Below are 72089 nucleotides of genomic sequence, written 5' to 3'. Positions count from 1 at the left end.
TCATAAGACTCACTAATGCCCACTCTGGAATTTATGCTGAGAAAAGAGAATTTGGTTCATATCTAGATATTTACAAAAATAGATCAATCAATCCATCAGACTGAAAAAGATTGTCAGTGGGGAATTCAAGACAAGTCAAGGAATTATTATTTTATATTATTGCTTCCTTAAGAGAATTTCTCATTTTAAAGAAATATCTTTCCTATTGTCTCTGGAATAAAATACAAGTCTTTTTTTTTCTGCCTTAGGAAGCTTTTTATAACCTGATTCTAGCCTACCTTTCCAAGACTATTACAGATTACTCTGCAATCCAATATGTTCTTCATTCCTGCCATTTCATCAACTATGTCCTTGCCACTGAACAAGCTGTTTCCCATGGCTAGAATGCACATTCTTCTCACCAATTTATCTTTATATCTTTATTTTTCTTCAAAGAAGTACCATCTATTATCTAAGGTTTTTCTTGATCTTCCATGATGATAGTGTTTCATCCTCCTCCCTGATAAATAATTTTCTCTATATTTTCATTTATGTTTATCTGTTATTTCCCCCAAATAGAATATAAACTCCAGGAGGATAGAGTTTATTTCATTTTTTCTGTATTCCCAGCACCTAGAAAAATACTTGCCATGCAGCAGATGCTTCATGAATACTTTCTGGATTAATATTTCATCAGTTCCATAGCAATATTTTTTTTGTCTTTGAGGGCTTATAACTTTTTATATCTTGCATTGAAAGACATCATAAATAGTCAGAAAAGATCTTATCAGTAGGGCAAGAGGGACCAAGGACAATGCATTGGTGCACCTACTACATTACTTTTACATTATATAGATTTATAGAGTGATAATTTTATGATAATACAGAAAAAATATATAATTATATAGAATTGACCTCAAGGACACAAAAGCTTTTACTCAAGGCCAATCTCTGACACATATATCAACTGGTTAAATCATTTAACTTATCAATCAGGGAATTAAGAGAATGAAGTTGTAGAGCAAGCACTATCTGCAACGGTAAAGAGAATAACTTCATTGTAAGTTCTTTGTATTCATGAAATCAACAGATCCACTCACAAAAAAAAGTTATATGGCAATCTAGTTATAAAAAATGAGAAGGGACTATTATTAACTTATAAATCCTGTCAAAAGAAAGGAACAATGATTACACATAGAATTGCATAATTCGGAGAGTTAATATTTTAGGCAAAAGCAGTGTATTTAATAGATTGTGTAGGATCAAGCATAGGGAGCCATTGACTGCAATTGGTTTGCAAGGTCCCTTGATCAGCCTCATAGGACTAAAATATCTTCTCTTACTCTAAAAATTTCCAAATAAGCACTACGGTATTCTGCCAATCAAAGAACATTGTGTTTGATGTACCACCCAGATCCAATCTTGGTATCCATGGAAACAAACAACCTTTTCACAAGGTTATCAGGTCTAATTCATTGACTTCACAATCATTAGAGTCTTTCTAGGTTTAATAAATTCACTAGTCCAACAAAAGTAATTACTTCTTTGTGTACTATTTAATTCTTGAAACATTAGTGTAGCCAATATTCCTTCCCAATTCAAAGCATGTAACAGAGTGCTTCTGAATATGATTGGACGTATGCTTTGTAACAGAAATAAAACTTGTTTATTGTTTGCACTTTAAACATAATGTTATTTGAGACTGTGGTACATGGATTTATTAATATATTACTACTCCATGAAGAATGGCAAGTAAAACAAAACTCAAGAGACATTCAGAAACCTGAATGAAATGGTGCTAAATGAATAAAAATATCCAAATGAAAATATGCGTGATTCCTTCACTTAAGTAAGTGAAGAGAGCTTTAAACAATAATCGCCTTAACACAATAAAAAAGCATTAGTACTAATTTATAAAGCACAGATCTATCTTGTCTCATTATAGAAGCAAAACAATGTAACTATAATGTTGCATTATGAATGCAATAACAATTGTGAAAAATAAGTTTCCACAGAATGTTGCAGGCTTTAAGCTAATGGAAGGTAATAAGTACTACTGACCAATGGGTTTTCAGAATGTGAGAAATTAATGAAGGTTACATTTCTACAGAACAATTAAGTTTTAATCTCTAGGAAATTTTGAGCAAACACAGAATTGGGGAGCTGGGAAAGCACAAGAGGACTCAACCAATCAGAAGGAATCTCATGGTTTTGGGAAAACCACAGACTCAAGATAATAACCAATCTAACTCAAACTAATTGAAATCGACGACCAGAATCTACCAAACCATTAGTGTGCTTAATAATAATAATAATAGTGTGCATATCAAACAACACATCCCATAGAGTTTTCTACCATTTTTGAACATGAGATGTATGAGAAGGAGGGGGGAGACATGCATATACATATTTAGAGGAAAACATATAGTGAGCACATCAGGAAGATTGTAATCCAGAAGAGAATGGACTAATCCATTCTCTGAGGGGACAGAAGTTTGCCAAGCTAAAAGTATAAAGCTTTTCTGACTTTTGTGTTCTCTCTTCCCCAAGAGGAGTGGAGCCAATTTCTGGCCAGAGATGTGAGACAATTGCTTAAGATTCTTCTTTAATAAATTTTCCTTGTTCTGATCACTTTACTTTGCACCAAATAAGTTCATGTAAAACTTTCCAAATTTTTTTCTTAAACAGTTCTGCTCATCATTCCTTTTAGCATAATAGTATTCCAACACAGATATTTACCACAACTTGGTTAGCCATTTGCCAATTGATGGGCCATCCTGTAATTTTCAATTTTTTGCCATCACAAAAAAAGAGCTGCTATAAACATTTTTTGTTGTTTATCTTTTTGAGTTACAGAATTAGTGGTGGTACCAATGGATTAAAGAGTATGCAAAGTATGAAAACTAATGACCAAATTTTAAAAATCAATATTTTCTTTTTCTATATCACAAAAAATTTTTCCTTTACAAAGTATATTTCAAGCAAAAAAAAAATCAAAGATGCATATCTCCTTTCATTTTGACAATATGATACTGTTTCCTTCTTTAATCTCTGCTTTTTTCCTCTGCAGAACTTTGTGTGTTTCTGAATTCTTCATTGCCATCATTCTTTAGAACCCAGTAATATTCTATTACTTTCAAGTCCCATAATTTGTTTATCCACACTATACTTGTTAAACACACAATAATTTATAGCTTCTTAATACTATTAATTAGGTTGTACTTTGTATACTTTTTTGTACATGAACCTTTTCTTTGATAAGCTCCCTAAGGTCCAAGAGGTCAGATTTCTGGAATAAATGTTTTTTTAAGAAAAGTTAAACCAAGTCATACCTCCATCAGCAGTGTATTAACTTGCTTATCTTCCCATAGCCACTTCAACATTTTTTCCCTACCTGCCTGACAAGAATAAGGTATTTGACTTTCTCTTATAATTCATGAATATTGAATATTTCCCTCAGTTAATCATGGATAGTTTGGATTTCTTTTGACACTATTTTAAAACTTATCTTTTAATTTAATAAGGAATGATACTTAAGATTTCTACCTTTTATTTTAAGACTATTTTTTTTATTAAGGTAACTACTTTCATTTCTCATCTCTTTAGTTCTTTTGTTAGCCCTTATAATAATTTTTGTGGCTTGCATATATAACTATCTTTTTTTCCCTTGGGTACTAATTATAGTTGTTACAGAATTATGGAATTATTTTCTGGAATGAACTTCTCTCATAGTATGTTTTTATTATATTAGGAAACTTCTCACCACCCTCTCTACCCCCTATTAATTTTTTTATATATTTATATATGCTTTTAAAAATATGTATCAGTCATTTACATACTCCCCCTCACTCTTCATTTTCAGTTATCTCTTTGTCACACAAAAACAAAATTCAAGAAAGAAAACTGTCAGACACATGATTCATGATAACACATATATCTTTCCGTACCCTTAAATTCTTCTTTCACTTAAAAAAAAAGCAAATTTCCCATCTCTTCACTATAAAACTCCTTATCATTCTGCTGAGTATAATGGGTAAGTAAAACCTGGAAAGCCTTAAATAAATTTATTTGATGTGAAATGAGTAGAACTAGGAACACAAGAACAGGAATATTATATGATTATCAACTGAAAGACTTAATTACCCTAATCAAAACAATATTCAAGACAATTTCAAAATTATCAAATTCCTTTATTTTTTCCCTTTAATAATCATTGTTCCTCTCTCCTCCCTCATTCATGAGCATACCTGTGAAAATATTTTTTTAGAAAAAAGCAAAAAAAAAGACTTCCAAACTGCATGTTGATTAAGATCCCCCTCCCTCACTCTCTACCATGACTTTATAGGACAACATAAAAAAGAGTCACATAGGATGGGCAGGTATAGATGAGGTATGAGACACATTGCTGGCAAGAACATCAAATTCAATGATATTGAAGATCTGTCTATACAGTTGAGTTATTGTATATATCATTTTATGTTTTTTATTTTACATCAATTGAAGTGATATCTTCCTATGTTTCTCTGAAATTCTTGTATTTCTTTCAGTATAGCAATATGAATTTTCATTTATCTAGAATGATTTATGTAGACTTTCTGAGATAAGCTAACAGCACAAATGAACTTGATTAAAAGACATAAATATAAAAATGCATTTTGCTAAGAGGTACATTATAATGGATTATTATCAATACTAAATGTGTGTGTTTATATGTGTGTGTGTGTGTGTGTGTGTGTGTGAGAAAGAGAGAGAGAGAGAGAGATACTGAATGACACAACCTCTAAATAGTTAAAAGCTTAAATGATTTATATAGAAATTGATAACAAAATTATAATATTAGAAAATATTAATGTATGTCTAGATAAGTCTAATGCTATCCTACACCCATCCCCAAATAAGAAAAAAGTTAAGGTCTTGAAAATAATTTTAGGAAAGTATCATAATACTGACTGTTATTGATTACCAAATAGGAATTGAAAGATATATAAATATTTCTCAGTCATATATGGTAATTTTGCAATAATTAGCTACAGGTGAGGACATAAAATATCACAAATAAATGAAGAAAAGCAGAATGGTGATGTATTTTATTTTGCTCATAATACAACAAAATCATATTTAACAAATTGTCACTCATTAAAATAATTGGAGAGTAAATAGCATAATCCAAAATAATTGGTGGGTGAAAGAACAGAACAGAGAAACAATATTCATTAAAGACAGAGGTTGAACAACAAGTAAGCATTTCGTAATTTGGAGGTTATAGGTAGAGCAGTACATGGGTGAATTTTCTCAAACATTTAAAGAAGAATTAATTCCAATATATCAGTTGCTTGAAAAAAATTACAAAAAGAAAGGATCCTCTCAAATTCTTTCTATGATACAAATTTTGTTTTGATCCCTAAACCAGGGATACTAATATTCTTGTGGATAGTAGCACAAAATCTTAAATAAAATATTAATAAAGAGTCTAGCAACACATTAGAAAGATAATACAATATATAATTAAATTGGATTTATATTAGGAATGCTAGGTTTGGTCAGTGTTAGGAAACATACAATTGAGCATATTAATAAGAATAACAAAAAAATCATATTATCAATAGATTTTAAAAATTCATTTAGATAAGATGCCTTGTGAATTCTCATTAATAACACTAGAAAGCAAAAAAAAAAGGTAATTTAAATCCAATAGCTGCATGAAATATGACAATAAGCTTGAGTCCCTAACTCCTCCCCCCCCCAAAAAAAAAACCAAAAACCTGAGGGTAGAGCAAGGATATCTGTTTTGATTTTTACTATTTCATATACAATGCTGGAACTATTAATCAGCAGGAAAAGAAAAATAATTTGATGTAATAAATACAAGCAGAGAAGAAACAAAATGACTACTTTTTGCAGATAAAATGAAGTTTTACTTAGAGAACCCTGGAGATTTTTTTATATTTGAGAGTCTACTTACTAAGACATGCATAAGAACCATATGCGTAAATCTATAAATATTTATAAACATTCTCACAGAAATAGAAATCTAAATAATTGGAGAATATAAATTACATATGGACTAATTTAATTTAATATAATAATAACAATGACAGTATCAAACTTAATTTACTTATTTAATGTCAAACTGCAAAAGGATTGCTTTATACTGGGAAAAAATGACAAAATTCAACTGAAGAATAAAAAGTCAAGAATCTCAAGGCAAATGAAAAAAAAAAAGATAAAAAGGCCTATCAGTACCAGAATTTTAAGTATACTAAAAAGCAAAATTCTCCAAAGCAATTTAGTACTCATTAAGCAATAAAAGTTTAGAAGAAGAGGAAGAGGAGGAGGAGGAAGAATATGCTGCAAAATCCTAATTCTAGAACATTTCACATCATATATCAGGGTCAGCTCCAAAAAGATCCATGGGAAACAAAAAGTGTGATATTAAAAACAAATTCAAGGAAGAAGGAAGAAAATAATTTTGAGAATAGGTGATTTAAAAGAAAGGTGATAAAATTAGAAATAAGATAAATACTTTAGGAAAATATTTACAATAAGTTTTTCTGATGAAGGTTTCATTTCAAGATGTTATACCACACAGCCCTCTTTGTAGTGGCCGGAAACTTGAAACTGAACGGATGCCCATCAATTGGAGAATGGCTGAATAAATTGTGGTATATGAATATTATGGAATATTATTGTTCTGTAAGAAATGACTAGCAGGAAGATTTCAGAAAGGCCTGGAGAGACTCACATGAACTGATGCTGAGTGAAATGAGCAGGACCAAGAGATCATTATATACTTCAACAACAATACTATATGATGATCAATTCTGATGGACGTGGGTCTCTTCAACAATGACATGAATCAAATCAGTTCCAATAGAGCAGTAATGAATTGAACCAGCTACATCCAGTGAAAGAACTCTGGGAGATGACTATGAACCACTATATAGAATTCCCAGTCCCTCTCTTTTTGTCCGTCTGCATTTTTTATTTCCTTCACAGGCTAATTGTATACTATTTTAAAGTCCAATTCTTTTTGTACAGCAAAATAACTGTATAGACATGTATGCATATATTGTATTTAACTTATACTTTAACATATTTAACATATATAGGTCAACCTGCCATCTGGGGGAGGGTTGGGGGAAAGAGGGGAAAAGTTGGAATAAAAGGTTTTGCAACTGTCAATGATGAAAAATTACCCATGCATATATCTTGTAAATAAAAAGCTATTAAAATTATTTTTAAAAAATGTTATGCCACAGTTTCCTTTAATTGTTCTGCTTCAGTTTTCCTGAATTTTTTTGGCTCAGTTCCTTGAATTGTTCTGCCTCAGACTCCCTGGGTGCAACCCTCCTTCCTGACTATTTGGACTGATATAAATTAGGACTGGGAGATCTGACCACTAGCATTCCATAGAGCCATAAACTGCAGATGGTTAATCTCAGATGGGGGGAATATCTCCCTTGATTCCCTCTTCTTTGATTCTAAATCTAGTGGTCTGCACTTCACATGAGTGGCTAAAACTCAATTTATCTATCTCTCAATCTTTTCTATCTATCTATCTATCTATATTCACCTATCTCTTCATCTGATTGTGGATTTAGATTCTGCTAAAAACAGGCAAAAAGAACTTTCCTGACTAAGAACATAGAATCAATCCACTAATTAACCCTCCAATATCCCCTTCTGTCATATAATTCTGATACTCAGATAATACATATTTTTAAAATAATGTCTCAAATTTATCACTTTCATGAAGCTATATTATCACCCATTACTCACTATTTGCCATGGTACCTGCTAAGATTTTCTTAGTATTTCTCTACTGAGAAGCATTTTGAAATTCTCGGATGAATTGAAAGTATTTATCTGCTCCAAATATTAAATCTAATGACATTGTACAGTGACACATGTTATATTAGATTTATCTGAGATTTACCAATATGTGGGATTTTTCACTGTGAGAACTAACTCTACTAATGAAGATTGTCATCCATTTTTTTTTTTTTTTTAGTATTTAAGTTCTAGGAACTGTGCCTGTGTTCAGAGAGTTCTTTACCAGGGACACACAGCTAGTAAGTAACAAGTACAAATTGTACACTATATTCCTTACTCTAAACCCATCACATTAGTCATTACAGCACATTGCCCATGAAATTATATGATATGGTATTACCAAATGTATGATGTGGTAGCTACTAAAAGGCAGGATGCAAAGTCAGGAGAACTAGCTTCAAGCTTCTTTCTCTAGCTTATGTTGGATTTATTACCTTGGGCTGTTAAGTCCAGACTAGCTTTTTGGAGGGCCTTAGGATCAGCCAGAATAAGGATAAATCAAAGTCCTTGGTCTTTAGGGGGAGAAGTAAAGGAGGCAGGCAAGCTGCCACTTGGCTTGTCAAAGATCTCTCCTGGATTCTGGAGTCCAAAGTCTCCAGCCTCTCTCCTCCTTGTCCTGCTGCCAAGTGACTCTGACTTCTTTCCCTCTGCCTCCAATTCTTTCCTACGATTATCTTACTACCAAACATTTAGCAAGCCCCAATGGTGAGGAGACCATCATCTAAATATATGCTAATAGAGCCATTATCTTACATCTAATAGGTAGCCTTAAGTGCTCTCTTGTCTGATTCAGACTTTCAGCCCCTCTACAACAAATGACCTATTATCATATATCTCAGAATAGTAGATGAGGTTTCCTTATCGAGTCTCCCAGTTAAATGAAATAATAGAAATGGTAAAATATCACATTATTAAACAATTTATACCAATTTTCTTAATAGATCCATAGAACTGCCAATTATTTTGTTACCATTATTAAGACTATTGTTTCCAAATATAAAGTGAGATCAGAAAATGAGTAAGAGAGCAGTAGTGATACATGTCAGATTTCAGACAGGAACATACTGATATTTAAATCAGTTATGTTAATAATTGTAATTCTCTGTTTTAGTCATGTTATGCTTCTGCCTTCATCTTATTCAAGTTAATCACTTAGTGGCTTTCAACAAATTAATAAACCTTGAATTGATGGCAAAAATGACAAAACTTATCTTCTCATAGGATGACTGATCCACTTGAGATAATGGATTTATCATTTGTTATTTGTTACCATAGTCAACTCGACTATTCAGTTACTTGTTAGAGTACCTTAGCTAGGAATGAGTCTTTCCTTTCTCATATCTTCCAGCTTTTGACATTTTCTTGTTCACATTAATCAGCTTTGGAGATATAGATCATTACTGAGACTGACCTTAAGAAGGATTGTGAAGTTTCTTTGTAAATTTCCTTTGTAAGAATAATAGATAAAATCTTAATAGATTGCTTGAAATATTATCTTATGTATATCCTCCTTTTCTTAGATTTTTCATTTTAACATGAGAAAAACCTGTTTAAACCTTCAAAAATAGATTTCTAATAGGAATGAGTGAAAGAAGTTCAAGACAACTTCTTGAACACTTTAAAAATATTAGAAATACATCCAAATAAACTAAAATAATAACTAAAAGTTGTAAATGAAAAGAGATTGTGAGGAATTAACTGAGTGGAGACACTGTCATGGGAATGTAGCCTTATATCTTAATTGTTAACAAATAGAGTTATAGCTAAAAGTTGCAGGTGTTTGTCCCCTCTTGTTTTCCCACCTTTGGAATTTAAGTATTTCTTTTAAAGGTGATGATGATTTTGTATTCTCTTAAGAGTTTTGTTACTTGTATTCTTTTGTTTCTAGGTTCTATTTTCTTGATTATAATGTAAGCTCAATGCCCTCCAAACAATAGGAGAATAGATCAGGCTGGGGTGTAGGGACTTCTGCATTCAGGATATTTAATCTTGTGTTTTGCGGTTTATGCTGTGCACTTCCTTGTTGACAAACACCTTGTGAGATGGGAGATGCCCTTTCTCAGGAGATTACAATAAACCCCTTTTTACTTTTTCTTACTCTGAGAGTTTCTGATTTTTTTTTTTTTTTTTTTTTTTTTGTGGAAGTTATTGTCCCATGCAAGATGCACTTGCTTAAAGTGCCTGAAGAAATGAGTGAGAAAAAACAGATATTTAGAAGGATATTTATTTGTGTCCACTAATGGAATAAACATTGAAGTACAATACCAAGGCAGATGTAATCTTGTAATATGGTTAACTTCCTGGAAGTATGGTGGAATCCCCAGGACTGTAGCTGGATAGGAAATGAGGAGTCTTTTTTGATAGGTCTTTCCTTACATCCTTTTCCTCTCTTGCAACAACTGAATTTGTCTTGAAATTTGATTTGAAGAATCCTTTTTATGTAAAAGATTTTGTGGTCCCCTGATTTTAGGAGGGCTTCTGTTCTGGCAATGTCAGTGATTCTAGATTTTCTGCCTCAGGAAATTCCCATGCCTAATCTGTCTGGGTCTGACCACTCCTAAAATAGCTTCTGGCCTCAGGATAGTCCCACAGACCAAACTCCTGAGACAACAGTGAATGGACCACCCCTCAATTGATTGATGACTGATAATCTTGTCAGGGAGAACCAAATTCTGGAGACCACTCCTGCATCATACCTATGAACCATAGAATTAGCCTATTTATGATAAAAAGCTGGATAAATATGTCTACTTGCTTCCCCTTCTTTGCTAATTTATTTTAGAAATTCAGGCTACTTGGGGCAACAAGGTGGTGCAGTGGATAGAGCACCAGACCTGCAGTCAAGAAGACCCAGAGTACAAATCTGGTCTCAGACACTTAACACTTTCTAGCTTGTGTGACCCTGGGCAAGTCATTTTGATGTACATTGTGTCTCCTTTAATCTTTGGAGGGGGGAAGGATGCTCCTAAATGCCAAACCTTCCCAGCCTCTGGGAGGGGCACACCCTTCCCAGACAACTCTCAGATAAGTAATCTCTACAATTGGAAATCTTGGCCTGGGACATAGTCACTCACACTGCTCCCCAGCTCCAGGCCACGACTAGCCCACTATAACCAAGGGTTTCTCAACCCATCTTTGCTAATTCCTATCAGGAGTTTGCCCTTTAAGAAAGCTGTCTTCTTAGCTTTCTGTTTTCTTGCCACAAACCTCTGGCCTGGGTTTATTGGAGTTTGCCAATTCTTTTGCAAAACCTGCCACGGGCCAAAGGGGGTCCCATTGCTGTTAGGGGAACTCTACCCTCGATTCTCACACCTCATCAATTTAACCCTAATTGCCTCAGAAAACAAAAATAAAGAAATTCAGCCCACTTTTATAATGGTATTACAATTACAATAAACTTTGCTCCTTGAGTAGGAGATGGGTTCAAGCCTGCAAATTCTTTTGAGACATCTCACAACAGCAGTGTGTAACCCAAACTTTTGGGGTCCCCTTTCCCAACCTCAACTCTTTCATATTATTTTTTTTCTCGCAAATCTTGCAGTATATGCTCTAGACACCGCAGTTGCTAGTTATAGCTTTGTTCCTTATCTATAAACAGCAAATACTCACGTGACTTCTCGTGAATTAGTTTGATGCATTACTCCTTTCCGAAACATTTTAGTAAGAAAACATTTAGAAAGAGAACATTTTAATAATCAGAAAATCATTTATCTAGACCTGGAAGGAATTTAAAAGACATCTCATACTATAGAGTCATCCTCCCCTGCCCTTGTCATTAGGAAAAAGAGCACCAGAAAAACTTTGAAGCTCTGACCATCTTCACATGCCATTATAACACAATGAAAGATAGAAAAGAAAAACAATATTCAGATGCCCGCTATCCTGACTCCATCCTTGTCCAAAATTACCCTGGGAATAGAATTATGCTCTCTTGCCTCCTGCATAAAAAAAACCTAGTTAGAACTCCTATCTATCCAAGAATGGTCCTCCTCCCCTGTCTGATAGGGCCTGAGACACAATCCCAAGTTGTAAATATCAGGTTAACTTCTCTTTCCCAGCTCTCTCTCAAGTTAAGCTAACAACAGCTGCAAAATGTTAGACTAATTGCATTCTTGGTTTCTGTATTCTGCTTGCAAACCCTAATCAGCTAAAATCTGATGTTAAGTTCCCTGCCTCAGTTCCTCTGTGCCTAATGCTTTGGACAAGAGTTCCATCTGGCTGGCTAGTCTGGAACTCTCCACATTAAAGATTAAACCCTATAAACCAATCTCTGTTTTGCCTTGGTTTCTCTGGTATTAAGGAAAGGAAATATTAAGTAAGGCAAGATTTGAATCTGGCTTTTTCTACTTTAAATTCAACCCTCAATCTATTTTAATCTATATTATTAATATAATTTAATTAATTAATTAATATAATTTGTCGCTTCAAGCCTACCATATTTGAGTTTTTCTTTCTAGCCTAATATTTAGTATAGAAATATGATTTGGAATAGACAATTTTGTAAACCTTTGTAAGAAACAAAATATCTTACTCAGAATTCCACTGACTCAATGATGAATGTAGGAAAGATTCATTTTACATTCTTGCAAAAATGGATGCCTAAGTGAATAGACACACCTTTGGGACTACAAAAGCAGCATTTGATTTCCTATCCTGAAGCACAAGTCTCTCCCTTGATTCCCTATTAATTGAATGTTACAGAAATTACATGTCGAGAATCTCCACCCCTCATTACATAGCTAGTCCCAGCTACCAAGAAATTTATATTCTAGAAGGGGGAAGGATAAGAGAGGAGGGCTAAGGACAGGTAATAAAAGATCCTCAGGCTACACCCCTCCATTGCAGAAGTCAGTCCTCACTCCAAAGGAGCTTACATTCTTTTGGGGCAAGATAAACTCCACCCTTGATTATTCCTTGATGTCCTTGTGAGTTTCAGTTTTCTAATTTAAGTTCCATTTCTCCAATTTAATTTTCAGAACTGTGGAAAACAAATGTCCATCCATTTCTCACACTTTTATATGGATTTTTATGAGCTTTTGAAATTAGACCCCTTATTGTCACAGATATAGCTTATTTATTTTTAGAAAACATTGGCCAGATCAATTCAACCAATTCAGTTCAATTCAACAACAAACTTTCCCCCCCAAGATATGAGCTAGTAAAAAGATCAAAAGAAAAAATTTGGAATAAGAGAAGCTGGATCCAAATTCTGACTGTTTTATTCCCTCCTCCTCCAGCTTTCTCTTTTTGTTTCAAAACTTTAAAAAATATATTTTTCCAATTACAAGTAAAATAGTTTTTTATCATTTTTAAAAAATAATTTGAGTTTCAAATGATTTCCCCCTTTATGATTCCCCTCACAGAGAAGACAAGCATTTTTATATTATATATATATGCAGTCATGCAAAACATTTCAGTCAAATTGTAAAAGAAAACAAAAACAGCATCCCTGAAAACTTTCCCCTCAAAAAATTTTTTTGTTTATTTTTTGTTTGTTTCTTTTGTATGCTTTGATCTGCAATCAGATTTTATCAGTTCTTTCTCTGGAAGTAGATTTCACTTTTTCATCACAACTACTTCAGAATTGTCTTGATGGAGGGAATAGACTACCAGCAAAAAAACATGTTTCTGGTATATAACTCAGTGTGTATGTAGGCCCTACAGAGGGACATTGATAAGATTATTTTGTCTCTGAATGTGCCCTGATTAAATTTCTTGTATTGACATGATTTTCTTGACTAGACACCCACAGCTACAGTATAGAGGCTAAGCTATAGATGTCAACTTGGAGGTTATTTTGTATAAACATTCCTTTATCACCCATAGACATTCTGAAGCAAACAATTAGCATAGTTAGCTATCTTGCTTTGAGTCCTAGAAAATTTAAGTTCCTCTAGGGAACTAATCCCACTTTAAGGTGTCAAAATAAAACTTTTGTTGCTTGATTAAAAGATGTCTGAGCTTGTGAATTGTTTCTGGATGATTCCACACCTTTATGGCTTCTTGTACTCCATCATTATTAGATCATTGTATTGCTAAGAATAGCAAAGACACTCATAGTTTATCATTATGTAATATTGTTGGTACTGTTCACAATATTTTGTTTCTACTCATTTCACTTTTTTCAGTTTTTTTTCTGTTTTTTCAGTTTTTTTTTCTGAAAGCATTCTGCTTGTCATTTTTTTATAATAAAATAATATTCCATCACAATCATGTACCACAAGTTGTTCAGTCAGGAATATTATAGCCAAATTCCAGAGTTCCCAGGTCAAGGAGTAAACATTCCAAGAGAAATAATTCAATGGAGCCAGTAAGAATCACACAAGATTTAGCAACTTTTAGCTTAAATAAAGAGGGCTCGGAAGATAATACTCCTGAAGGTAAAGAAGTTAGGATCTATCCAGCAAAACAGTATAATCCTCTATTTCACTGAATATCCATCCTCCTCCCCCTCCCCACCCCCCACGAAGGAATATGCTCAATTTTCATGGTTATGTTATTCTTATTTATAATGAAATAGAAGACTTCAAAATATTACTTACAAACAGACCGCCTCTGATAGAAAATATGACATTCATATTCAAGAGAAATAAATAGGAATTGACTCAGTTGAGTTGTGTTTATATTCTTATATAAAAAGATAATTCATGGTAACTCCCAAGAACTTTATTTTTATAAGGATAATTAAAAGGAGTTTGCCTAGGCAGAAGGTATGAGTCAATTATGTTGATATAATCTCCAAAAAAAGAATGTAGGGATGAGAAAGAGGGATTCACTGGTAGAAAAAGGAAGGGAATGGTAGAAAACCTCATATGGGGCATGAAGAGTCAAACACAGCTGAATGACTGAACACAATGACTTGTTAAATTTATTTTTTTAAAAAAGAAAGAACTGCTTTCCAATTGGTAAAGGTTCCAAATATATACATAGGCAGTTTTCAGAAAAAGAAACCAATGCTATATATAGTTATATGGAAAAAATCCTCTAAATCATTATTGATTAAGAAAGAAATAAAAATAATTCTGTGGTACCACCTCCAAACTATCAGAAAGGACTAATGCTGGAGGGTGAGAGAATATTCATATATAATAAATTGTTTGTGGAGTAGTGAGCTGATCTAACCATCCAGGAAAATAATCTGGCACTATGCCCAAAGCACTAGAAAACTATGAATACTTTTTGATCCAGCAGTGCCTCTAATAGGTCTGTACTCCAAAGAGATAAAATAAATGGGGAAATTACCTATTTGTACAAAAAATATTTATAGCAGCTCTTTTCATAGCATCAAAGAATTGGAAATTGAGGGAATGTTCATCATTTGGAGAATAGCTGAAAGAGCTGTGGCATGTGATAGTGATAAAGTGCTGTTGTACTATAAGAAATGACTAGGGAAGTGATTAAGGAATGCATGACAAGGACCTATATTAATTGCTGCAAAGTGAAGTGAAAAGGACTGCAAGATCATTGCACATAGTAACAGTAATGTTTTAATGTGGATCAACTGAAAAACTTGGCTATTCTGATCAATACAATGATCCAAGATAATTTCAAAGGACTCACAATGAAAAAATACTATCCATCTCCAGAGAGGTCTGATGAAATTTGAGTGCAAATTAAAGTATAATTAATTTTTTCCTTCCTTCCTTCCTTCCTTCCTTCCTTCCTTCCTTCCTTCCTTCCTTCCTTCCTTCTCTCCTTCCTTCCTTCCTTCCTTCTCTCCTTCCTTCCTTCCTTCCTTCCTTCCTTCCTTCCTTCCTTCCTTCCTTCCTTCCTTCCTTCCTTCCTTCTTTTTTCTTTGTTCCTTCCTTTTTCCTTTCCTTATTTCCTTAAAAGCCTAAATAATAAAAATTAAATATTAAAATTAAATTTAAAATATAAAAAATTGATATAATACAATTGAATGGGGCAGGCCTTTCAAGAATGGTGGTTTAGCTGAGGTTTGAAGGAAGCAAGGTTTTCTAAGAGAAAATGGGAAGATAACTCATTCTTGGCATGGAGGGTAGCCAGTGTAAAGACACAGAGATGGGAAATTGAGTGACTTGTGTGTAAAACTGTAAAAAGGCCAGTTTGGCCATATTTTATTTGTTCGTATATTGCTTTGCAGTAGTAATTGAGTTGTTTTACATCTGTGCCTGTTCATTAAACTAGATGATCTCCAAGGTCATTTAAAGCCATATAAGTCTGTGATGCCACAAGGCTATAAACTAAATAATAGTTTACTAGATACTAGGTATCTTTTGGCTATCTTAAATATTTTATACCCATGTAGTTTAATTTTCCTTCCTACATGAACTCTTTATATTTGTCAAATGTCCCAAAATACATTGGTGTTAATTCATTTTCCTCACTTCCTGAGGAACAAGGTACCACCCCTAGTGTTTTTAAAACCTATGCAAATAGAATATAAACAAAGAATGAAAAAAAAAAATACTTTGCTTGGTGTGCATCCATTAAGCATCATTTGCACCTTAGAGACCCCATTGTAATTTAGCTTTTAGCTCTCATAGATTATAGAAATTATTATAGCTTTAGTGTTGGCTTTTACAGAACTTTAATCAACAATTTTGGTGACCATATGGAAAAACACATGATGGATGAAGTAGGTTATAATGGATAGAATGCTTGGCTTCTTATTCAGGAAAATAGCAGCAGGGTGTGTGTGTGTGTGTGTGTATGTGTGTGTGTGTGTGTGTAATCCTTTCTCCAGATTTTATTAAATATGTGAGCCTGGACAAGTTATCTAATTTCTGTGCATCAGTATCACCACCATAACATAGGGATAATAGTCTGTTCCCCACAGGTTATTGTAAGGAACATGTGAAATAACATATGTAAAGTATTTTGCAAACTTAAAGTTCTATATAAATCCTAGTTATTATTATTCACATTATAATTACATTATAATTCCATCACTGCTACAAAAGAATGAAGATATCTTATTTTTATCTTTTGTTTTGTAAAATCATAATTTGAAAATTATTTATCAGCCGTGACTCCAATTTCAAAAGGGAGGGGATTTTTGTATGGAGTCTGGCCTAATTTTTAGAAGGTTAATCTGGATTGGAATCATAAACGTTGCTTGTCTTTGTCCTTATTATTCCCATGTCTCTTTGAATATTGTGGAATTTAAAACTGATTTCTGAAAGAAAGAACAGCATTCATGGGAAATGCCAAATGAACACTGTGGACAACAAAATCCTTTTTCATTTATACAACATAGATGCACAAACTCCCTTTATGCTGACCCCACTAGGGCATTTCCATTTGGATCAGAATGGGATCATTTCTGAATTTGGAGCCTAGCCCAGCTTCCATTACTGTGCAGCCCACAACATACTGGTGATTGCTAATTGGGTGCAAATTGTGGTGGTGTTTCTGGTGACCTGGACATGTGTTCAATAGAAACTGAAATGAGCCCCTCAACTCATTTCCCATAGACCCGAAAACATCTGCCAGATGGTGATAGCTTTCCATTACTATTGAACTGGATCACATTGGAACAAATGACTTAGATTTACAGCATTCAAAAGCTCACTCTGAAATTTCTAAGATATCCATAGAGATTAGCCTTAATGAAAAACCACATTAATCTACATTGGACATTGTGATTAGTTCTAAAATGAGTAATTTCCCCTACCCCAACCAAACTCAGGCTCAAAACATCGTTTATTCACTTTTCTATAATGTGGGCAAAATGTCTGGAAAATTTATTGGTACAAAGCTAACTATTAGGACATCAAAATTAATTTTGATTCCCCGAGGTATCTTATTTTAATTAACAAATTCAAGCTTCTGCTCTATTAATTAGCAGGGTGAAGGAATAAGTTTTAGATGAGTTTAATTCTAATAAAGCATTCATCCTCTGAAAATCATAAAAAAAGGATTTAAGAATCTCAATCTAATTCCTTTTCCTCATTTAATAGCATCAGTGAGAAATTCTAGTCAAAGGAGCTGAACAATATTATTTGTTATTTTTAATTTAAACTTTTATTTTGAACATATCTATTTTTTCAAACACTCTCTTTATTAGTGGCATCATAGCTTTTTCATCATGTCCTTGAAGAATTATTAACCTAATTATATATTCATTTAATTTTTCACAATATTACTCCTGTCCTTAACAAGACTATTTGTCCGCCTCACTACTAGTGTCCTGATATTTTTCATTGAATAACTAGAAAATAAAAAGACCAGCAATTTTGGCCATCCAAACAAGAAAACCCCACTCTTTCTGAGTCTTGACACAACTGAAACATACATTCTTATACCTTTAAAAATAGCCTGCTTACTTAAAACGAACTTGTTTCCTATTGCATGTACCCTAATTTAAGAATTTGTTACTGGATGTCTTGCTGCATTTGACAAAGTTGAACAATTTTATAGTGGTCTCACCTCCCACAGAGCCAGTAAATGATGGCTCTAGGCCATGGAGGATGAAGAAATCCATTCTGAAAATCTTCATATAGGCATATCCAAAACCTCAATGGACTTTTCTAGTTACAAATGAGTGTGGATGTAAGCAGGTTAGAAATGAAATGCATCCTGGAATCTGCTCAAGGGCTAACTTTGGAATGGGTTTATCTTACATCAGTAGCACATCCCAAAAAAGCTTAGTTTTATATATGAATTGTCTTCAGCTGCCAGATAGGTTTCGCATTAATTTCTCATGCACTACTTAACAATTATAGATAATGCATTTTATTTCTCTCTGAAGAAATGGTAGAATCAGAAAGAACCGAGGACAGATTCCACCTAACATACCTTACCCCTATATGAGCAAAGCATTTAATCTTTCTCAGAGTCACTTTTGATAATAGTCCCTAAATCACATCATTGTTGTGAGGATCACAGTAGATAACATATAGCAGTATGAAAAAAAAACAAACTTAAATGGTTATATAAATATTGTTATTTCTTTAAAATATAAACCACAAAAGAAAATATCAATATTTTGAATCACTTTTAGTTTTGGAATTTCAAACCAACTTAAATGATTGAATTAATTTGAACTCACATTGATTATTGATTACTGCAGGAAAGGTATAATCTGATGGATCTGCAAAAGGTTTGAAATTTATTCTAACAATATTTTGTATATATATATATATATGTATATATTCTAACAGTATATATATGTATATATATGTGTGTGTATAAATATACACACACACACACACAAATATGCATACACACACACACACACACACACATATATATATATATACATATATAGAGACTATCATTTGTAAGATATCTCTTACCCTGCCCCCCCTGCAATCGGACTATTGCCAAGTATATTGTCAAGTACAAAAGAGTTTTACCTTAATCTTTACCAATATTAAAATTTCTAGTGTGTGCTTTTGTGTTCTCTCTGCTCTCATCTGTCCACTGGTGTAGATGATAATCTGTCAGTGTCTTTTCTTCCCATGTAATTCTTGTTCGTCTTTCTATGAGTTCTCTCTGGAAGAGCTAGCATAATTCTTGTATACTTTAGGGAATACCACTAAGTCACTCTGGCTATGCAGCTGTTCTCTCTCATTTTCATTATGCAATGAACCCATTTCTTTGGCCATATACATATCCTTGATATCACTTATGTCACTTCTCAGTAGCAAGTCATCTGTGCTGTTATACTCTCAACATAAAGCTTTCTAATAAAGCATTTTTAAGGGCAGAAGTAATGTGCAGATTTAATTCTATTGCCATCATATTTTGCTTTGATTTGTTACGATAGGGCACATTGAGAGAACAGCAATGTTAAAGAGATGGATTGTTTCAGAAGTGAGTAGTTTAGGCTCACTGAAAGCTCAAAATAATTCCCTAAAGGTTACAAAGCTCACTGTCATCCTAATTAATTGTTCAATTCCTTGTCCAACTTCACTATTTTATTTGGCTATAGATAGAGACATAGAGATAAGCAAAGGAATACTGTAACAAGCATCTTTTAGGTTTTTACTATGTCCCAGTTAATATGGTTAACTCTTGGAATGCAAATATAAACGAAAAGACAATCCTCCCCATGAAGAATATATGTCTTAATGGAAGAAGCAATACATTAAAGAGAAATGGAAAGGGGAATTATGGGGATGGAGATAGGGAATAGTGGAGATAGTCTGAGAGGTCAGAAAAAGAGATGTGAGGAGAATTGAGGTTGACTAGTCTGAGACCCTTCCCAACTTGCAATCCAGGTAGAAACTCATTAGAGTAAGAGGGCATGATGAAGAGAAATCCCGAGAGTCGAAATTTAGTTACCTATAACTATCTCTAATTCTATCCATTCAGTGGATTAAGTTGGAAAGTCTCAGTTCAAATCCTATCTTCAACATATAATAGCAAGTAACTTTATTTTTCTTGGACTCAATTTCCTCAAATATAAAATAAGAATGTAATTGCACTTATCTCACAGAGTTGTTATGAGAATCAAATGACATGAAAGTATCAAAAATACTATTATTATTTTCTATACAGAAGGACCAACCTAATGGAGTTTAGATTCTTGTCATTTGTAGCAGTCAGTTTAGCTTAAGTATTTATTTCCATTTTGAAAACTGTTCTTTTCATGAGGCTTGAAGAGTATGTACTCTAATTTCCTTCTAATTTCTTCCCTTCTATAATCTCAGGTTAATAACCTTTTCCATTCAGGAAGATATTACCCATTTGTTAAAGCCAACCTAATCTATGACTCCTAAATGACCCTTAAATTAATGCCATCTTCTCAGTAACCCTCAGTATTTTATAACATGTTTTTATCTCAGTTTAGACATTGTTAGAAAAGTCTGACATTAATAGATGTACCCAAATTCATACATGATTTTTTCTTGATTATTTCAATTCCCATGGATTCTATTATCACCTAAATGCAAATAATTCTCTGCTATCTTTGTACAGACCTTTCCTCTTTCCTGACCTCCAATCTCATATTTCTAACTTCCTAATCAATATTTCAAACATGATGGACTGTGGACATAGTGAATTCAACAAGTTAAAAAATAAACTCATCTGTTCCCAAATTCTCTTCTCTTCCCAACTTCCTTATTAATATAAGAGACTGCCATTCTCATAGTCAATCAGGTATCAACCTAAGTGTTACACTCAAATCTCCCCTCTCTCATCTCACACTATTTCCACCATATCCAATCAATTGCCAACTTCTGCCATTTCTACTTTATAATACTTTTATTCTGACACTGCCACCAGCCTGGCACAGATCCTAATCACTCATATCTAGGACTATTATCTGCTGGTAGAACTTTTGCCTCAAGTCTTCTCCAACTTTAAAATATCCCAAGTCAGGTGTCTGATTGATTTTTCTTAAGCATAGATCTCACCACATCAATACAGCAACTCCTTTCAATAAGATCCAGTGGCTTCCTATTGCTTCCAGGATCATGTATAAAATCTTTTTTTTTTAATATTAAAATTTAAAATACTGAATCCTTTCTATCTTTCCAATGTTCTTTTGTAAATTATTTTTTTAATTCCAAATCTGCCTTCTTTTCCCTGTCATCCCTTCCTGCAGAATAAAAGAAAAACCCCTATTATAGAAATATGTAGTGAAATAAAGCAGATTTCTGCAATTGGCCATATCCAAAAGATATATGTGTCTCTCTCTCTATAGAGAGAGACATATACATATATTTTATTTATATACTCATATATTTATGCAAATATATGTATGCATATACATGTGTATATAAATATATATACATAAATGCATATATGCATATATTATCTATTTTCTTATTGCATTCCCTCTCATGTTTTATCATTAATCATCTGAAATTGTGATTCATCATTTCATCGATTAGAATATCTAAGCTTTTCAAATTTGTTTGTCTTTATAATATTGTCCTTGTATAAACTGCTTTTCATATTCTGTTCAATTTTCTCTCAATTCAAACAAGTCTTCCCAGGTTTCTCTGGAACTATCTCCTTCATAACTTCTTATAGCAAAATAGTATTTCATCATATTAATACACCACAACATGTTCATCTATCCCCCAACTGATGGGTACCCCCTTCAGATTCCCATTCTTTTTTTTAACATCAAAACAATTTATAGATATTATGTACATTCTTTGTTTCACCTGAAACTAATCCCTTCCTTAATTAATTTGCCATTTCTTTAATTTCAAATTCTTCCTTCTCCTTTCCCCCCCTTATTTCCTTATTTATTGAAATTAATTTCTGTACTCCATACCATGTGTCTGTCTGTGTGCATTTCTCCTTATTGTTTGTGTTTACCTTTTAAAATTTTTCTTAACTCTTGAGTATGAACTTCAGACTTTCTATGCAGCTTTGCTCTTTTCATCTGAAAGGCTTGAAAATTCTCTATTTTATAACCAGTCTTCTTTTTTTTTCTGTAGGAGTTTTTCTGGATAATTTATCTTCATTTGTAAACTTATATACCTTGCCTTTTGAAATATTATATTCCAAACTTTACACTCCATTATGGTGATACCTACTAAATCTAACCAGTGATTGTGGCTCCTCAGTACTTGAATTCTTTATTTCTGCTGTTTGAATTATATATTTTTTATCCTAGAAATTTTGGTGTAACATTTGGGAATTCTTACTGAAGAATGCCAATGTATTTTTTGTATTTTCATTTTGTTCTGAGAATTCTGGCATTTTTGTTTTGAGATATCTTGAAATAGGATGTCCAGATTTCTTTGTTGGTCATGGCTTTTAGATAGTACAATATTTTTTTTCTTTCCAATCTGTTTTTCAGTTAAATTTTGGGATTTATAGTATAGGGACCTGTTATTTGTTAGTTTATATACAATAGCCAGGTTCTGATATATGATTCTTACCACTTGATTGGGTCATTCAATAGATGCTTTTTCTTTTATCTTTATTCTCTTTATCCCATTATTCTTAGCTTATATTGGACAAGTCACTACCCTGGTAATTTTTTCCCCCTATATCTGCTACTATTAATACTGCTGCTGCTACTACTACTACTATTATCATTTCACAAATTACTAGTCCCAACTGTGGTACATGGATGGATGACAAGTGGCTTCTGTGAGAATGCAAGTTCCATGGCTAAGAAGATATTATCAATACCTTATAAAACTCGCACAAGGTAGAATTCAATCATTTCTTAGTGCTGTCACTCCCCTAAGTCTCTTGACATGTATCTCCCTTAAATAGAAAAATTTAGGCAAGCACTTTTTGATGTGAGGCACTAAATGTGAAGAAGGAGGAATAGTCATTTCTAGTTATTTAGAGTGACACATATTTTTCATTATTAGATAGCAGGGATATTTCTGCAATCAAGATACCAGGTCATAAATGTCTCTAATATCTTCTTAGTATTTGTTTTTAAAAAATGGTCTGAGGTACTAGCTATGTGAACATTCAATCTTTAGTGTGATAATAGGATCAAAAGTCCTTTATGGCACTTGAATGACAGATCAAATTTCTCAGGAAATCACTTGTTTAATAGCTTATATTCTGAAGAGTAGAGACATTGCATGACAGTGGAAAAAAGCTGCCAGGTCAGGACAATTGGGAGCAAGACCTGGTTCTTCCATTAACTAGCTACATGAAGCAAAGTAAGTCATGGAACCTAAATATGATTTTTTTTTCTTTGTAAAAAGGAGAAATTGGACTAGGTCCTGGTGAGGGAATTTAGCTCTAAATTTGTGTGCTGGGACTGAATTTTTTTTTCCTTTCCCCTAATTCACTGACAGTGTGAGGCTTCCTTTATTTCAGATATTACCTTTGGATGGTCTAATAGTTTCTATAAATAAATAGAAATCTTAGTCTCTTTATGAACAATAAAGTGTTGAATCAATAAAGGTTTCAGCTTTTGCTTTTCTAGTGAGTAAATTTATTCTTAAAGCAATATTTACTGGAATATAATAGTTCACAAATAACTCTCTAAAAGGTTTTTGATGACATTTGTAGTTTGGTGATCTAGAAGAATTTCTTCAGGAGTCTGAATATGCACTGTATTATGGTGAGGCATCCAGGTGGTACAATGGATAGCACCCTGAATCTACAATCAGAAACTTTTGAATTCAAATCCAGCTTCAGATGCATTGGAGATTTGTGATCCTGAGCAAGTCATTTAATCTCTGCTTTAGTTTTCCTAACTATAAGATGGATGTCATAACATCATCTGCCTCATAGGGTTGTTGTTTTTATCAAATGAGATAATATTTGTAAATATTTATCAAAATAGAAGATTTATAAATGTTTATTTCCATTCTTTCCTCCTTCTAGGTTCCTTTCTATATTATGGATTAAAAACATGGATTCAAAGTGGATTAGATAACCATGATTAACTTCATTTACTTTGAGATCGACATTGATACAATTCATTTGACAATACGTACTCAGGGTGCCATTTAATAAAGTTTTTTGAGCAATTAAGGATACTTAGATGCTGTAAAAACTCAATCTCATGGGGTTGATGTTGTTCCCTGAGTTCCCCTTTGACTAATGTTCAATAGAATTCCTGTCCATTGTAACACATTGTCACCAAAGGCCACATAACAATGTAGGTATGCAGTTTTATTCTTCAGTCATTTCACTCCTGCATGCCTCTTGGTGATTCCATTTTAAGGTTTTCTTGGCAAAGATACTGGAGTGTTTTGCCATTTTCTTCTCCAGATCATTTAGCAAATGAGGAAATTGAGACAAACAGGGTTAAGTGACTTGCCCAGCGTCACACAGTTTTCAAATTTCTGAGGTCAGATTCCTAATTCTAGATCTAGCATCCTATCAGCTTCACTGCCTGACTGCTCTGTACCCAGTTTTGAATACTGCAAAAATAGTTGTCTCTGGGGTTTTGTCGGCAATGGGAAGTGGAAATGTTTCTGAATAATGGCTATAGCCTGCCTTTTTATTCTGCCCCTGGAAAACTATCAGTCAGTCAGAGATAATTTGAGAATAGAGATAATTTGAAATTAATACAGAATTATCCCTAATTAGATGGTTCTTCCTTAAGTAGGTCATTTCTTTAGGGTCAATTCATCTTTTATTAAAAAAATTTAAATAACAAAAAGAAGTGGAAAAAACAGTATAACATACTAATATATTTTAAAAGTCTGACATACTTAATGTTCTATAACTATAAAACCCTTCCCTCCACTCACATGGTAGATTTTAATAGCAGATTAAAATGTCACAAAAGATCTTTGCAGTAGAAGTATTATTGACATAAAATTATTGCACTGGGTTGTTCTGAACCATGTTATTTAATAAAAACTGATATTTAAACTTAAGACATTCAGACATTTGTTTAATTTGTGATTAGGAAGTTATCCTCAGTTCCTGAAGGTTATACCAGCAGAGAGCAGTCAGTTCCTACTAGTTCAGAAAGGCAGCATCATCTTATACAAAGAATATGCAGAATCTTGCTGTCTTTTCATCAGATTCCTTTAGCTGTACGATCTTGACAAGACTAATAAAATGAAGTCTAACATGTCAAATCAATCAATCAGTCAATCAGCACACATTTATTAAGCACCTAGCATATGCCAGACTGGAAAGAAAGTAAGGTTAAATTACAAAGAATGAAATGCTTCCTATCTGCAAAGAGCTAATCTCCTAAAGGGAAAGATGAGTAATTACACACAGATACATGTACATATACACACATAGTGAATAAATGCATAAATACAAACACATATCATTTTCTTAAATATAAAATAATTTGGAAGAGAAGGCAATAGTATTTGGGGAGATCAAAGGAGTCTTCATGTAGAAGAAAATATTTTAATTGTGTTTTAAAGGAAGAGGAACTGTTTGAGAACCTGAGGATTAAATGGATATTATTTTTCTAAGAAGAAATGGATAGATTCCACACTATTTTTTGTAATAAAAATAAAATAGTATATTGTTCTGCTATACTTAATGGCTTTTTTTGGTAAAAGACAATTAAGGTTAAGGATATGTGAAATAGAATGAAGACAAGATGAAGTCAGAAGACCTGAGTTCAGGTCTCGATTTTGTGACTCTAGTTTCCTAAACATTAAAATTATATATATATCTCTAGTGTCTTTTCCATGTTTAAAATCCTAGTTAAAAGTAATTGACTTTTTTCATTTAACCAATTTTAGAAATGTTTTAATTTTATAGAAAAAACAGACACATAGCATTCACTAGCTGTATGATCTTGGGCAAGTCATTAACCTCAAATGTCTTGCAAAACAAACAAACAAACAAATAAAATAAATTAACTGAAAGTGGCAATGCTTTCATATTAATCTTTTCAAACAAATATAGGTAAAATTCAAATGAGCTATATTCTCAGTCATAAATATTTCCTATGAATTTTTTATTGTGTGAATGTCATTAAATCTGAAATAAAAAAAAATCTTTTTTAAAAATGTGTCTTCTATTCTTTATTCTTTATATGATGGCTTCATTTCCTTTCTCTCCCTTGATGCCCCTGGTCCCATTTGATTTACCTTACATAAAAGACAACAGAATGATGAATGTTGTTGAAGATGAAGTGTGATCCTACTTCTAAAAATGTAGCAACAGTACAAACATGAAATATATTTAAAATATTAATAAAGCAAAACCAATCTGTTCCATGTTTTTTTTAACATTTTCTGTGTTTCTACATATAGTTATAGAAAAATCATAAATATACAATAAGTAGAGTTGGTTCATAAAATTTAATTAACAAGTATATATTGCTGAACAATTTCAATGTTCAGTGCTAATTGGGTACCATGGTTGATTGGGAGAGGGAAGAAGGGAAGTAATGCATCCTTGAAGTTGACAGACATATTGTCACCAAAGAAAGATATTTATTATTTAGCTGCATCTCATTTTTTTTGATAAAGGAACAATAGTCTTCAGCAAATGTTCTATTTTTGCAGAGGAGCAAGCCAGAAGACATCATATCTTCTTGTAGAATGATACCTAGGATGAATATTTGATCAACCAAAAGACTATAGAAGGGACATTTAGATGCTGCAGTGGTTAGAGCACCTGCCCTGGAATCAGGAGGACCTAAGTTTAAATCTGATCTCTGACACATAATATTCCCTAGCTTGTAATCCTAGACAAGTCACTTACTCCCAATTATGGGGCAAAAAAAGAAAACAATTATAAAAAAGAGTGAGAGTGAGAGTGAGAGCAAGAACAAGAATGAGAATATAGATAAATGTGACATAAATTGGGTTGTCTCCTTTTAGGCTTCCCTGTCTGGAAATATATAGTAGATTTACAATCAAATCAAACCTGCATATATATAAAACATTTCCAATATTGTTAATGACATTGATGTAAAGGATAAAATTCATGATGGTGTCACATGACTGATTCCTCTTTCTACCCTCCCCACCACTAAGTTTTACTTTGCTAAGGTTTTATATCCTCTGTAAGCCACATCTCAGTTTCTCAGTGATTTAAATCACTATATTTAATTATTTTATGCCTCAGAATAGGTATAAATTCTAAATTAGGAACTTTTTTTCTTCCCAAAAGTAGTAAGGAATAATTGCAAAATTGCTTCAAACCCTTAATTCCACCCCCAGAGTGTTTTAGGAGGAAACTCATAATATTAAAAAAAGAAAAAGGTCAAAATTCCAGAAGGATTTATTGTTCAATATTTTGGATGCACATTTCAATTAATGATCATTATTTTGGTGTTGTGTTTTATCTATTCCATTTAATTAGTAGCTGAAAAATGAAAACACCTGTGCTATGTTAATGACTATGCCACAGTCAATATATAACATTGATGTTTGGAATCTAAAATTTTCTTTTAAAAAGGTATCAATCTTTTACTAGAATAGTAAACAATTCATTCTTGCTCCTTCTTATCTATGAAGGTTATGATGAATAGGAACTTAGATCTATTTCCTTTTTAGGGATTTCTTTGGTCCTGATGCCTGGGGCAAATAATTGCTTCAGGAATGGTTCTTCTTCCTCCCTCAGCCACAACATTTCAGTTTCAGATTTTAATTACTATATACTTTATGCCTGAGTTGCCAAATTTCTAAATTAGGAACAATTTTTTTTTCTTCTCAGAAAAGTAAGGAGCAATTGCAAAGTTCCTTCAAGCCCTTAAACAATCTTCAAAATACTTAAGTAACTACTATGTGAGAAGCAAAGATATGAGGCAACAAAACCAAAATGAAGCATGGTCCCTCTTCTTAAGACTTTAAAACCCAATCCTTGCTCACTTGGGGGTAAGAAAGTGCTTAAGCGTTGTGGCAATATACAGCAGTACTTAATGAGTGAGAATCTTTAAATAGAAAATGTTATTAATTCCATATTTCATATAATTTTATATTAGGAAAGAAAATTCACTCTGTAGTAAAATAATATAAATAGAAGCAAGAAAATATTTACTTATAACAATATATTAATCACTCGATCTCTCTGAACCTCAGTTTATCTAATTGGTATATCATTATGTGAGTAGTAAGTGATAGACCTGAAATTTAATCCCAGTCCCCTAAATAGAAATACAACTTCTCTCAATTCTGCCATACTCTACTTGTGTACATACATGTATATATATATATATATATATATATATATATACACAAATATATATATATATATATTTTATGGAGATATACATTTAACTAGTCAGCATTTTAAGGTAAATTACAAAGTATATGAGCATTTCTTAAGTGTTTATATACTAGGCACTGTTCTAGATGCAAAAGCTAGGTATATTCTCATAAAAATGCTGTAAGGTATTATTTTCTCTGTGTTTTGCAAAAGAGGAAAATGAGTTTGGAAGAAATTAAATAAACCACTCAGAATCAGACAATAATTGTGGGTATATGAGGAGTTAAATCTACATGTCTTTGCTTCTAAGTTCAGCATTTTGTTTTTTGTTTGTTCAATTGTGTCTGATTTTTTTGTGACCCTATGGACTATATTGTCCAAGGGCCGCTCCTGGCAGTGTGGTTTACCATTTTCTTATTCAAATGACTTGCCCAGGATCATGTAGTTAGTAAATATCTGAGATCAGATCTGAATCCAGGTTTTCCTGACTCAGTACTGTCTATTAGTACTATCCCAGTACTATCTACTGAGACACTTAGCTACCTTTTCAAGCTCAGAATAATACCTCTCACATAGATCTCCATAAATGCCTCTTTACATGTATAAATGTATGGGTATGTTCATGTATCTGGATATATGGTCTTTCTGCTATTAAAGCCCTTAGGTGAATTTAATGTTCTTCCTTTTTCTTCATTCAGGAAAAAACAAAATCTACTTTATTTTGTTTATTTTTAAATTTTTATTAATCAAAAGAAAATCCTATAATCCAATACTTTATTTAGGTGTGTTAGAATTATTCTTTGTCATGTGGCAAATAGAAAACCCATGACAACTACGATCTTTTCTTAAAATTATATTTTAATATAATTTTGTCAGAATTTTATGGACTTTGCTGGAGCTGAAAAGGCTGATTATTTTAACAAATACATTGGACTTTCAGGTTTTGAGTTTCAGCAATATATGTCGTGTTTTCTATATGAAGATGATTTTAATGATCCGTTACTGGATCAGACATTTGTAATTACCTTTTTGAGTGTAACTTTTTACATCCTTTCCCCATTCAGGACATACTCAGCTGGAAGGCTATTCAGCACAGGGGAAGGTAAGGGTGGGTTTGCATGCATGAGGGATGTCCCTTTCCACCAATTCAGAGTGTGCAAAGATAAGTTCTATTTCCCATCAGACACAAATGCTCAGGGTCTCATACTGTATGCTCTCAAAAAGATTCTATTTGTGGCACTAGAACCCCATTAATATACTCAAGGAACTATCTCTGCTTTTTAGTCTTCTCCTTCTGTCAACTTCAGTCTCCAAGGATGACTCTGTGAGCTGTCCAAAAGGTCAAATTGGGAGTGAATTTATCACTTCCCTATTGGAAGCCTTGTGCTTATGACCTTCTTGATAAACCTATATCTGGGTTGGGGTACTTCAAGTTTTTCTCCTTTTTTTCTTTTATAGAAGGTCTTGAGAGAACTTTAAAAGCTGCTGGGATTTTCGTCTTCCTGGGGAGCAGCAGGGTAGCGGTCACCAGGGCAGGGGTAGAGGCAGAGAGACCTCTGAAAAGTGTCCAATTTGCATAGATCACACTATGGGCAATGGAGTTGAAGACCCAAAGTAGCTAAATAACTTCACAAAGAAATTGTTTGCAAATGTGTCCATAGCCTCTCGGCTTGTCTTTCTCTTGACTTTACCTATCTCATACCTGAGTTGTACTTGTACTCATGGTCCCATTTTTTGGTTTAAATTTTTCCCTTAGCTGGGAAGAACCCTTACAGTAAAGCCAAAAATGACTATCCCTAGAAAAGCGAGAATAGAATCATGAGATAGTAATTAAAATAACTACATCAAGTCCTGAGGCTCCCAACATGAACTTGGGCAAAACATAAAGAAAGGTAAGAGACAGGAATAGGGCCACAGACACTGTTCAGCTGTTATGCACCATGATAAACTCTCAGTGAATTTATATTAAGACATGTTTATACATTTGCCAAGTACCATCAATTCTACTCCATACTTCTGTGAGTTTACTGAAATTAGGGATGCAAACTTGCCTGTCCTATTTAGGGATAAAATCTTTAGTTTGAGTTGATTGTGGTAACTTATTGAACTAAACAGTTACCCACTTCATTCTTGCTTAAGCATTTTTGGGGGGGCCATATCTCCTTAAATATTCTATTTGAGCTTGTAGAATATGGACCATTGAACTTGTATTGAAGCTACCAAACATTCCTATAACCTGAGGAGATTGTTTTTATAGTGAAGATATCCTTTATTTGTGCCTTTATTGTTGTTACTAATTTAATGGGTATTATAGTGGTCTTGGTTCTCTTAACTAATGGTGACCTATTTCCTGTATTTTCTTCCATTTATGGCCACAGTGAAGATTGCTCAGAAGGGACATCTATCATGGGATCTTCAGTATTTTAATGCCCGACTTTTAGGTTTCTTTACTAGCATTTAGTTAGACTTCTTTGTCATAATGTAGTTTCATCACCTCTTTTTCCTTCCTCCAACTCTTTGCATTACAATGATTTTTTAAAAATGGGTTATCCAGTGCTTAAAAAGTCTAGAGTCAATGCCTCAATGATCTCACAGTGTTTTATGAGTAACAGTAATTTATTTAAAGCTCAGGTTAAGTTGTGGGAACATCTTTGTGTATAGTCCTTTTCCTTGGGGAATTTGAAAAGATGGAAGAAAGGAAAAAGAAAGAAGAATTAACTCATACTCTGCTAATATTATCCTTACTATAAAGCAGAAAAGGTGAAATTAATATAAATTATTTTTGAAGATTGACAAAATTATAAAACCCAAACTCAAAGTATAGATCATGATGGGAAGGGTATAATTTATACTGCCAATAATTTCTTTTTATTAAGGGCAAAGTTTAATATAGTGATTTTATATGATTCCCATTTTGAGTATTTTCTTTAAACTTTTAGGATTTCTACTGTCAAATGTTGGCTTATTTGCATTTAGGTGGTGAAATGTTGCCATCAAGTGGCCATTTGGGTCATCACAGCTTCCCAGTTCCTCAGGGATGCCCTGAATTCTCTGTCTAGATTACTATTTCTCCTCCTTTTAAAAATAATTATTCTTTGGGTCAGTATTCATGTGAAATAGCATATTTCAGTTAAAATATGACTTTAAAGTTAATATTGAAATAATCACAATGTTGCAGCTGGAAAATCTTGTGGCAATCAATTGCTTTGTCATGTTTCTCTTTGTCAAAGGTAAATAATTTAAGGTAAAAATCTTAGAATGCGTGAGAAATTCTTTCCTGAGAATCCAGTGAATTTTTATACTATATTTTCTGTATGCTCCAAAAGGCAGCATAGCATTCCTCCTTACAAAGGATACCTTCTGCCCTGGAATATTAGAGAATCATTATTATGCACCATGTGGACAATTTTGTCCTCTTCGTTTTGTCAGCAAAATCTTTTTTATTTTATAGTGATAACATGAGGTTTTTTCCTAAATACTAGGCACTAAATACTAAATACTACTCTAAAACAATTTTTCTTATAAATCTGGCAAACTATAATTATACATATATATTTAGCTTTAATAACATACTATACTATATATGTACACACACATATGCGTATAAAGCAAATACGTATATTTACACATATGTGAACATACATACTCTTAGAAAATATATAGTTCTAAGAGGAAAACCATCTGGCAATGCAATGCTTTTCAAATGATTCCCTTGGCTCTTATTTGATGGAAGATATGTGAATACACATTATTGAAAGGTAAAAAACTTAATTTCTTAAACAAACATAAGAATGTCATTGATAATTTTTAGATGAACCTGTCTTGACTGAATGATATATAGAAGCAAAATTCAGTTGAAATCTTTTTTTTTTCCGACTTGACCCTGAACATAAAATGATTCTATTTTAAAAGTGAAAATTGAAGTAATTAAGAATAAAACTTTAGCCTTTCTCATATGTGATCCATCACTCTTCTCTTAGGATAGTGAAATTCCCATTATTTACTAGGAGAGGAGACATTTTATGAGCATTTTAGAATTATATTGAGTTATTTCTATGTAAAATTATGTCATTGTATCTATGTATTTTATGTTTAACTTACTTTTTCTTTTATAAGCTTCTTTTTTTGTGTTGTTGTTGCTTGCAGAGGAATATAATGGATAGGGTCAAGTAGAGTAAAAGTATGAGTTCAAAAGAAAAGGGGAAAATATTAAAGGAGGAGAGAATAGCTTTCTTCATTCTTTTTAGAGTAAAACTGTATAAGTACATATCAATACATAAATAAATAGTTAAGTAGATAGATAGATATGAAACAATTAGAAAATGATAAGAGAGTATATAATTTCTAAAGAATAAGATACAGACCATAAATGCTCCAGGAATTTAGAAGAAAAACAGATGGAGGGAGAAAAAGGAAAGACTGGAATTGACCCTAAAGGGATTAATAACATAGAGAGGATGAACTCAAAGCAGAAGAGGGTAGTTCAGGAGGGATAAAAAGCATAAAAAACTTAGAAAATAAGAAGAAACAAAACTTGGGTGTGTGTGTATGTGTGTGTATGCACATACATGCATGTGCACGTGCACAGTTGAAATCATTGAAGAGACCAAACTGGGGGAAATGTTCATATTCTAGGCTCCTGGTGGAAAAGTCTGAATGGATTGCATGTGACCAGTTGGTAAAGGGATTTAAATGTAGAACGAGGAATTTTGAATCAGTTTGATAAATATTAGATTTATTGCAGGTCAATGAAGAAGAAATGACAAAGTTTTGCTTTACAAAAGTTCATCAAATATTTGGATGTACTATAGGACCAAATTTAATTGATTAAAGACTGTGATTGCCAACCAATTCTCTTAGTTTATGATATGTTTTGGTTGCCTCTTTATTCCATTCTTGTGATTTACCTTCATAGACCATTCAAACATCCAGCTATATATCCAAGCCATTTTATCATCTGTCCCTTATCCTCTCCTTTCTCTCTCCCCTGTTCTCCCTTTTTATAATGTCTTTTTATGTTGTTTTCTACTTTTAGATACTTACAGGCAGGAATGAAATATACACATATACATACATGTGCCTGCATGCCGGCACACATGCATGTATCCCTAACCCTTAGCATAATGTCTGACATATGCTAATTTCTTAATATACATACATATATATATAATATATATGTATGTGTATGTATATATATATACTCTATTCATTTTTGCACATACAATAAGAAAAAAAAGATTCTCCTTTAACACCATACAAATATATGTTAGATGAAAAGTTCATATCTTCTTAGAGAAGTTTTCTTGCACAAAATATTCGCATTATCTAATATACCGACACATGACTGTAAAAGAGCTCTTCAATTTAATGATTTTGTTTTTAAGTTTGACTAAGTATTTTAAAGAGGATTGATTTTCACTGAGGTAGCAAAAAAATAAAGATGGTTTTTTAGTGTGAATTTTAAGAAAATTTGAACATATTTGAATATTTGTATTTTCTTTGTCATCGAATTGGTCTTTCTCTATTTTGTACTCTTATTAAAAATCCCCTTCACATGAGTATCATGAATTCTTATTGGATTAGTGAACATAGACACAATTGGAAAGATTTATCTGTGAAAACAAAAACATACTCCATTAAAATTGTTTAAAATAAATATGGTTTCTTCTTTATATATTAAACTAACTTTGCATGTGCATAGACTAGCTTCTGAAAAGAATATGTTCATAATTAATATTAAATATGTTTTATTTAACTAATTTGATTTCTATATCATTGAGTAAAATGTACATAAAATCAAAGTAGAATATGTACTTTATATTGGAGTTTCATAGCAGAAAACATTCCTCTCCTTCTAAAACAATGACATTTCCCAGATCAAAGAATGATAATCATAACATAATAGATCTAGAATTGGAAAGGATCTGTAAGTCTGATTAACTCATTTTACAGATAAGGAAATTGAGAATTGGGGAAATTGATTTAATTATTCAAGGTTATATAGACAGAAAGCATCAGAGCTGGGAATTCAACATAGGTACCCTGATTTCAGAGCCAGACTGATGACAATTAATATGCTTAAAACGATCACTGGGGTATGTGTGGGGAACAACCCTGGATGACCAGTAGATCTGTATTATCCAGAGTTTTTTGAAGGAGAGAGTTATAATTGCATTGACACTTGATAGTTGTTAATGTTTTTGAGACAAATACCAGTATTTGCTTTATCAATTACATTTTCCATATATCTCACTGAGCATCATTTTATTCTTTTTTATAAGTAATTTTGAGTCCTGGCCTCCTTGATTTCATTCCTACCTATGTCTCCGTAAAATGAAATAGAATGTTCAAAAAATTTCCATTTAAAGAACTTAAAATATACAATAGTTGAACAAATTCATGAACAATTTCTAGAGCTGAATGCTTCATTTGAAAAGGTTTATAAATATTCCCTGACTTGAAATGATATCATCTGGAACAATAGAATTGAAAGTTGAGAAGAAATTTTACTTGGTAAAAGAATCTATCTTTCCATTTTATTTGATGAGAAATAAAATGAATTCAGGAAATTTTCCTTGCCCTGATTAAAAAAAAAACAAAACACAAAACGGATGAAACCAGTCTTTTGAAACCAATGTTGAAATCCTTAGGGATTAAACATTAGAAATGGCATTGCCAAAATGACCTGCCAATAAAGAACTGATTGTTTTCTACTGAGATCCGAGAGATTGAACAAGTAGAGAGAGTTCAGTGCTCTTGACATCAACAAAAATATTTTCTAGTGAAAGAGAGATAGGACTATCTAATTATATAATAGTGGAAGGATACTTATGTAATTACAGAGCCCTAGTGACAGCTGCTTACAATGCCCTCTATCAAGCAATCTGGGTGGTAATTTACCCATGTGCTTCCCATTCATTTGAATGGTGAACAGCAGGAGGTGGTCTCTCTGAATCTCATATAATTGAAGACATTTTGAGCACTAACACTGAAGATTTTTCCATTTATATTTTATAATATGACCTCCTTTTCTGTATTGGATTGTCTTTCTCAAAAGCCTCATTGAAAAGAATTAATTGACAATATCTCTTCCTTTCTTCTTCTTGTTTTGTGATTATTACATTTTATTATTTTCATAGATATACCCAAAAAGATAAAAATACATCTCTACAGTTAAGATGGTGCAGTGGATATATTGCCAGCCCTGGAGTCAGGACGATTCATCTTCCTGAGAAATTTGTGATCTGGGAAGTCATTTAACTCTCTTTGCCTCAGTTTCCTCATCTGTAAAATTAATTGGAGAAGGAAATGGCAAACTACTTCAGAATCTTTGCCAAGAAAACCCCCAAAAGGAGTGATGAGGAATCAGACATGACTGAAAAATAACTTAATAAACAGTTTAAAAAAACATCATATTGGAAATATGCACACTAATTGGAGCAAAATATAGTTACATTTAGAAAAATATAATATTTATACGGTATATCACCTGTTGATTCTAGAAAAATAACTTCAGTAATTATTTTGTTTCCAAAAGAGAAACTGTGTCATATAAAAGCACAAAAAAACACCCAAAGCTAGGAAAACCTCAATTCAAGTCCTGTCTCTGCCTCATATACCACCTTTGATACACACAACCATGGACAAATTCTTTAGCTTCTCAGAGTGTTGGATAACTCTACATGACTGCGAGTTAAGGAAGTTGATTAATGTTGCTGATGGGTGGAATTTCTACCCCAAAGAAATCATGAGGCCAAAAGAAAAAAAAAAGCCATGAAAACCAAATTTAATAAACAAACCAACCAAAATGGCTTTTACCTCTGAAATGAGAATAATAATCACTAATTTAGCAAATTAAGAGAGACCATAAAATGCAGAAATAGCATTAGAAGAGTTAAAGAAAGATAGGCACACTATTGCAAGCTGTGCATTGGTCCAGCTACTTTGGAAAGAAATTTGGAATTATATGTAAAAAAATGACAAAAATTCTTATGCCATTTGAATCAGAAACTTCATACTTCAAGTGAATTAAAACAAAGGGGTCCATATGCACCAAAATGTTTGTAGTAGTTCTTTCTATAGTATCAAGTTACTGAAATCAAAGTAGATGCCCATGACTTGGGGAATGACTTAACCAATTGTGGTAGATGAAAATAGTATAATATATAGAAAAAAATGAGATTTATATGAACTGGTGTAAACTAAACAGCACAAATAAGAAAATTTTATATGAATATATGTATATATATATGTATGTATTATGAGGACAGCAACGTAAATAAAAAGAGCAACAATAACAAAACAAGCAAAATTGAATGATGTAAAATAATGATCAAAATTAATCTCCAAAAAGAAATATGAGAAAGTAGTTCCTTTTGAATATTTTACAGATTTAAACTGCATATAATGAATCAATTACTTTTCCTAAATTCTGTATTAACCTATTTTTTTTATTTTTTAAAATAAGGAATGGGAAGGGATATATTGGAAAATGTACATGATATGAAAGCAAAAGGTTTATTTATGCAAAAGCAGAAGAATTTTTAATGTATATGTTTATTCATATATATTATAATCATTCTTATTGCTACTATCACATCTGAAAAATATAATCTAAATTATCCAGAAATCATTTATTCAGCAACTTCAAATATATAAAACACAGACATGCAACTGAAATTAATAAAAAGTCTCTAATTGTCATCACAGAGAACCCAGCATTAATATTTGTATATAAACTCATATGGTATGGTGTAATATGATCATTTAACTGGCATTCATTATCTGCCTATTATGTACCACAAGCATAATGGAAAACAGGTTAGACTCAATGTCAGGCATTTTGTGGGATATCTCCCTGAGCTTTAAATTCTTTGCAAAATTGACATACAAGATGTGTATCTTTAAAGTCACAGGGCATGGTAAGAAAAATATTTCGAAAACTCTCAAACATTATACAAATATGGATTCTTAAGCATTCCTATAAAGTATCTTAAGTTTTATCTTTTCTTTAACAAGGTTTCTTGATCTATTTCCCAATTTCTAGAATACTAAAAATGGAAGAGAATTAATGCTAGAAATGGACATACTGACAGGAAGGATATATGGAAGTTTTCAGATCGATAGTGAAAGAATGAAACAACTAAAAGGTTAGAAAACTGACCATAAGGTGGCTCCATACAATTAAAGATCGCTATTATCTCATTTATAGCTTGCATAGTTTTCATGTATGTGTCATGAAGATACACCATGAAGGTCGTGTAGTATCTAAAGTTCTGGACATGAAATCAGAACAGATTTGATCCAATTCTGCCTGAGACAAACTAATTATGGGATCTCGAGCCAATCACTTAAATTCTTTTCAGCTTTTCTTTTCCCTAAAATGGGCATAACAATAATAACTATTTCAGGATTGTTATAAGGAAATAAAGAAGTTTCTAAAAAGTTCTTTGAAAATGGCAATTCACTAAATAATAACTGTTTTCATATATTATTATCATTACTATTGTAGGGATGGTCTAAATTCTGTATCTTCCAGCAGCCAAAAGAATACTGCATGTAGTGAGCACTTGTTGAATTCTATTGTTGATCATACTTCATCAATACTTAGGAGTCCAGTTATAGAGAGGTGATCTCTAGTCATCTCTTAAGCCTATGATCCTAGCAAAGGGTTCAAATTATGTTTAGAATATTCTGTTGACATCAGTAACAGTTCAACTCTGTTTTTTTTTTTTTTTGTTGTTGTTGTTGTTTCATGAAGGTGAACTGGGGTCTTGATGCTAATGTCAGCCAAATAAAGACTCTGGCAGAAACCTGATGTGTTAATCCATCATCTTATTACATATATGTCATCTGAGGACCGATTTGTAGAGTTAATCACCAGGATAGCTGGGGCGATGGGTTTCTCAATCACAAAAACTCTTGAAAACCATTAACCAAGCTTTAGTAGATTAGCAGTTTATGATTAACACTGGCAGATGGAAAGCAAAATTTAAAAAGATTTCCCCTAAGAATGTTTTAAATTAATATAATTTTAGTACTTAAAGACATAAAATTCTTTTTTTATGCAAAAATAAAGACCATCTGATTCTCTTAGCATGCCTAATAAGTAAGATGTGTCTAAAAATAGAAAGTATAATATGCTTTAATTTTGAACATCAGTTTTGAACATCAGAAGAGTATATAGTTTGAAGGTTGCACGTACAATGGAAGAACTGGGATCTGAGGTATTTAATGTTCTGTTACAGCTTTGCCACTACCTCTCTCTCTAACCATGAGTAAGTCACACCACTTCTGAACTTTATTCCCTTACATCTTATAATGAGAGTTTTGGACTAGATGGTTTCCAACATCACTCCCAGCATTAAACTTCATGAAAACAAACAATAATGTAGAGAAAATATTTAAAATAATTTCTCATATTCTTTACAATGTTTTTAAAAGTGTAAGATCACAGTATAAATTGCAGAGATGAAAGAAACCTTAGAATGCAGCTATTCTAAGAAAACCTAAATAAGAACTCCATCTGCCAGAAGATCTACACTGCAATGGAACCAGGACTGTGCTGGAGCCAGCTCATATTGGCTTGTAAGAGCTGATTGTTATATTTTTCACTATGAACAATTTCACCTCAACAATAGAAAATGCTACAAACTCGGACTTGATTTATTGTTTTGTTGATTATTTAGACTTGATTAAACTTGAAAGGATGTCGAGCATCCTCCTCTCTACAAGAACCAGTTGTTCAGCATTTATTAGCACATTACTGGATGGAGTCTACTATCTCCCAATAATCATTAGATATTTTCTTCCCCTTTTATTCAAAATTAATTTTATTTCTTTGAAGTTTCTAAATATTTCTTCCACTTTTATCCTATGGGAGTCAACTAGAGCAAGTCCTGATTCTATTTGATTGTTATAATCTCTTCTAATAAGAAGACAAAGGAAATGGCCTTACTATGCTCTATTTTTCAAACCAAATATTCCAAGTTCCTTCAAATGATCTTTATATGTCAGGACTTCAAGATTCTTCACTATCTTTGTTTCTTTATCTGTATGCCTTTCGATTTAACCAGATCTTTCCTAAAATATGGCGGCCACAGATGGACTCACTCCAGATGTGGTCTGGTTAGGGCAGAGTATAATGTGATTCTACCTGTAGGCAATATACTTCTTTCTTTTTTAGATACAGTCTTGCATTAGCTTTCCTAGTTGAACAATACAGTTCTATCATATTTATCTTACACTTCTCTAAAACCTCCAGGACTCTTCCTGACAAACTTCCTTCTAGTTCTGTTTCTCTCATCTTATATGTTGAAGTTGACTTTTTGAATCTACATATAAGATTTTATATTTATCCCTTATCAAATCATCTTATTTCATTGTTAGTCAACATATTAGCTACTCCTTTCATCTTTGAGTGATCAAAAAATCTTAATGAACTTCTCTCTATGCCATTTTCCAGTCCAATGATAAATATATTGAATAGTGCAAAATTAAGCAGTTAACTCCTGGGCAAATCTTAATCTCTGCACAGGAGATTTTAGCAAATGATTTGACAATGATTTAGGAGCTCTTATTACTTCAGCAACTTTTGGTTTCCTAAGATTTTGACCAAGCTTGATTGCATTGAGAATCAGTAAGACCTCAATTCAGTTTCCATCTTCTGACACTTACTAGCCATGTGATTATGAAAAAAAAAATCTCAAATTCTCTCAGGTTTCTTGATAGGTTTTATTTACTAAGTCATAGATTTATTCTGCATGTTAATTTACCATGCCAGAATACACAGATTTTTGGGAATTTTGATGTTATCCCTGGAAAATTACTTAATCTCTCTGAATTTCAATTCCTAATCTATAAAATGGAGACAATATTTACACTATCTCGTGTGGTTTTTGGAGGGAAAGTGATTTATAAAACCTGTGCTTAAGAAATGAGATCTAACACCATTTTCATAATCATTAGAATAAATTGTATGAAACTGAAGTCTCCAACTCTGACTTATTTAAGTGATTGTTCAAGTGACTCTCCTTGGGTAACACGCATGATTTTGAGTCAAAGTCACACCTTTCTTCTGATAAACCTGTAGTCCCTCTGCATGCAAGAATTCATTTTAGACAAGTATCTACAAAATGAATACACATTCTTGTCTATTTAGTTATATAGTAGAATGCTAGATTTGGACTAGATTCCCCAACTCACTTTTGAGGTTTAATGCCTATTGGTTACCGTCAACTTGATTTAACCCATCTGTTAAGACTGTTTTATTGTGGTATGGCCACTGTGCATGTTATAGCTTTTTGGAGACACAAATGAAAGCTGGGTGAAAAGGGAAACTCAAAAATACATGAGCATCTCTGTTAAAGGTATGGCAAGCCCTCATACAGAATACCCCCTGAACATCCCATATACCCCTTAAATATTGTTAACTAGCTGATTCGGGGGGGGGTAGAGTACCAGGCCTGGAGTCAGGTAGATCAGAGCTAAAATTATACTCCCAAATCCAGTCAAATATAAACACTTATTGGCTATGTAAACCTAGGCAAGAAACTTAATTTGTAAATATTGGTTGAAAAAAAGGTCTAAATTTACATAGATTGCATGTGTGGTAAGGGGCTATTGACCCACCAGTAGCATGAGGGTATCATTGTATTGCTCGAAATAATGCAGAATAAACATCTTTTACCTCTTCTCCCTTCACAATTCTCTCAGAAAAGGAAGAGGGAGATTTGGACTAGAGGCCATAAGAATAGAATCATAGCTATCTATCTGCTCCTTTAAATATTGCTAAACCAGAGGACATGTTTAAGTTCACTTTAACTTCTGATCTCAGTGTCATTATTTGAAGGGAGCAGGATCTCAATTTTTATATTCATGGCTAGATCTTTTTCCAACTAAATACTAGTTACACAATTAACACAGTGAATAGTAGAGAAATCCATTTATCTAAACCAGAGCTAAACAGAAATCAGAGAAAATATACATGGAAATCAGAAAAGATATACATGGGAGAATACATACTAGACAATACAAATTGAAGGGGGGCTCTTCTACTAGAAGTGAGGTAACTCAGTTCAATTGAGAGGGAGTACATATCTCAAAGTAGAAATTCCCAACAGTCTCTTCCATAGCAAGCTGGAGAAAGAGAGGTGATGGAGACTGTCAGTCTTCTCATGTATTCCCACTGTCATAAGTAACCTGAAATGGGGCTGGTCTCTTCTATCTTTATTCTTCAAGATGGAAGCCAGAGGCCCACAAAGCTACATGAAGCTGAGAGACTCCTGAAGAAAACAGAAGCTGAAGTTCTTGTGTTCTTACCAATTTTGTGCCATACCTCATGGGAAGGACATTCCTCTCCATTTGTAAAGGAGGAGTCCCATACCAATGTGGTTTGGGATGGGCTAACATATAGATAAAAATAATCCATGATGATAAATGGCTAGTCACAATACAGACTATCTTTTTTTTTTTTTTTTTTTTTTTTTTTTTATTTTTTTTTTTAAATTTATTTAATAGCCTTTAATTTACAGGATATATACATGGGTAACTTTACAGCATTAACAATTGCCAAACCTCTTGTTCCAATTTTCACCTCTTACCCCCACCCCTCCCTAAATGGCAGGATGACCAGTAGATGTTAAATATATTAAAATATAACTTAGATACACAATAAGTATACATGACCAAAACATTATTTTGCTGTACAAAAAGAATCAGACTCTGAATTATTGTACAATTAGCTTGTGAAGGAAATCAAAGATGCAGGTGTGCATAAATATAGGGACTGGGAATTCAATGTAATGGTTTTTAGTCATCTCCCAGAGTTCTTTTTCTGGGTATAGCTAGTTCAGTTCATTACTGCTCCATTAGAAATGATTTGGTTGATCTCGTTGCTGAGGATGGCCTGATCCATCAGGACTGGTCATCATCTAGTATTGTTGTTGAAGTATATAATGATCTCCTGGTCCTGCTCATTTCACTTAGCATCAGTTCGTGTAAGTCTCTCCAGGCCTTTCAATACAGACTATCTTAGAGACTGTTTTATGAGACTTTTATTTTATTTTATTTTTTATTTTACAGGAGGGATGTTTCACATACTTAGAACTTAGAAGGATAGGTTGAGTAAACTGAAAATTTACATTTTAATTGTGGTAATCATAGGTATGGTTCTTTTCACTGTATATTACATTAAGTTAATGAACTTTGGGGAGCAGCACATGAACAGAGCATCATTTTTAGCCCAATTCATTATAAATTGTATGCCTCATTTACATGGTTTCCCATTCTACTTCACTTGTGGGGTGGGGGCACAGAGCTCCCTTTTGCAATCAACTCAGCTTGTTTCTCCTGAATGTAAATGATCACCTCTGCATTTGAAGCTAGAAGGATGCATTCAATTTGAGGTTCTCTTAAATTAAGATTATTTCAGGTGCAGCTGTTTTCAAGGCCACCCATTTGAATCAAGTCACTGCTACTTCCACTTTTCCTTTCTTATTCTTATTCTAATGGGGCTCTGAATGGTTGGCCTTTGAGAAATTAAACAAAATTCTTTTTTAAGGTTCTCCTTTTTAAAGGAATTATGGACTTTTATTTTGGCAAATAACTTTGATATAGCAATTTAAATTATACAACATTTTTCCTAATAAATGTGTGCAAGAAAGAAAACATTAGCCAAAATATATTTTAAAAAAAATTTCTTGGATGAGTTAATTCACTAGTTGTTGGAGTCATACACAAAATAAAGAAAACATTAAAATATATAACATATTAAAGTAAGATACATATACTATATGAATTGTATGTCTTAAAGTCTTTAAGTAACTATCTGGCAAGTTAATGTTAATTTTAGGATAAGAAATTATTGTAAATATGACTAGAGAAAAATAACAGAAGAATTTAAAATTCACAGACTGCAAAAAAAATCTAGAAGGGAAGGGAACCCAGCCTCAAAATTGGTAATATTATTGTGCTAACGTCTATATTTGCTTTTATTTTTCCAATGTAAAAAAAATCTGCATGTGTAATTTTATAATTTATACTTGTTTCACTTGTTTTTTTTTTAACACAAATAACATATTTAGAAGGCAGATCTACACATGCTATTTTAAATAGACAGTAGAACAAACATTTTCCCCTAAAATCTTCAATTATAATGTCTTCTTTTTGTCTAATGGTCATTCAACATCCATGACATGCTGACCTATTTTTCCTTTCTTTTGATATATTCTTATCTACTCAATGAGAAAAACTTTTTGGGGAGCACCCTAATCTAAGAATGAGAAGTTAAAGATCTTATGCTTCTATTACTCATTACATTAATTATGTGAATATATTTCCCAGTGATCCTGATTACTTTTTTCTAGTGAATCTTAGTTTGGATTCTTGGACTAGCTAGAAATGGAAGGTTACATATACATAATGAGGTGTAATGAAAGGATGAAGCAAAAAAAAAAGAAATTGGATTTCATCATGTCTTCTAACAACTTCCATTTATTTCAAGAAGAAAGACTATCCTTGTCTCTAAGCTTTTGTGCCTGGTTTGGTACTGCAAGTAGAAGAATAGACTTGACCTTCTTTCCCTTTAAATTCTAGAAAGGGCTGAAACTACTCCCATCTGGAAACAAAGGAGGGAATAGATCTAAATAGTTATTCACTCTTTCTTTCTAATATCTTTCCAACTTTGTAAAATCAGCAAACAAATACCTAGGTAATGTGTAAGAAAGCTATGGAATCTGAGATTATGAATTTTGTTACATCAAAATATTTAATCTCTCTGGGCTTCAATATCATCTGTTAAGTGAGAAGACTAGAATAGATGACCTTTGAAGTGCCTTTCATATTTAGATTTATTTTAGGACAAGTTCTATTTTTTGTGGTCTTCCTTTGTATATCCAGGGCTTATCACAATGCTTGCATTGTGGAAAAAGTATTGATTGAAAGCAATTAATTGAATCAAAGGTATAAGGTTTTTTTTTTAAGTTGTCCCAGTTGAAATTGAATTCTGTTGTCCATTGAATCTAAACACACACAAATGTCCTTCCCGTTCTCCTTGCCCTTTAGTGGTGAACATTGATTTTCTATTCCTGGTCGATATTTGTTTTCTTCTGCCTATAAAGCTGAATTCCTGGGTCATAATGTTATAGCTGGAGGCCACTGAATTTATTCTCTCCTTATACTATCCAATTTATGCATGAAGAAACTGTAGTCTCCCAAAATGAAGTGACTTTTTAAAAAGCTTAAACAGCTAGTGCATTACTGAGGAGGAATTTGAATCCAGTTCTCCAAATTCAGCATTCTATCATACTATATCTATTAGTGTCAAGTTCTCCAATATTGCACTATATGAAGCTATTAAGTCAGACAAGCTCTCAAAGCCTTATAAAAAGAATATTTTTAATCAAGCATAAAACTAGAGAAATACTCCAGATGGGTTTCCTCTATATTTAAATGTCTTCTTCCTTAAAATACCAATACTATAATGTTGCTTAAAATGCAAGAATATTGTTTTTATTTTTCTGGTGCTTATTGAAAAGCAATTTAAAATATTTGAAATACCTAAGGTCTGTGACTTCTTTGAGAAAATATTTCTAAAGCTAATTGGACAAAAAATTTTAATGCTTATAAAAACAATTCAGTCCTTGGATTATAGTAGAAAGTTTTAACATACAGTACATTGATTTAATCTGTCAGAAGATAATGTGTATTTTCATTAGGCATTAAAGATACAGACCATGAATTGGAATTGAATAGGAGATGGGGAGTTGGCTAAAACATCTTTGGAAAACTGCAGAGCACTTTAGAAGCTCATCTTTCTAGTACCAAAATATGCAGATAATTACTATGAATTATGGATCACTATGTTCTCAGAAGAATCACAATTACAAGAGGATTAAAATGCAGTAGAAATCCATCATTGGTATAAGTTGTCTGCAATCTGTTATCAATGAAGAAATAAATGGAAGGAGTGAAATAAAACAGATTTTCAGGGATTTGCACGGACTGGGAAGGGAAGTGGGCAAATCTGTGGTAAAATGAAGGGAAACACACAATGGTATTAGTGTTGCATTGATAGCCATAAAATATCATCAAGAGAACAAAAGAAAGACCATCACATCCTCTCTGGAGGGTTTATGGAAAGTTATAGAGAAGAATCATTCTAGATGAGAGGATATGGATTGGCTGTGGTCTGTACTGTGGATGGAATACCTCAATTGTGAAGATTTCATATTCATCTAATAATCAAATAGAAATAATTTGAAGAGTGGTGGGTATGTGTCCTTAACCAAAGATATCCTACTCCCATCACCTGTCATAGTGTATAAAATTCCATCTTGACATTAATTTATTGAATTTTGAAAGCTTTTAAATCTCAGTAGCTTCTTATTAAGATGCAAATATCCTGAAGGAAGAAAATAACTTCAATATACTTTACTTAGTATTATTTGACATATGTCAAACATACTTATTTGTCTAAGAGGCCCTTCAGGAAGGAGACACAAGATAGTGTCTGTTGAGAAGGTAATTGTTGTTGTTCCTCAAGAGGACCAATGGCATCATGGGATGATTTCTTGACTTGTGTGTGAATTGGATTTAAGTTATGCAGAGTTGCACAAAATCATCACCCTCACTTTCTTCCAAAATCAAAACGGTCCAGTGGCAAGACAAAAGTCAAGATGGCTTGCATTGTTGTAGATTGTTGCTTTTGACCTCTTTGATGTCTTACCAAGCAAGTTTAAGGACACCACAATGCTTGCCCATTGGGAAAAAAAAATTCTCTCATCTACCCATTCTCTCTCTCCCTCTCTGTCTGTTTTTCTCTTTCTCTTTGTCTCTCTGTCTCTGTTTCTCTATCTCTTTGTCTCTGACTCTCTCTGTTCTCTGACTCTCTCTCTCTGTTCTCTGTCTCTTTCTCTCTCTATCTCTCTGTGTCTCTTTGTCTGTCTGTCTCTTTGTCTCTCTCTCTGACATTCTTCATGTGCTTGAAGTAAACATTTCTCTGGCTCAGCAGTGGATTTGAAATCTGTCAGTTATTCCCAACCTGCTGGGATTGTTTTACTGTAGTATGACGGCTATTTATCCTATGGCTCCTTGGAGCCAGAGGTGAGAGAGAGTTGGAGGAAGGTGGACAGCAAAGATTTAGGAGCAGCCTTGAAAAGGCCTCCATAAGCTCTCACATCAAAGGTGCTGGTCCTCCATGGACACCTCATACTTCCCAATTAATTAGAACTCCCATGTCCCAAGGAAATAATAGACATATTAAAAAGGAGTTGATGAAAACAAACTAATCCTATTTTGCAATTTGCCTTAGTTCACTCTAGGAACTTTGACATCATGCTCTAGCACCCTTTGCCTCTGCATCCCCATTCTCCCATCTTCTCATTTTGAGGAAATGTCCAGACCACCATCTTTCATTCTTAGCACTTTGCTATCATGCCTCCACCTTCCACCTTCTTTCGTGCATTGTCTTCCCTCATAAGAATGTGGTATGATGTGATATAAACAATAAAATGGAATCAATACATTGTGTTATAACAAAATACAATATAATATAATGTAACACAAAAACAGTAACAGTAACAATAAAAATTTCCCCCAACTCTTCACACTATGGCCATATAAAAGGGAGAGGAAAACAAAAACCCACAATGAGTTTGAATAGATAACAAAACCTCCTTAGAGGAAAAAATTTGCTTTTTTTGAGTTTATATTTCCTAGCGCAGCACTTAGAAATTACCTAATAAATATTGACTGAATTCATATATAACAAAAAGATAAAAATTCCTGATAAAGAAAGAAGAATAAAGAATTAAAATACTAAGATATTTTATTCATTAAAATTCATTTTATCCAAATAATCTTTAAGTAATATAATTTCATTTTGCTGATGTTCACTCAACCAAGCATTTATTAGGCAGTTTTGGTTTAGGCACTATGCTGAGTGCTGGGGGATACAAATAAGAAGCAGAAGCAAATCTGAATCATTTAACAAAATATCAATTTACTTAAATGAAAAGTAAACTATTTGCTCAATATTGGTTCCTTTAATTCTCAGTTTAAACTTTTTTCCCTATTGTATGGAAAGTCACATGATATTTTGCTGTACTTTCAATTTGAAATAAGCAATTTTTAGATGCTCTAAATATATTCTTGAGCATTTATTATATTCTAGGAGCTATGCTAGGAAACAGCGTTTAAAGAAGATTTTCCTTAAAAATATTTTATTATGGCATTTTATAATATTTAAAATTCTTCCTTTGTCAATTTTCTTAATTTTATTTATTTTCTATATTTAGCAGATACACATCTTTTTAAAACAACATTAAATGCCTATTTTCAACTCTTTCAGTTACATTCTGTTTATTATTCTCAGAAAGCTTTAGTAGGAAAGTTTTAATTATTGATTAATACATATTAACAGAAATATGAGGTGTTTGATCTTATATGCCAAGACAAATAATATTTGGTTTTACATGCTAACATCCAGGTATTTCTTTTAAACTATATCACTAATATAATCAATGATTAATGTTAGATACTATAAAGGAAAGACAGATCTAGTTACCAATTTACTTTTCAAATTTCTCTTTATTCTATCATGATGAGAGAATTGTTATTTTTATCTTATTTCTATTGGGAATGATGACCTTGAAATGATTATTTTTAAACTTTTACAGTACCATATATATTATAAATAGGATTATTATGGCATAAATCTAGTTATCTAATTTTAGGAGAAAATCCATTTTGAAAACCACCTTGGCACTTAGTTCTTGAATACTTCACTGATCTTCTCTAGCACATCTTGAGTTAATCATATTTGTAAACAGCAGAGTTTGTGATCTCCATGATACAACTATTTGGGTCAAGACATTATTGGCAGGGCTAGAACAGAGTGTTTTACTTTCTCATCATATCCATATTTAAACAAAAGAATAAATTTTCAATTGCATATAGTTGAAAAACTTTATGGATATCTTTTGGTTTTACATGATTTTAATTTCTGATTCTTTCTTTTCTCACTCCTTTACATAAAATTAACCTCAGTATCAAAGAATTAAAAAAAGGGTAGAAAAATGGCATACCAAAAATCTAATCCAGTATGTGATTTAAACTAGATCTTTGATAATTTAAAAGTAGTCCAATCCAATTTGGTTTAGAGTGTTCTAGGGAAGACTTTGCAAAAAAAAAAAAAAAAAAAAAAAAAAGCTTGATTTTACAACAAGGACAGAATTCTTGTGGTCATTTGAAAAAATTCTTAGATTTATGAATAAGAAAATATATTTATGGGTGGAGAAACCTTGGGAGTAAAGAAGTCAAATCCACCTGGTTTTCACAGACATATAATGATAAGGCTAGCATGATGACTCTGTAGAACTTCAGTTTGGTAAGAAGTCTAATAGTTCTTCTCTCCTTTGGAGCCTCCTAAACACGAGATAGCTCTGACAATGTGCACGTCATGTAGGTGTACATCCTTGGGAAAATATGCTGCCAAATTAAATGAAATTATACACAGCATTCAACGTTTTTCTATCTGCTCTAAAGCCTGTATTCTGCCTGAAGCTTTTCTTCTGCCTAATTGTCATATATATTTTCTTACTCTTTGGAGAAGCCCAATATATTTGCATCAAGTGGTTGCCATCCTTTGTCAATGACCCAACTTCCATTAAAAAGTTCCTGAATCAGCACATTTTTCCTGCCTTCCCTTTCCTCAACCTGACTTTTTGCTGCTTCCTCACTAGCCTTGACCTAGGGTACTATTGTTATTCAGTTATTTTAATCAGGTTTGCCTCTGTTACCTCATTTAGTGCTTCTTGGCAGAGATGATGTGGACATTGTCATTTCCTTCTCTAGCTCATTTTACAGATGAAGAAATTGAGGCAAATAGAGTTAACTGACTTGTCTAGAATCATAACTAGTAAGGGTCTGAAGCTGGATTTGAACTCAGTTATAACTCTATTTAATGTACCACCTAGTTATCTAATTAGGATATATTAACATAGAATATGTTATCCAATGACTGAACCATAAAGGTTCTACCCTTATTCTGGGGACCACCTTATAAGGGTTCTGCCCCTTGCTAACACCCATCATTCTGCTCCTCTTCTCTTTGTAGGGATTGCATTGTGTGACTGTGTCTGACCAACTGAATCTGTTCCTTGAATCCCACTGTTACCTCTACCTATTTTGAGCCTTTTTTGCCAAGTAGTCAGTTATCCCTTCATCTAACCTGGTTTAAGGCATGTTGACATATTCATTAATTTAGAATTTTTTTGGACTAAGTGAAAGAAGCCATTTTTACCCCAATTTCTACCAAACCTTAATCACTAATGAGTGCACCCTCAGTCAAACTGAGACATGTTGAAAATCTCAGCTTAAAAAAGCCAAGGTCTCCCACTGCATCTGGGGTCATCTCCAAATTGTCCTCACCTAAATCTGGCCATTGGACCCAGTTGGCTCTGGAGGAGAAGGTGAGGCAGATGACCTTGCCCAGCCCTTCCTCATTTCAGTCCAATTCACTTGCATATCATGCTATCACCTCCCTGGTGTCATGGTCCCCTTTGAAAACCAAGTGCAAATGACAACAATAATAATGCAACCAGAGCAAATTATCTAATCCAGAAATCTTTCTTTGACTCCCCTCAAAGTTTGTTTTATTTTTTTATTACTTTTTATTGACAGAACTCATGCCAGGGCAATTTTTTTTACAACATTATGCCTTGTACTTACTTCTGTTCCGATTTTTTCCCCTCTCTCCCTCCACCCTCTCCCCCAGATGGCAAGCAGTTCTATACATGTTAAATATGTCACAGTATATCCTAGATATTATATATGTGTGCAGAACTGAACAGTTCTCTTGTTGCACAGGGAGAATTGGATTCAGAAGGTAAAAATAACCTGGGAAGAAAAACAAAAATGCAAGCAGTTCACCCTCATTTCCCAGTGTTGTTTCTTTGGGTGTAACTGCTTTCTGTCCATCCTTGATCAATTGAAACTGAGTTAGATCTTCTCTTTGTTGAAGAAATCCACTTCCATCAGAATACATCCTCATACAGTACCGTTGTTGCCCCTCAAAGTTTATTCGAAAATGTAACATTTTAGTGCTGATATAGAGTTTTGATCTCACAAATGCCCTCAAAAGGTCTTGGAATTTCCTAAGGGTCCTTAGTCCATACTTTCAGAATCTTTACTCTAACGTATACATTGAGTATATCATGAATCTTATTTGCTATGGATTTCTATTACAAAATTATAATTCTGAGTATTTTCAATTGTCCTCCACAAACTCATCCTTCCTGCCTCCATCTTTGTTCCAGACACTAGAAAGCCTATGTTCAGGCTGGCTCTAAAAACATTTATAGCTCAAATGCAACTTGGGACTAGTCCCAATCCTGAAATTAATTCTTGATGTGACATTAAACAAATCCATTAATTTCTCAGGCCTCAGTTTTTCTATCTTTTCAATGAAGGATTTGGGTTCAGTGATAGCTTAGTTCACTTTAAGCTGAATGGTTATGATTTCTTTAAGAACACCTTCCCATATCTTCTACCTCTATTTGAAAAAAAAAATCTCCTCGTATTAACCAGCGCCAGTATAGGATTTTTCCCCTCTTTCTTTACTCTTTAGAACTTAGAAATATTTCAACAAAGTTATCATATATCAAAGACAAATGTGAATCTTTGAACCACAACAGTGTAGTAGTTAAGAGATAAGCCTAGGTAGGATATAATGAGCCCTGAAATTTAGATTTTTTTTGCCTATTCTTTTATCTTTACCTTTTCACACTCCTGTTTTTACATTCTATGTCATCCTCTGGGAACACTTCACATCCAACTGCAGCTGATCATTTTTGGAGCCATTTCTAAAGAGTTGCAAGACTTTTCTATTTCTTTTAATACATTTGTAGGGACACAAACACTCCTCCCCATTTTTAATATTCTCAAAGCTCAGTTTTCAATAAACCTCAAACTATATTTCTCTAAAGCAGTGATTCTCAAACTTTTTGATCTCAGGGCCTCATATCACACTTAAAAAACAAGTACCCATCCTACAAAAAGATTTTGTTTATGTGGGTTATAACTATTGATTTTTAGCTTATTAGAAAATGAAACATTTTAGTACTGATATAAAAAGAGTTTTGATCCCACAGATTCCTGGAAAAGTTCTTAAAGCTTCCTAGGGTTCCTTAGGCTATACTTTAAGAACCATTACTCTAAAGTATATATTGGGCATATCATACATCCTGTTTGCTATGGATTTCTATTATATTTTATAAAGATACTAATCTATATTTTTGACTAATTCTGAGCAAACAGAGAAGAGAGGAGAAGAGAAAAGATTTCACAGAGGGCAGAGAAAGGGAGAATAAGGAAATGCAAATGAGAAAGCAATCATTTGGAGGGAGCAAAAACAGATTGAAAATTACATAAATACTATTTTAACCTGCTTAATTGAATGAGTTAGTGAATTTTATCCTGGGCTCTGAGGAGCTGTTATTCTCCATTTGGGGCCATCTTGAGTTCAAAGGAAATGCCGAGTATAATCACAAATATGCAACTTGTTAAGCAGTCCTTTCCACAGATTTTATGCCATTTAGAAAATTTGCTTTACATATATCTCTAATTCATTCAATTCACTTTGGTTAATGAAGTATTTCTTGAGCATTCACAAAATTCTAGACACTGTTGTAGGTGCTAGGGATACAATCAATACACACACACACACACACACACACATGCATTTTCTTGGCCAAGAAGAACTTATATTCTGTTGGGAGAATCACAACATTCACCACATGTTCCAAGAACATATTTCTCTAATTAAAAGTACAAACAAGAAGATACAGGTTCAAAATATAAAGGCAAGAAAACCTAAACAGTAATAAATAAGCATGTAGGCAAGACAAAAATGCTAAAAAGGTTCTGTCTCTCATGAGAATGATATGTATCTTGTCAGCTGTCACTCAGATCCTAGAAGAATTTCATCACCCTAAATGGTTGTCTTCTAATACTTCTGGTCATTAAGAAGAAGGACATGAGAATAAAATTCTGAAATAAAAAGGGCATGAAGTAAGAATGATAGAACAAGAAAAAGAAGTAAAAAAAAGTAAGATAAGTTGTTGAGAACAAGGCTTAATTAAAACCACTTTTCCATCTCTAAGAAGCATGAAATGCACATAGATGAAAGCAGGATGGCTTGTTTTATTAGTTGCCTAACCAATCAATACCATCCTCTGAGTAACAACTGTATAAACATGTAGCCCTCCAGTCAAAGCTTTGTGGAGCCACCTGCACTCTGATCTAAACTGAACCGAAGTGACATTTCAAACATTCTCATGAGAAATTTCCGACTTTCTCAGAATGTAACATTCCAGATTGCCCATCAGATTACAGGAATATATTCAGAGCAAGGACATTTTCTTATCTCAAAATTGGCAGCACATTTTTCAAGTCACAGCTGGAATCACATTTCCCCCCTTGATTTGAACATATATAGCTCCATGCTGGTAATATTTCCAAAGAATATTTTCAAAAATTACATTCTGGGCCTTATAATTATTATTACATGTAATGAAGTAGCCAATATTTATTATTCTTGTTTTGGGAATGTTTTTGTTTTCCCTTTCTTCAGAGGCAATAGCAACAGAGCATTTTGTTGTCATACCAGATAGCAAACTAAGGAACTATTCCCTACAAAATGTCTATCTTGTGATCAGCAATGTTGTGATATCAAAATAACAATGATTATTTAGGGATAGATGTAGAAAAATGAGGTGCAGGTGTTAACTACTTCACAATTCAGTGCATGTCTCTAACTTTTATATCCTCATTCATTCATCTAAAAAGCATTTATTACATGATTACTATATGCCAAACACTGGACTGGGCACTGAAGATACAAAAACAATTTTTTAAAAAAGGCTTCCTTCAAGGAGTTTGTTGAATTGGGAAGGCAATATGAATATACAAAAACTAGTTCAAAATATATACGAAGTAATTTTTGGAATGGAGGAGGATTCTAGAATAGAAGAGTTATAAGATGCCATCTGAATAGAACATTTAAGCAAAGTTGAGATTCTGAGATGTGGAGGTGAAAAAAGAGTGCATTCTTGGGAAATTTTCATTGGGAGGCTGTGGAAAATTTCAGAGATGAGAAATATCTAGTATGAGAGACATCAAAGACATCAATTTTTCTGGGTTACACTGTGCATAAAGAAGAGTAATGTACAATTAGCCTAGAAAGATAGGCTGAAGGCAGATTGTGGAGGGTTTAAATGCTAAATGGAAGAGGATTTTTTTAACCCAAGATGCAACTGGGAAACCACTGGAAGCTCTTGAGTCAAAATGGATTAATATTGAAGAAAAGTTACTAGATGATGACAATTAAAAAGTCACGCTAATGATGGTAAAAACACTTCTGCGTGAACAATGCTGTCAGACTCTTGATTGTTAGAAATCACTACCACTTGAATGAGAGGAAAGAAAGCATAGGCAAGGAACATATATGACATTTTCTAGGAGCTTCTCTTTGAAAGAGAGGAAAAGTTGAGACACTGGTTTGAGAGTTCCAACCCTCAGGCACAATGAAAAGCTTATATATTGCCCTTTTGGTATGGCCACATTTTTTATTGTTTTTTTTTATATATTTTTATATCAATGTGGAAAATCAAATTATAAGAAAGAGCCCATTTACTTGAAGTGGAAATATTACTATGAGATTGCATAGCACTTCAGAGGGCTGCCTTTAGAATATGAAAATTTTTGGATTTGATCCTAACTCCCAAAACCCACTGGTTGTATAACACTTAGTAAGCCACTGGAACTCTCAGAGTAGCTTTGGCAATTTTCTGAGATTCTAAATTGCAGAGAAAACCTTTGATATCTTTTGTATCTCTATGATGTTAAACTGCTGATCTGTTTTGTGAAATCTAGAATTTCTATACTGAAGAAAAGAAATTAATAGCTTGGTCCAGATTAATATAAATGAGAAGCCCTGTAAAGTGTTCATATTATTAAAAATCTTATAGCGTGTTTTCATTGGACTGGAACCAATGACCATAGTTTATATAATTACAATTTTGAGGATAGCATAAATTTGAACACATGTAACCACTTCACAGGACTATTTGCATTAATTGGATTGTAGCTAAGATCCAAATAAAAATAGAAATATTATTATGAGTTAAAATACCAAGAATTATTATTTTCTAGGTCTTCTTTTATAAATATGCATAAAAACATTTTAAACTTTATTAAAGTACAAAAATGCCAATACTTGGAAATGATTAAAATCTAGTATCCTTAAGCATAGAAATGTCAGAAAGGTACGTCATCCTATATAAAATACAAAATGAATATATTTAGGTCTTGTAGTGGGGGCCCCTATATATGCTAAATAGGGAAAAAGAAATGGAAATTTTCCATTTGAACAACAACAATTTATTTTAGCCCTTTTGGTAGTGACAAAGTACTGGAGATACCTATAATTTGGAGAATGAGTGAACAAATTATGATATGTAATGATGAAATACACAACAATAACCATGATTATTGTGCTATAAGTAATGATTGAAAAGATGGATTTTGAGAAATTAGGGAAGATTTTTATGAACTGATCAGACTAAAGTAGTAAAACTAGGAGAACAATGTATTCAACAACAATATTGTAAAAAAAAAAAAAAAGAAAGAAAGAAGAACTTTGAAAAAAATAAGAATTCTGATCAGTGAAATGAGCAACCATAATTTCCAAAGACTAAGTGAGCTGATAGGTTCAAGGTGCAAAATGATACCTACATTTTTGAGATTGACAAAACAATATTTTGTTTTGCTTGATTATGAATATTTTAATGGGAGGTTGTGAAAAAGAAAGAAAATAACTTATTTTTAATTGAAAACTTATACTAATGAAGGGAATTCATTCTAATAATACACTGAGATTTTAGAAACTTCACAACCAAAAGTGGAAATAATGCTGTTAATATAAAGATAAATTGTAAGTTTTTCATAAAGGAGAAGGGTTTATGGAATTGAACTAGCACTAAATCTAACACTGGTTGAAATTATTTAAAATATTTTGATGAACAGCATATATGTATTTGGAAAAATTCAGGCAGAAAGAATGAATTAGAAGTTGGGAAGAGGGAAATTCTGTTTATACCTTGTTAGGTATGTCAAGGCTCACACATCTAAAACTTAGATTTCAAAAGCTTAACCAAAATCCTATCCATACCCATCCCCCAATCTAGTAAAGATGAGGAAATTTAGTACTTAAAAAGTTAAGTGATTTTTACTATTGTCAGACATGTAGTTGAAAAAAGAGGTCCCTTGTTTGCTAATCCAATGCGTTTTTCTATTCTGCCACATGGGGGATGATATAGGGAAGCTTTTTTGAAAAAGACAAATTTCGGCTAAAATGGGAAGACCTCATTTCAAAACCTAGAAAATAACCAGTAATAATGGGATAAATTCTTTAACCTCACCAATAGCTATAGTCAGTTCACTCCCCAGGTTGTTTCCCACATTTGGAGTGGGAGAGACTGAGGATCATCCTTTTTGATACCTAAAAGGATGAAATCAAATTTACTTTCCAAGCCTGGCGTTACAAGTAAATGCAGCATGATTACTTTAGGGGTCCTTCGACAATGCCCCTCCCTTCTACAAATCTCTTCACCTGCTTCTTGGTACCTAGAATTCCTTTAACGGGAAAATGCTTGATGTTCCATGATTAGAGATAAAAAGCTGAAAATGCCAGTGACTGTTTGAGGCAAGTCTTTGATTGAAAGTCAAGCACAGTCAAATGTAATCAGGCAGCGTAAATGACTGTTCTAAGAGCTTTTCCCATTTTAACGAGTGAGAAATTTTAAAAGCAAAAAGGCAGTGGGTGCCCAAGGAAGAAACATCTCCTGAAGGTCAAAAAAGCACAGAAAAGAATGCTGCAGAGGTCAAAGAAAAAAGGTTGCAATATAACAACACTGTATTGTGTTTATCTTCAGTTGTATGTAGGCAAATGGAAGCTGTTCATAGAAAGATGTGTCAATCTCCATGTCTAATAGCTTAGTGGCAATGTCTCTGTCTGTCTGTCTATTTATCTAATTTATTCATTAATATACATTCATTCATTTAGTTATTCATCTGTCTATGTTATCTATCTAATTTAACCATTTATATTCATTCATTGGGTTACTTATTCATCTCTGTATCTCTGTATCTATCTAATTATCTATCATTGGTACATCTCTTAATCAAGTATATAAACTCCTGGAAATCTATCCTTGGAATCATTTGGCTAAGAATATTTGTCTTAAGCCAGTCCCAAATGGGTATTCATTTAATTGTCCTCTTTTCTATATCTGTCCTAGATTTTCCAAATTGACTAATTTTATTCTAACTTCCCTCTCAAAACAAACCCCCAAAAATTCCCTTGGAAATTTTTCTTAGAAAAGTTTTTCTCTCCACTTTTCCTTAGTAGGAACCCAGCTACTCCACACAACTGGTAAACAGAACAAAGAAACAGTCCCCTTGTATTTGTGAGGCTGCCCCTATACACTAATATGTGGATTTATGATTCTATTCTCCATTCACACATGTTGTCCACTAGGATAGGTCTTCCAAACATTGCAAATATAATTTTTTTTGATGAAACTCTGTCCAAATCATAAGGTAAATTATTAGAAATCTTCAAACACACTTTTTACATCTTAAATCTTTTTCCTTAGTGAATAGCAATACTTTATGGTTGTCACATGGACTTTCTGGTTTTTTTTTTTTGTTTGTTTGTTTGTTTTCTCATTTTCTGTTTTGTTCTGTTTCATTTTAAATTAATATTTGTTTATGAATTTGGGCAGTAAAACAATTACAAAAATCATACAAGTGTGTATTATATGGAAAGACAGGTTTGAGGCAAGAACAATGTGAGTTTGAATCCTCCCGCAGATATTTAATTGCTGTGATGCTGGACAAGTTAATTAACTTCTCCCAGACTCAATTTCTTTATGTATAAAATGTAGAAAAGAATGGAACTTAGCTCACAGATTTGTTATGAAGATCAAACGATAAAATCCTTTACATGTATCTAAATATTATATAAATGCTATTTTTATTAGCCAATGCTATGATAATAACAATGATTCTTATTATCATTTACATCCCTTAAATAAATAAGAAAAAATTGAATGTCTAGATTCTAAAACAACAGCAGTCCAGGATGAGAGGAAATTAGGCAGTGTATCTGCCATCTGCCAGAAATGAAGTCCTGTCTGTCTTATATTTCTCTTTCCTTTGTGGAAGGAAATCTGTGTTTATGGGTAAAATATGTTCTGTGGTGGTTTGTATTTGTGTTCTTTTAGCCTGATGTTATGGAAAACATTAAGAGAGGGGAAAATGCACTGCCTTGCATAATTGTCCAACTCAGCTATATTTTCATATTTTTTTTCTATTTTGAATTCTTGAAATATTAAGATATTGATAGATTTTTGTTCCCATAGTTTTGAATACTCCCTTCAATATTCAAGTCACAGAACATCAAAATTTCATTCTCAAGTAACATTTGTCCATGATCCATTCAGTGGTCCACAAAAGATTCATTTAGTATGGTTGGACTTATCTTTCTTGAAATTTCTTGGATACCAATGTAATACACAAAGTACTCACCAATTATCTGTAGCTCTTGATAGTCATCTTCTTCTTCCCCAGTCATACATTCTTTTAGCTACATTTTTTTCTGCACTGATAATTTTTTTCTTCATTGATACTATGTTTGAGGTTCTAGCAGTACACTGATAAACATTTAATTTATGTTATATATGTATATAAATATATATTATATATAATAAATATATAAAATAAATAAATATTTAACAGCTGATCTGGGAAAAAATTCAAAGCAAAACAAAAAAAAATCAGTATAACTGGAAACTGAATTGATGCCTATCAGTTGGGGAATGGCTGAATAAATTATGGTATGTGAGTGTTATGGAATATTATTGTTCTATAAAAATGATCAGCAGGACAATTTCAGAGAGGTCTGGAGAGACTTACATGAACTAATGCTAAGTAAAGTTAATAGGACCAAGAGAACATTATACACAGCAACATAGTATGATGATTAATTCTGAGGGATGTGACTCTTTTAAATAATGAACTGATTCAGGCAGTTCCAATAAATTTGTGATGGAGAGAGCCATCTGCATTCAGAAAAAGGACCATAGGGACTGAATGTAGATCACAACATAGTATTTTCACCTTTTTGTTGTTGTTTCCTAGTTTTTGTTTTCTTTATCATTTTTCCCTTTTTGATTTGATTTTCCTTGTGCAGCATGATAATTGTGGAAATATATATTGAAGATTTGCACATGTTTAATATATATTGAATTACTTGCTGTTTAGAGGAAAGGATGGGGGAAGGGAGGGAGAAAAATTGGAACACAAGGATTTGCAATGTTGAAAACTACCTTTGTGTATATTTTGAAAATTAAAAAGATATTTGAAACAATAAATTAAGCCCTGAACTGAAACATTTGCTGATTTCTGTGGTATGAAAGCTCTCAATGAAAATGTAATGATTAACTTTGGTAAGCCAGACATTACTTCCCTCCTCCATCTCCTCAGAGATCAATGATGATCATTATCATCATCTTCATAATTGTCATCATCACTATCATTATCACTCACTTTTAGAAAATTTCAAACTTTACAAAGTGTACACACACATATACACACATCATGTGTATACATGTACACATACATAATCTTTTTTTATATATATATACTCAAACATAGGAACTGCTTATATATTATACTCTCTTTATTTTACTGGTAGAGAAACCAGACCAGAGGATAAAATAATTGATTGTTGTTTTCTAGCTATTGCATGTCACATCCAAGCCTATCTTTATTCCAAGTACAGCCTTCTTTGTGCATTAGAATGTAAGCACTTTGAGGGCAGCTCTCCCATCTCCAGTGTCTAACACAGTTCTTGGAACATTTAAAAAATACCATATATATGATTTATTTGGATATAGGGAACTTCCCCTTATCAATGAAGATTGCTGCCTGCTTTGATGTTAAGTAACTTATGCAGGGTCATGCAGTCAGTATATATTAGAAGCAGAACTTGCCCCTCTGAAGGTCCCTACAATTGCTTGACAATTAATATCTGTTTGTTGATTGATTAAGCTTAAGAATAGCTGGCCTTTAGGTGGCTCTTAAAGGTTTTACAAAGTACCTTGTTACATAATTTCATTTGATCTTCACAATAAATCTTCTAAATAAATTAGATATTGCATCAGGGAATATTGTTTTTCTTAAAAGACTGAATAGTTGACCAACTTTAAAGAAATAAATAGGAAAAATAAAAATAAAAGAAACCAAACTCTCAAGATTCCTTGATGTCTATCACTCTCTTGACAAATCCTGATGAATAATTACAAGATAAAAGATACAACAAATGAAGCCTGTCTGAGCTCTTTAAAGATGGACAGATAACTTTGGGAAGTGTAGATTGTCATGCTGTAAGATTGGGAAATCCCTGAGCATATCGCCACCTGCTATAGTTCAATGAATATTCTGGGGCAAAGCAAAATTTCAGAGGAAATAGTGAAATAATTGACTTAGAATGCAAAATCCTAATTCTAATTCTAATAATACTTTTGTTAATTTAGTCTGTTGATCACCCATCCTATTATTGAGCACTATGATATTCCATTGAGATTTGCTAAGTTCTCTGCCTTCCTTTGGGTAACGTTTAGGGTTTGGGTGAGGGATAGTAGAAATGAAACACCCTTCAGGATAATTATTGTTCCAATAAATGTCAGAAAAAGTCATGATTTGCCATGATTTCACCAAATGGTATAGCAATTTCCTCCAATATTCCCAAATCAGCTATACCATGGAGGTCAGGTTATTTTCTAAATAGCTTTCAGGTACCACTCAGCCAATGAAGTGAACAAATAAAGCTCAAAGGATCAAATTATTTTTATCTATGCAGAAATATTCATCTTCCACTCAAACAAATATAAAATCAAAAGTCATGGAAGATTTCATATATTGTAAGTAAATACACCACCCAGAAATGTAATGAGCAGGTGATGAATGGGTCCTTGACCCAAGACACTGACATAGGTAGAGGATGGGAAATATTCCTCTTGGTCAATGATGCTTTGGTTACTGTGGTGTTCTTCTCATGGCTTTTGCCTTCTATTCAGCTATGTGATGAGAATGAAAGTAAGAGCTTCTTTCTTATCTTTTGGCTTTTCTTTGCCATACCTTTCCCAATCCTCCTTAATGAAACTATTTTTGTTAATAAGTGTTTAGTGCAGCTTGGTGGTCTGAAGAAATAAGACATGAATTCAAATCTGGCCTCTGGCTATGTGACCTTAAGAAAGCAATTTTCCATTTGTCTCAGTTTCCTCAAGTACAAAATGGGTAAAACAATAGCACCTAATGAGATAATATTTGTAGTGTACTTAGTACACTACTTTGCACATAGTAGTTGCATAAGGAAATTTTGTTTCTTCTTTTCCATCATTATTTATAGGTTATGTGCTAAGTACTGGGAATTTAAAACAACAAAAAGAATACAAAAAGAAAATTATTAGCCTCTATCCTCAGTAAGTATACTTTCTATTGGGGAAGACAATGGAGTAACCTCCCAGACATATACAGCATTGATGGGAATAATATAAAAAGGGAAGACAGGAAGGGCAGGAAAGACAGGAGAATGACAAAGAAAGCTTATTTTGTGCATAGGTGACAATTTTCCATGGTTTTGACTCTGATCTCACTTTTCAATTGTGTTCACTCTGTGTTGAATATTCAGGTGTATCTCATTCATGTGAATTATAAAGTCAGGGGACTAAACTCCTAAATTGGATGCCCCTACTGCAGGTGTGGAGGGAAGTGGGTACATCTCATTCTAAAAGGGAAAAAAAAAAAAAAAAAACAAATAAACTGCTGGATCTGGCTTCAGCTTTTTAATTGCCAGACATCACCATTTTAAAAGAAGAATACAAGGAGGAAAAGATAAAATTTGTAAATTAAATCTTTTTCTAAGATTTTTGCCAAGGTGAGATTCTTCAGCATAGTGGTGTCAAATATAAATAAAAATAGGGTCACTAAACCATACAGAAAGATCCTGGTGGATTGCATATTAACCCATAAAACTAAATAATCATATTATCTGTTTTATTATATTTTGATTTAATTTTGTTATATATTTCCCAAGTACATTTTAAACTGGTTCATACCCCACTCTTTTTAGGGTTTTTTAAATCTTTGCTGTAGAGGAATGAACACTTTCTTTGCTGCAATATGGGAGTATTTCTGAGAAATAAAGGAATTTCTTTTTGTCGCTTTGACTATAGATATTTATGTATTTTATTTAAATGTTTGTGAGTGGCAGTTTATTGTATCCCTAATATTAGGACTCACATGATTTCTTGCTACTTGCTATGAGACCTGTCATAATTCTATAGGCAGAAGATTGACAGAAGGAACATCCAATCCGTTCACTGACAGGATCTTCTAGCAAAGACAGGCCAATCCCATTACATTTCCCGACCTTCACCCCAAAATTCTTAGGTAATTTTAAGTAACATAAATTTGTTATTTTTGATAGCTTCTGCAAACCCAGGATTAAGTCAGATGAAGAAACCAAACATCTCTTTTGTACAATATTCAGGTTTCTACTTGCAGTGGGTTTTTTTGGGGGAAATAACCCCCAAGGTTTCCCAACTGAAAAACTATTTTAACTATTGAGGATCAAGCATTGAAACAATCAGCAATTTGCTAAGTTTATAGGAAGGATTTCGTGCAGCAGCTTTATTTTCCCCCTAGATTTGTGATTTTATTAATGTTTGGAATTTTCTATATGGAAAAGCTCTCTATTAATGCAAATCAGCAACTGTTTTACAATATATAATTTAAGAAGTAAAGTGACTTGCCCAGTGTCCTACAGCCAGCATATTGGACAAATTTAAACCCTGATTTTTCTGATTGGAGTTCTCTTTAACCACTATTTTTTTCCAAGTACTTTATGCAGATTAAATTGGAAGGCAAACTCTCTAAAGATGATTTTTAAATGTTATATATCCAGAAGTTCTCATAAAACTATATAATTTGATGCCTTCATTCACTCTTCTCTTCTCTGGCAGAATTTTCACTTCTCTTCATCTGGTCAGAGATCATATACAAAAATTGTCCTTGAACAGTTGGCATGTGATATTATGTAAACTTGCAGATTATAAGCTCCATGATGGAAGGAACTCCTGTTATTTTTTAATATTTGAATCCTTCACATCCTAGCACAGAGTAGGTTTATAATAAATTCTTGATGAATTGAAGTGGATTGAAAATAAGTGAACACGTTGAGAGCTGTTTAATCTCATTTAATCTCAGATCCTACAGTATGTGCCTCAGTGTTCCCTAAAATGATCCTTGAGTGTTTGCCCACCATGAAACACGTGGTAACAGAAAAAGATTAGGGGATTAAGGTATTGACAGTTGGCCAGCCTTAAGGCTATAGATGAAAAACACTTGATTTTCTTCCCATAAAGTTGCGTTTTATTCTTATACACATGGAGAAAATAGCAGTGATATGGAATAGAATAGGAATCATTTTGAAAATAAAATCCCTGACTGACAGTGAAAGCAAAAGAATAACAAAAATCCACCAACGACCTAACATATGCACAGATCTGTGTGAAAGACAGGGCAATAACAGTTTTCATTTCAAGTCTGTTCAGCAAGCTGTACATTTGTCCAGGGCATCTATCTAGGGAATGATTTTTTCATTAGCATCTTAGTATCTGAGCTTAGTTATTTCAAAACATAAATCTGCTATCCCCTAATGACTATCAATATCTTCTTTAAGAGAATATTTATATTTTGAAGACAATTAAAATATTATATTATATGATGTTTATATTGTCTTAATAAAAAAATTTGCCAGATACCTGCTATTTACTATATACAAATCATGGTATATGATAACAATTGCCTTTCATAGCTCCATAAATGTTTTACTCACATAAGAGATGCTTTAGATAACTGTGATTGATTATCATTTAAAAATATAATTACCTATTAAATATACTATTTGCTGAGACATAATTTAGGGATATTTCAGTTCCAAGTTCAGACATAGCAAAGGGGATTTCTATTTGAAAAGCTAGGTGTTTCTATGAACAAGTCATAATTGCTTTTAAGTAGTATATATAATTTAACTTTGCCCTTTCTTTTAGCTGATTAGTGTCCTCTCTAGGTCTGTAGAATTTTGTATTTCAGTAGGCATGTACAAAAATACTATTACTGTTGCTGGGGACAGGCAAATAGCTTTAAGCTACACATACGCAAATAGTCACTAGGGTGAATAAGCTATAATTATATTGGAGTGTATCCAAGAAATCAGCTATTCTGTTTATACTTTCTGCCTCTGAATTTATGCACCCATTAAGCAAACATCCTGTAAATTGATTTTAATACTAAGACTGTTGACCTTGCTACTGTGGTTTATTGACTTTTTTTTTTTTTTCAAATGATTGCTTTTACATGGTAGAAGTGAAAAAAATCAAGGCAAACATTTAGAGCAGGATATCTCCAATTACAATTTTAACTGTCTTCATGTCTTCTGAATAAAAGCTTTCAAATTTCATTATTCAAAGAAGACACTGGCTTGTTGTAGTCAGAAGGAAACCCATCAACTTAAAGAACTTCTAAATTAGAAAGTAATTGAAATTTGGACATTCTAGGATACTTTGTGGAGATCATGGTAACCAGAGAAATATAGGGAGATATTTGCAGAATGCAGATCAGTGACAAGATGACCTAACTGGATGATTAGATTTTAGTCTTCTGCACTAGTGTACATAATGTATAAGTACAAAATAAATTAAGCTCTGATTGCCCCACTTCATTCTAAGGAAAGGAAACACAAAGTCTAGTAGCACAAGAAGTGAAATAATTTGAAATCAATAGCAAGGTAAAATAATATAGGCAGTTTTAGTTAGACAATTGTTTTGATACTATGAGCTTCAGACTGTTTTCTTGGGTCTACCTGTGTCTATTAAATAAAAACTGACTCTCCTCATTCTTGGTAAGTTAAGGACAGAGAACCAATGTGTCTGTACTTCTTCATAGCTATTTTAAGACCAGAGGAAAAAGAAAGAATTTAGGTTGTTCTATATTGGATTACCTAAGTGAATCTTTGCTCTTGGAGAAGCTTGTGTTAGGATTTGTTATGAGTGTTCTAAGTGCTAATTAAAGGTAGTTGAGCAGAGCTTGCTTTCTAATAAGCTAAAAAATCTGAGAAGGCAATCTTGCAATAGTTAATTCTCACATATGATATCCCACAACCATGTCCTCATACCAGCAAGCTGTCATGACTAATAGTCAGATTTTCTCAGCAAAAAAAGGGTTAGCCAAGAGAACTACCAAAAAGATATGAGATTTAAGACCTCTTTTCAAGCAAGTATTGGGGACAAAAATAATTTTGCAGTTACCTGCAGATGTATGTTATATTTGTGTTTCTAGCAGTACCAATTAATACTTGGGAATGGGAAAAATGAAAGGCACTTTCTGTTCAACAGAAGAAAGTAAGAGTTGTAGGAAAAAATATCTACTTTCTAGGCTATCAGGAAGAATAGAGTGTTCCTTTAAAAAGTGTTTCAAGGAGAAAACAAAGAACGGAAATAGGTGAAAAGTCAGAGGAGACACTAATGTCTACTAAGAGGTTAGAAGGTACAAAGTGTCATATGGAAAAGGAAAGAAAGGACACAAAATTTCTAAGTTATATTATCTTTTGAAGTCTTTTTAATTTAATTTTTTTTTGTCAACCAGGACCTGGACTGCCCAAGGGGAACAATAGCTTTTTTTTTTTTTTTTTTTTTTTTGCTCCAAGGAAAAATGATATATATACATAGATACCTTCAGAGACAATGAAAGAAACAATAGGTAGAATCCATGGACCTAATATTTTTCAGAGAAAGGCCAGTAGGAATGGAAAATCCTCAGAAATTAAATTCTGTGAAGAGGAAAGATAAATGTTGTGATGATTAAAGAGAAAGATGAGAAAATTCTTTAACCAAGTTGTATTTTGAAAAAATCAATTATGTATATGTGTCTGTATTTTATGAATACATACATACATTTTCATGGAGAATATGGAGAGATATGAATTAGATACAGAATATTTAGTCAGGTTGAATTACTGGATTCAAAAAACAAACATTAATGAATCAATGTCACCTAAGAGAACTCTCTAGGAGAGTGCTTTGTCTTGTGTTGTTTCAGATTTTTGTCAGTGGGTGAAAATGATATCAAATTTTGGAAGCACCAACTATAGAAAGGAAGTATCAGGAAGAAGAGAAAGGAGAATGTAAAAGAAGGGAAATTAGACAAAGGAAGACAGGTGCCAGCATTTAGACATCTAGCATAGTTTAGAAAAATATTCAGACAAAGGAACACCATCATCATACCTTCCTAAATTAAAATAAGCTTATAAAACTATTATGTCACAAAAATTTACAGCTACCATAGTATATTGTAACCCCTATCTTTTTTATATACTTTGCTGTCTAGTCTCATTTTATTCTTCAAAATTTGATTTAAAAAATTTGATTATCCAAATGTAGATTCTTTTAAAAAGCCATATATGTGTGTATATAGGTAAACACATACCCATCTATACAAATGCATATATAACTATACATATATATATATAGTGTATATATAGATATATATACACACACATACATACATACATACACACATACATACACATATGGAAAATTCCTAGCCCACATGTCTAATTCTCATCTTCATAAAATGTAAAGTGATCCTGTGAAAAATATCCTGTGAGAGATATTAGTATTTTCCAAAAGAAAAGAAAACTGTTTATTTCCACAAGAATCAGGAAGTAGCCCATCAAAGATTTTTTGGCTCATTAATATTTTGAAAATGCTGAAATCTAAAGCCAATAAATAAATTGAAATAGAAAAAATACATATGCATATTATAAATAGAATATTTCCATAACAATACATATTCCTTTTCAAGATTAATTCAATCAAGAATAAATCTGTCCCCTTTAAAAAAATCAAATCAATTAGATTTAACATATTAACTTGGGAAGATATTGGTGCAAATTTATGAGGTTCATTAGGCTTAGGAAATTAAGTCATGGAAATTTGTGTTTCCTAGTAATAGATATGAGAAGTAATATTTAGCAGTCTATTACAGATGTGTATATTTGTCATATACATAGGTATTAGAAACCAAAACTACTCCAGGTTGAATTATTGTTTTGTAATAGTTCTTAATGATTATATTATTTGGCAGCAAAAAATAGTGGGTAGAATACTGGCTTTTGAGTCAGAAGAACACGGATTTAAATATCATCATAGATATTTACTATCTTTATTACCCAATATGCATCACCTAGCCTCTCTATATCTCTCTATATCTATAAGTGATAGAGTAGGCTCAGTGTTTCCAGGATCCTGTTGAACTTTGATTTTATGAATACATTTTTTAAATTCAATAGGATAGGTTAACATTCTACATAGCTCAACTTTTTGTGATTTTTCTTTTTTAAATTTTATTATGATAACTTTTTATTTACAAGATAGATGCATGGGTAATTTTTCAGCATTGCCAATTGCAAAACCTTTTGTTCCAATTTTTCCCTTCCTTCCCTCCTCTCCCTCTCCCAGATGCTAGGTTGATCAATACATGTTAAATATGTTAAAGTAAAAGTTAAATACAATATATGTACACATTTCCATACAGTTATTTTGCTGTACAAAAAGAATTGGACTTTGAAATATTGTACAGTTAGCTTGTGAAGGAAATCAAAAATGCAGGAGGACAAAAATAGAGGGATTGGAAATTCTATGTAATGGTAAATAGTCATCTCCCAGAGTTCTTTCGCTGGGTGTAGCTGATTCAATTCATTACTGCTCTATTGGAACTGATTTAGTTCATCTCATTGTTGAAGACAACCATGTCCATCAGAATTGATTATCATATAGTATTGTTGTTGAAGTATATAATTGCTCATTTCACTCAGCATCAGTTCATGTAAGTCTCTCTAGGCCTTTCTGAAATCATCCTGCTGGTCATTTCTTACAGAACAATAATATTCCATATTCCTTATATACTTACTAATTGTGTAATCATTAAGAAAGTCATTTAATTTCTCTATGATTTAATTTCCAAATTTATAAAATGAGGGGATTAGATTTAATGTTAAAAAGGGCCCTTGCAGTTTCTCAATCTATAATCCTATATCTTTATATAGTCCATAATCTGGAGTTATCACATTTTCCTTCCTTCACTGATATATTGTGTCTCCAGAAGGGAGTTATGGCTTCTCCTTTCAAGATTCTAGGGACTCTGAAAAGTTGGAATGTCTTTATCGTGCTGTAGTTTATGGACTTCTACTAATGTATTTGTGGTTATCATTGATATTAATTAGAACTAGTTGACTTTTAGAAATGGTTCTTTTACTAAAGCAGTGAAGTAAAAGCAAATGTTGAAAACCATTTCCCCAGAAGTCTGATATATACTCCTGAAAATATACAAAGTTCAAAGGAAAATGAGGCCCAACCTAGAACGCGCATTTGGCAAAAAAAAAAAAAAAAAAAAAAAAATGTAGTTCCTGGAAATCCTTTTGGAAGAGTCCTCAAGATTTTCCTCTTAGGTATGGATTTTTCTTGATGGAAAAAATGATGGTTTCTTTTAAAGCTCTTGAAGAATCTTTCCTTACTGGGTTTAGGTTATTCTTGACACTCATTTCCGACAATCTTCTATGGAAAATGCCAGTTTATGAGAATTTTGAAACCTTGGATCCTTCAAAAATACTCGGTTCTCTTCTGATAAAGTATTGGGTAAGAGATTTTTCTGCGCCCTCCTATTACTCAACAAGAGTGATTTCTTCACTCAGCTCTTCAACAATGAGGTGATTCAAGGCAATTCCAAATAGAATTGGAATGGAAAGTAGCATTCACATTCAAAGAGAAAACTATGGAGATTGAATTTGTTTCAAAAGATAGTATTTTCACTTTTGTTGTCATTTATTTGCTTGTTGTTGGTTTTTCCCATGTTTTATTTTCCCTTTTGATCTGATTTGTGTGTGTGTGTGTGTGTGTGTGTGTATGCATCATGAAGAATATGGAAATATGTTTGAAGAATTGCACGTGTTTAACCTATTAACAGCAAATTTGTTTGCTGTCTTGAAGAGGCAGGGTAAAGTCAGGAGAGGGAGAAACTTTTGTTTTTTTTATTAAAGCTCTTTATTTTCAAAACATATACATACATAATTTTCAACATTTACTACTCCAAAACTTTGTGTTCTGTTTTTTTCCCCTTTATTCCCCCTACTCTCTTTCCTAGACAGCAAGCAATCCAATATATGTTAAACATGTTCAATTCTTCTATACATATCTCCACAATTATCATGCTGCACGAGAAAGATCAAAAAAGGGAAAAATGAGAAAAAACAAAATACAAGCAAACAACAAGAAGAAGAGTGAAAATACTATCCTGTGAGCCACACTCAGTCCTACAGACCTCTCTCTGGGTGCAGATGGCTCTCTCTATCAAAAGACCATTGGAAAACTGGCCTGAATTCACCTTGCTATTGAAAAGAGCTATGTCCATCAGAATTGATCTTCGTATAATGCTGTTGCCATGTACAATGTCTGGTGTTCTATATCCACTGTGTCATCTAGCTGCCCCTTAGCTCCCCTTTTTTTTAGCCCATCCTTTTCTGCTTTTGCCCTCCCTTCTATTATCCCTCTTTCCTCTTCTTTCTCTTTTCCCTGCCTACTTCCCTATAGAGTAAGATACATTTCTGTAAGCAAAAAGGGATGTATGTTATTCTGTATTTGAGTGAAATCCAATAAGACTGGAGGTCAAACAGTTCTCATTCACTTCCTTCTTTCCAATTACTGTAATAAATCTTTTGTGCCTCTTCATGATATTAATTTGCCCCATTTTATTTCTCCTTTTCTCTTGTTCCAATACAATTCTTTTCCCACCCTTTAATTTCTTTTTTATATCATCATAACCAAGTCAATCTATATTCATTCCCTTTTGTCTAACAAAGATTCTCAAAAGTTACAAGGATCTCCCCGTGTAGGGATGGAAACAATTTAACCTTTAAATAAAATTTTTTCTCTCAGTTATTTTTTTATGCTACTCTTGAGTCTTATATTTGAAGATCAATTTTCTGTTCAACTCTGGTCTTTTCATCAGAAGTGATTGAAAACTTCTTATTTCATTGAATATCCATCTTTTCCTCTGAAAATGGTGCTTAATTTTGCTGAATAGTTGATTCTTGGTTGTAATCCAGCTTCTTTGCCTTTGGGAATATTATATTCCACGCTCTTTGATCCTTTAATGTAGAAAGTATTGATCATGCTGTAGCTCCTTGGTAGTTGATTTTTTTTCTTTCTGGATGCTTGCAATATTTTCTCTTTGATTTGATAATCCTGGAGTTTAGCTAGAATATTTCTTCAAGTGTTCATTTTGGAATTTTGTTCAGGATGTAATGCATGGATTCTTTCAATGTCTCTTTTACCTTTTGGTTCTAGGATACCAGGGCAGTTTTTCTTGATGATATCTTGAAAGTTGTTGTCCAGGCTCTTTTCTTTTTTATCATGGCTTTCAAATAATTAAATAATCCTTAAATTATCTCTCCTGAATCTATTTTTCAGAACAGTTATTTTTCAATGAGGTATTTCATATTTCCTTCTATTTTTTTATTTAAAATTTTTGTTTGATTTTTGATGTCTCATTGAGTCATTAATTTCCATTTCTTCAGTTATAATTTTTAATGAATTATTTTCTTTGGTTAGGTTTTTTTACCTCCTTTTTCATTTGACCAATTCTATTTTTAAAGGAGTTGTTTGGTAAATTAAGGAGTTGTTTTCTTTGGTTAATATATATAAATATATATGCACATACATAATATATATATATACACATACATATATATAATCTCACCATTTTTTTTAAGAAAATTGTTTTCTTCAGTCTATTTCTTTGCTTTGCTTTCAGGTTGTTACCTTTTTTCATAATTCTTCTGATTAGCTCTCATTTCTTTTCCCAATTTTTCTTCTATTTCCCTTACCTGACTTTTTAAAATCCCTTTTGCGCTCTTTCAAAAGAATCTTTTGAGGTTGAGACACAGTCCCATATCCTCTGAGGCTTCACATGTGGACATTTACCATTGTTGTCCTTTTTTGGGTATGTATTCTGATCTTCCCTGTCACCATATTAGTTTTCTATGTACAGGGATTTTTTAGAATTTTTTTGCTCATTTTAAAAAGTTGAACTTTGCTTCTAGGGCACAGGGGAGATTTGTCACAAATTTCTTTTGCAGGGGCACAGTGACTTCTCACTGGGTTTTCACACTGAGTTTGGAAATGCTACTGACTTTCCCACTGCACTGGATTACCCTGACCTAGTTGAACCTGTTGTGTTGGGGTTTGGAGGCTCACAATTTGCTTTCTGTGTTTGGGTTGGAAGTCTCATAGCTGGCTTGTTAAGCTACCTGACTGCTGAGGCAGGTCTGAAGGGCTGTTGATAGTGCTGTGGCTAAGGGCCTTCCACTCAATTCCCCACACTGAGTTTTCCCTGGGCCACCAACTGCCCTTTTACCCAGACGAGGCAGACTTTTCCTGAAATCTTTCCAAGATATCTTAAGCTACAAAATTGCTTCACTCCTAATTTGTGTAGGTTCTGTCACTCCAGGATCCATTTATAAACTTTAATTTAGAGTTGTTTCTGAGTGGGGAGAACTCAACCAACTCTCTGGTTTCTCTTTGCCATCTTTCATTTATGTTCACAAGTGAATCTCATAGGGAGGCTGAGAATTACCCTAGATTACAGAGGTATTAAAGATCAGAGACAGACTCCAAATCCAGATTCTGACTCCAAACCCATTAGTTTTCTCACTACCCCATGATATCTTCCCTAAGACTGGAACTAAAGGACTGTGCTCGATGGTAATCTTCTGGTCTTATATGTTCTTATTTTGTTTTTATGAGGTCTTATCTTTGATTAGACATCGGACTTAAAAAAAAGAAATATTTTTCTATTACATCCAGGGTCTTTTTCCTTCCTAATCTCTGTGTGGGAACATTCAAATAATAATCAGTCTCAAAATAGCATAATTAAGCTAACAGAACTAGCTGTCATTAGGATCTAGTCAATCAGTATATACAATTTGGATCAGTTAAATAATACTGCACTTAAAAAATAATAAAGCCATTTTTAGTTCACAGTATTTTCATACATTTGTTCTCATCACAAGACTCAAAAGTTAGAGAATGTAGTAGAGTTAATTGTCCATAACAATTATTCACATAAATAAAATGAAATAATGAAGACTGACTTAGTTCAGATTCAGGAAATACAGTATTCTGGTCTTGAAGAAACCTTTCATATTGGTAGGAACAGTGTTTCTATAGAGCCAATTATAATGTAATTCTCCTACATTACAAATAGGTAACTATTGTTCATTGAGGTGTGGAGTATAGGCAGACAGATGCTTCAAGACCTGTGAGCTGGACAGAAGTGAAATCTACAGGGGAACTGCCTAAATCTTCCTGTTTATCCAACAGGAGACATCCATCATCAAAGTCATTATTTAAGTCAATGCTTCTCAAAAATTTTACCTCCTGTTTTCATTTGCATGATATTCCTAAAGCTGAAATCAATTAGACATATAAATTTCCTAAGAAAAAATACAATTTGATGTCTTTTGTTATTGTAGGAGCCTCTGC

This window comes from Sarcophilus harrisii, chromosome 3 (assembly GCF_902635505.1).
Source record: "Sarcophilus harrisii chromosome 3, mSarHar1.11, whole genome shotgun sequence".
Lineage (NCBI taxonomy): Eukaryota > Metazoa > Chordata > Mammalia > Dasyuromorphia > Dasyuridae > Sarcophilus > Sarcophilus harrisii.
The sequence above is the reverse complement of the archived record's forward strand: the minus strand, read 5'-3'. Positions refer to the sequence as shown.